This window comes from Epinephelus moara, chromosome 16 (assembly GCF_006386435.1).
Source record: "Epinephelus moara isolate mb chromosome 16, YSFRI_EMoa_1.0, whole genome shotgun sequence".
Classification (NCBI taxonomy): Eukaryota; Metazoa; Chordata; class Actinopteri; order Perciformes; family Serranidae; genus Epinephelus; species Epinephelus moara.
Genome location: NC_065521.1, coordinates 35,375,107 through 35,428,488, shown reverse-complemented (window position 1 = coordinate 35,428,488; position 53,382 = coordinate 35,375,107). Strand labels below are relative to the sequence as shown.

Here is a 53,382-nt window from a genome sequence, read left to right as displayed (position 1 = left end):
TGCTACTTACTTTAGCTGAGCGGTTAGCAATCTGCTAGTTATTTGAGCAAACTGCTAGTTACTTAGCTTTACAGTTAGCGATGGCTTCTCCCTCTCTGCTGCTCTCTCTTGCTCAGTGCGTCTTATGTTTAGCTATTCTGGCCGGAGCGCTGGTGCCCCGGCGGGCAGCAGTGCTTGCAATACACTGGTGGAAATGATTAATATTTCGATAACATCAGCCAGATGTTTGCTTACCTGTCTAGTAGAACACACGCGAGGTTGGCGTCGAATTGTAGTCCTAGATTTTCACGAAGCTCTCTCCATCTCGGAAAGGCCACACCAATTTTATCCTTGATTTAGCTCTCTTCTTATCCCAAATTCTTCTGGGATCGTTTGGTTGACCCGTACATTTCCGTTTTACCAGCTTGTTTACCGGGACAGCTTCCGTGTCAGAAGGTGCAGCAACTGTCAATGCATAATCATGATCCATGACGAGTTAGCTTAGCCTAGCAACAGTAACGTTCATTCTCTGACGTCTCATCCGGTCTGCTACTTCTTCTTCTTCTCCTTCATTTAATGGCTATGGTAACTGGAGTTACGTCGTAATTGACATGCGACCTAATGACACGGTCCGTAACTTTTATTAATATTTCATATTTATCTGGGTTTGAAAAATTGTTGGAAACATTTCTGATAATCAAAGTACACAACTAAACAAAATATATAATATTGGTTTAGTCGTTTTTAGAGATTTTTATGTGGAAAAACTACATATTATACTTTTAAAGATTTCTGTCTTCAGTAGAAGGGATAGTCATGGGGCTGAGTGCTGCAGACAGGCTGGGGTAGTCAGAAAGTACTTAGAGAGAGACGAATACATTGTTGGTTTTGAAGAAGAAGATATACTTTATTAATCCCTGAGGGGAAATTCAATTTTTTGTTACTCTGTAGTCACATACACACACGCCTGAAATACACAGACATGCACAATCAACACCTATACATGCATTAAATGGAGAGATGTCAGAGTGAGGGGGCTGCGTTGGACAGGTGCCCTGGGCAGTTGGGGGTTCAGTGCCTTGCTCAGGGGCAGCTCAGCAGTGCCTGGAAAGTGACCTAGCACCTCTCCAGCTACCAGTCCAGGCTCCATACTTGGTCTGTACAGGGACTTGAGCTGGCGACCCTCTGGTTCCCAAGCCAAGTCCCTATGGACTGAGCTACTGCCGCCCCAGGGGTATTAGTCTTTAAATTTGATTTGTTAACAATGAGAAAAAATACAGAAAATTTTAATTCAATTATCTTTTTGAATTCTAGGATGATGTGGCCACACTAGACCCACAACATTCATGATGTCCAAAAATAAATGTAAAAAAAGGATAATTATTTTTTGAACAAGCAGCAAAGTAACCTCTTGACTGTGCTTCACTGGGTTCCAACCTCTTTCCAGTTATTGACAAGAGTGATTTGCTTTGTGTTTAATTGAGTCCAACTTTATTACAGACCTTTACTATGTTTACCCAGGAATTTAGAGACCTGCTGTTAGGTCAACGGTTGTTGAACATTAGGGATGGGGAGATTGATAATAAAATCATCAGTACTACCGATACTAAGTCTTGTTTTGAGTGTCAGCACTCGCTTCAGTAGAACTAATGCCTCTGGATTCATGAACACTCCTCTTACAGCTTGAACTCTGCTTGAAAATGTATTGAGAAGTAGATTATTAATGATGCTTAAATCATGACACATGGCTTTCCTGACAGGGCTGGGTATTCTTTAGAAAACTGCAATACGAGTACCCTTAGAGTAGGCTTGTCACGATACCAGAATTTCAGTAGTCGATACCAAAACTAGTGAATTTCCACAATTCTCGATACTCATTCGATATCACTATAAAAATCAAAAAACAGAACTCATGTATTTCTAAATTCACTACTTTATTAAAACTGGTTCAAACTTTAACTTTAACTCTAAGGCCTCATTTACAACGCAAGCGATCCACAAGCATTGCGGCAGCACACGTGTATTCACACCAAAACCGAACAGACGCGTCGCCGGCGGCCGCTGCTGTCCCATCAAAATACAAACCACAACCGAACAGTTGGTGGTGGTAGTGCACCGTGTCTGCAAATCTCTAATGAACCCCAAAGAAGAAGAAGTGAGTTTGGACCCAAAGCCCAGGGTAGACAGGTTTGCACGCTAGTGATTATTCCAACGCTTGGAGAATTAATATTTAGCACTACAAATGGGTAAGTACATGTGCTTGTCAGGTCTTGCTTGTTCAAGGGGGAGATGTCTACGGTGGCCGAGAGGTCACAACACACGCAAACTCGTGTTTTTTGTGGAATACCGCGACCATACGCTCGCGACTCGCGCAAAAAATCGGCATCTCTTCTATTTTCGAGCTTGCTCGCGAAAGCAGCGCGACTCGAGCAGCGCATAAAACGGATGCGGTGTGAGTGCTCTAACCTGTTAACATGCTCACCGAAATCAAAACGCGAGTAAACAGCGACCGTTTGCGAGCGCTACTCAAATGCATCGCTTGCGATGTAAATGAGACCCTCTCCACACACGACTCCTACTACCTGACTTTTTGACAAGCCGCGGTGTTGTGGCTCCAGCAGCACTTGTAAAAGTCATGGAGAGAAGGAAAGACAATGGAGAACAGGCGTTCTTCAGTGCTCGTCCTCGGCACCAACTGACACGCATATACTGCCCCGTCAGTTCCGTCAGGAATCGACGTCATTCGATACCCATCATGTGAGTGGAAACATTTAGTTGCGTAAATGCTACCGGATGCCACACGTGTGTAGTTTAGCCATACTTTCGAACGTTTTGGTGACATCCAACTCCGTCAAACACACCACACGCAACTTCACCAAACAACAGACGCAATGCTCTCTCATACCTAAACAGTAGAACAGGTCAATTTCCACTGACTTACAAAACTACATATATTACCATGTTTTTACCGTCATGAAACGTCCCTTAACTTCATGAAATTATTGCAGTTCCACACCAAAACTACCTGGTTAGGTCCAGGCAACAAAAGTACATGGTTAGGTTTAGAAAAAAAATCATGGTTTGGCATTAAATAAGTACTTTAGTCACTAACGTAATATGATGTATGTCAGGTGACATACGTCACATACAACATATTACATAAGTTTCTAGCTTAGCATGCTGCACAAACTAGCAAACTAGGCTATGTTGTTATCAAAAGAAGTGTTTGCTGGACCCATCCACCATCCCTCCCATCCACCCTTTTTCACGATATCTGAACATTACACAGACTTTGTCGTTTTTTAGGCCATGTCAGGTCCCGTCACTTCCTCCTCTGCTCCTGTAATAATTACTACAGCCACTAGAGGGTACTGCCTTACAATAAATACAAGTATGAATCGTAATAAGCTGCCACAGTCGATCTATGTGGTCGTTTTATTGGTAAGAGTGGGCAAAGACAACATGAGTGGTAGCTGCTGTGGTAGTGGGCCAATCAATTAACTGGAAGAACGCTTGCAGTTGCTTGCTCGTTGTGAAATCATACAAGTAGTTACTTTTTAAGGATCTGGGTACAAAAATGATCAAATGTGGTTATCATTTGACTGGAGAAAAACACTTGGTACTGGCTTATTTTGGTCAATACCCGGGGTGTAAATATAGACCGTGCAGGCAGTGCAGTTGCACTGGGCCCGTGTGGTGGGGGGCCCACTGAGAGTGGGACCTCCAACAATGTGTGGGTGGAGAATGGGCCCTTATGGGTGATTGTTCAAAGAACTCTCATTATTAAAAACAGTGCCATTTGCTATATATGCCCTTGAACAAGGCAAACCCAACTGTCTGTTTATTTTTTCTTTTGTTGTAAAATAGTCAATAGCATCTATAAAATAAATATATTCTTTTTCTATAACTATAAATCAACTATTTAAATTAAATTTAAGTTATATACAGATAATCACTGATGATTGCTGGGTGATATGTTTGTTGATCTTACCCAATGTCAAGTCTCTGATCACGTGACGAGACAATATGTACATGATAGCATGCACTAGGGCCCGTCATAATCCGGTGCACTGGGGCCGGTAACTACCTTACGCCACTGGTTGATACCTTAAAAGGTATAGATTACTTTAAACCGGCTGTAGTGACTTTTTAACATCCCAAAATGTCTGAACAAGCTACTGAGGGGCAAACAGGTGAACTTGTTCCAGACAGTTCTGGGCTGACAAAAGCAATGTCCAGTATGCTTTATCCCTTTGGATTTGGCAATCCATTTATTCTCAAAACAATATATACATGCTCTCCAAAACACAGAGGGGCAACAGCATTGTCCATATGTAATCATTATTACATTCAGCAATTCAGTTTTACACGTCAATACTTCAACATGCTTCCACAACACGGTCGAAAACTGTTTGCTTCCCTATTCAATACCTGATTCTCATTATCTTACCTACAGTATATGCCCTTCACCATGGATGCTCCACCCTGTGCTCAGTTTAATAACTGCATGTGTATATAATATGTTTACCTTGTTTAGATAAGGACAGAGTAAACAAACAAAACTATATTATGGCTCCAACGCCAGCCCTATTTCCTAATAGTACAACAGCCTCCCACTTTCACTAATAAAAGTATTGGCGTCAGTATCAGTGATTCTGTGGTATCACCCTGACTGTATGAACACTTCTTTCCAAGCGCTTTGGATAATTGCCTGTGTGTCTCAGAGAAATAAAGATCAATTATATTATTAACTGTGTGCTGGATACAGAACCCTTCAATGTGCTCCAAGAATTCTACATATCTCTCAACAAGCTCCCTGTGAAACAGATGGCTCGAATAAAGTTCAGTCCTAGAGTGTCAAAGCGCAGTGTCAACATGGGAAAATCTCTATGAACAATTAATGACCGCCCCATCTTCAGAAACTATTGTTCTGCTTATTACAACTCAGCAGTTTATGCTATTTGGCTCCCTCCTATATGTCCCAAATCCCCTCTGCACAGAGTTGACTCTGCCAAAGCCTCAGACATTAATGCTGTGTTGTAGTGTGCCTACATCTCAAGCAGTTTCTTGCTGTTCCTCTCACTCTGGGTATTCTTCACTCCTTCCTGAACTGGGAATGCACCCTGTCTTCCTGAGCAAGCATCAAAATAAAATGTGAAGTCTTTATGCCGTAGAGATGGCAGTGTGAGCTGCAGGCCTTGGGCATGTTCTGCATGCCAGTGATAAAAAATCCAGACACAATGCAAAAGTAGAGCTCACCATGTAGTGAAGGTGGCGAGGAACGGGGAGGATCGAGCTTTTTCCCACACATACTGATCGGCGCTGATTTACTCCAAATAACAGCACTCACCTCCCCTTCTGTGCTACGATCAACCATTACGTCTCCATCATATACTGAAGAACTCCCCCACTGTAGGTGAAGATTACCTTCAGCTGAATGGACATTATTATTTCTCATCACAATCCGATTTCAATTTTCTTTTCTGCTCCGCTCGTTAAAACATGTGCTCATAATCTTCTTTTTCACACCTTCCTCTACCAACACAAAGGTAAGCTAAGGATGGAGGGTGTACTTCTTTCCCTCCTGACATACTCTATCTGGAAATATAACAGCCTGACTTTCTGGTTAAGTTTCTTGGAATAACTTTCAATCACTTAAGAAAGATTAGGCATGTTCTTAGTTGTCTGACGACAAGAAAAAACCCAAGAGGAATAAAAGGCAATGCTTCCTCGGGAGAAAAAGGAATCCATTCTAAATGTAAATAATTGTTAATCATGTGGTCACAGCTACGTGAGTGGTGCCACTTTCCCTGATTTGCATTTGTCAGAAGCATATGATCAGGTGGAGTTCCACCATGCCATCTAATCCAGAGGCAGTCTGGCTTTAAGACATGTGATACAGTCTTTACACACAGCCAGGCTGCACGGGAACATTTGTTTCTTAGTGCTCGCTGAGGGGGGACTCAGCGAGAGCCGCTGCTCAGAGGCTGCCTCTCACTGGAAGGATGCAGACGGTGAAAGAAGAGATTCCACTACAGTTAATTAAGGAGCACTCCGCACGTGCCTATAAATGCGAAGGGGCAAATGAATTCAGTGTCAGTGGGAGCAGCTCCTCAAGGGGAAGCAGTGATATTTCAAAGGTGGAATTGAAAGAGCTGTAAATCTATTTCCTGACTCCGGCTTGACGGTCATTTCTGAATCACTGGACTGTTGCTATCAAAGTGTGGAGCAGGGAGGCAGAGTCAGTGGAGTTCCCTCCTCGAGCTAAATTCAGAGTTATTGGATGGGATCAACATGAGCAGCATTATGGATGGATTTATGTCATTCTGTTGAGATATTTATACACTCTTTGTTGGGTTGCTCAGGTAAGATTCTCTTCTTTCTCCTCTGGGCAAAAAATAAATCATGTAATTGTGAAGAGATTGAGCTTTTTGCATAGAACTGGCAAATCATATATGTAGCATAAAAATCAGTTTGGATTTAAATGTGAAATCTGCACACATGACTGTACTCTGTGACATTTTGTCTAGATAAACCGAATGCATTTTATTTTATCTTTTCCCATGATACGATTTAATATTGATTCAACCGAAAATTTCATTTAAGATGTTTATTCAGGCATTTAGCCATTTTCTAAACTGTTTTATCGCTACTTTAGATGCTGAAAAGCACAGTGAACATGTGAAAGGGCTGAAAAGTGTTCTGCAATCTAAATATCATGAGTAGAATTTGGAGAAAGCACATCTTGTGTGACCTTAATAGTGCTAATAGATGCAATACGTTCTTCCTGTGGACCTATAAAAGTTTTCGTGCACTTATCATGTTGAAATCGTATCCTGAAGAATTAAATCCTAATATATCTCATAAATGTGACAAACAGCCCGTGGTATGAATTAATGCATTTAAAGATGGTTAATAATCTAATGTTTGTTGCCAGTTTGCTGCTGTGGATAAAACTGTTTCAGGGCTAAAACGTTTTGCATTTTCTCCTTCATAGATTTCCTTCACAGCCACCTTTCTCCTATGACCAGGAGCATTCCTCGCTGTTGTTCTATTTCTTTTCTTTTTTTTTCTTATCTATAACAGCATGGTGAAACATTACAAGGCTTTTGATTCCTATTACTGCTGTGTCACTGTCACATTATTCTGACAGATACAGAAAAGCCTCGGCAGCCAGATGCTTGCAAAAAAAAAAAGGGGAAAAAAAAAGAAAATCTTATCTTTCTTTAAGTTTGATTTAGGTTTTGAGGCAGGAGCACAGCTCAGGAGTTGAAGGGAGTCAGCCTGTCAGGGGAAATCTCTGCTGCATGGGAAAAACTCCCCAGGGATCACTCCACATTTGCAGCGTTGTGGCTCAGGGACAAGACAGGGCAAACTAGGAAGACGAAACAGTGAAGAAGTCATACTTATATAATCATGCTAATGATAAATTCCGATGACTAAAAGACTCCGCCGAGGAGCGTTAAGGCCAATTATAGAGCGGAGTGCTCGTACAAAATCACGAAATCTATTTATTTGTATTTATTAATTTATTTTGCTCACGACTCCGGAAGTGTGTTGGGGAGGGGGGGTTTAAGGTCAGAGGTTGAGAACATGATGTATTCTGCTTTGACTCCACCTCTGCCGGTCCTTAGCAGATGTGTCCTGTCATGTCCTGGCTGCTCTGCCTGTGCCTCTGGGTCAGTGTGACTGCCATTCAGCTGTGTCAGGCCACTTTCTACGACACCATCCAACAGCATCATGGGACGAGGCCCGGACGAACCACCATCCACATGATCGGTGAGTCCTTCGCTGTCCTTCTCTGGGTGCTACAGATCTCTCAGAAGCATCAAAATGAGAAGCAAATGTTTCCTCTCACTCGCTGTGATCGCCCCTTTAGCACTGTTATGTTGCTGTGGCATCCTGGGTGTGGTTGCTCATGTGTTTAATTAGATTGTCACAAGGTTGGGGAAAATAACTCTTTATTTCGCTCTGGGTTTTTATTTCCATCTTGATTTCATGAAGCTGTTTCAGTCATTGATATATTATCAGTTAAGCTTGGACTAACAGCCAATTATTTAGCAGACACATTGTACAGTGGCTGTTTTTCATTAAGATCTGGCCTTGATAGCATGAGAGTTTCTGTACTGAAGATCACAAAGATAGACAATGACTGCCTTTGCGCTTTCTGTCTTGAGCTATTACAGTTGATATTCATGCTACACTGCTCCTTCTCAATTTGATCTGTGTGATTGTGGTTCCTGTGAAATTGCACTGAATAGAATATGACCGAAACATTGCGGTCGAACTTTTGTTTTTCATCAGGCGGATGTGCGCCGTGGTTATGGTAAATAATTATGATCTCAGGATTCAACGGAGGAGAGGAAGTCGAATGCTGTCAGAACTTCAAAGGGAGAAGTAGCTGCATGAGCGTGCAGGTCCTTGGTGTCTGTTATTTCCTCTATGCGCCGGTGCACCTCAAGCATATCAGCAAGGGGTCCTTTCAATACTCTCAATATTGTGAGTCAGAAGACTTCCTGTTCCAACACCTTCATTTCATTACTCACGTCTGCACATATATTGGAGGAGGAAAAAATGTTTTTGAAAGAAAGAAAAAAGGAAGAAACACTCACAAATAGGATATCTTCTAGAAAGTGGTCTCAAGTCAACAAAAGGGAAATGGAATTAATATTTCAAATGTGCATTGAGGTACCTCTTTGGAGAAAACGAGTTCAAAGCGGACAATTTGAATCCTCCAGGACCCTCTGCCTCTAAGAGTGTAAATGCCCTGTCATTCCATTTACCATAGTATGGCTAGTCCTCACTCCTGGATAAATGAGATGCCAGTTTTATGAGAGGAGGATGGGAAGCCTGTCTGGATTGATTCTGACACTGGGACATTTGTTCTGTGCTGTGTGCTGTGTGCCTGTTGGATTGGTGGGAGGATTGGGGTTGACGGGTCATGAATTGGTGGCAAGAAGGCCATTGGTTGCAGACCATTGGGCCAATCATTAAAGGCAGCGAAATGCCACAAGTTCACGGTGACTGGTATTACCAGCGGAAATCGAGATTACAGAGGCCGAGGGATCAGTTGTGTCCTTGCCAATAGAAATTTAGATCTATTTGGGGAGGTGCTGCTTGGAAAAACCAAGTCAATCACGTGTGGTGACTTTGGAAAAAGCTGAAATGTGACCTGATGTTCAGACACAACACACACAAACTCCAGATAAACGATCAGCTGTAAATAAAAACACCTGCAGCGTGAAAAGGCACACAAGACAGGAAGATTACAGATTTATCAGCAGCATTGTGTTGCTCAATCCAAACGTGTTTTCGGTGATAATTTCCTTGACAGCGCATAAGCAACTATTCCACTCGTGCACTGAAATATTGACAGCCTTATTGCAAAGAGCGTGTGTCCAGAGGTCCATTAGCTGGATGACCCTTGAGTAGCTGCTTGTGTATGCTCAGTGATTCGGACAAGGAATCCTGCTTTCCACCCCACAGCTCTACTTACAGATTGCTGCCTGCCACTCTCTTAGATATGCTTACGGCTGTTCTCTGCCTTTCTGGTGCAGGCAGTGTTGCTCTCCGCGGTATGATTCATAAGGTGCTGTATTTATTTGGTGCAAAGAGCGTGAACTGTGCACAAAAGAGAACAGATTGTATTTGTCGTGCATTCGTAAAGTGCCGGGCAGAGATGTTGCTTTTGGGGTCATGCGTTTCTCGACCCCTGAACATGTCCAGGGGAAACCTCAGGAGGAGAACTGTCCTTGTCTGGAACATTGACTGGCTAAATAAAAAATAGTAATCCTCCCACTTGCATCGATTTTAAAACTTAATCCAGCCCCTGAAAAAGTGAGAATATAATATGCAGGTGTGACAAATCACACTTATTCAGGAGTAACAGCTTAGCTCTTGTATGTAATATATGCTCACTGCAGAGAGAACAAAGATGTGTTGAGCAGCAGTCTATTTCCTGTGGCGGAAATCATGCCAATGGTGATGCAGTGCATCATATGCAGGTGATAACGGAGAGTAGGAGACAAAAAGTAGATAGCAGCTGCCTGAGGTGGCCTTGCTCCCTCGTGAACTTACTCCCACCGAATGCCGGCTTTGCCGGGTCAACCTGTTCATAACTGAAAGGGCATCAATTCTCAACACTGTGCGGATAATCTCATACCTAGCCGTTGCTGTAAAATGTGTAGTTAGTGTAGTGAACGAGCATAACGAGGTAAGATATTCTGAGCAGCAGAACAGGGGATACAAGCAGAAGTAACTCACTTGTAAGTATCCACTGTATATTATAATTTATTCAGACTTAAATCATAAATACTTTACTCTGTGCAATATCCATTTCACTGTCTTCCTCTCGCCTCACACTGTTACCTACTGTGATAGCCCTTTATATCACCTATGGTCAACGTCCTTCCTCGGCCTTATCGGTCCGTCTTGAAAACATGAATGTAATTTCAATGTCAAGCAGCATTAGTATCAGTTTTCCTCTAGAAAACGGAGTGCCCCTATAGTTTCATTTCTTTCCAGAGCAAAAATACCATTTAAATCCCTCATGTCTCCCCTTCAGGAGCTTTAATGAGGAGTAGAGGATCAGGGCTTTTTTTTTTTTTTTCTCCAGTGCGCTCCAACAAAAGAAACCACTCGCTGCTAAAGCTCACAATGAAACAAACATGAAAAATGGATTTTCGGCTGTCACAAACAAAGGTTGTATCCTCTATGCACTGTTTTAGACACTGACAATTTAATAGCCTTATATAATGCATCCTGGAGGCACATTATTTTGACATACATCTTCCTCCACCCCTACTCTAGACCTCCTCTCAACCATGCTCTCGCTAGTGTCATCTCTGCTCCGCTGCAGCGCCAATGGGAAGTGGCGTGCAACCTCTGCCCGAGGCCTCTCCACATCTGGAGCTCAGCAAACCCACTTTGTCCTGATGCTATTACACATGCCACCGTGCCGTCAAAGGACCCCTGACCATTCTGTGAAACCAGACACTTTCTCCATAGCCTAAAAAAGTGGACTTGCGTTACTTTATTTGCTCTGTAGTAAGAAGAGGAGAAGCTTGTTTACTTTGCCAATGTTGTATCTTATATTCTACCAGAAATAAACTATTCGTGTCATTTCCTTGGTTAGCCCTGCAAGAAAAATATATTCTTAAGTAAATGAATCTAAGAACAATCAGTGCCGTAATTATTACTGTATGCTCACAGCTACAAATAGGTTTTACATATTTCAGTATTTCCCATTTATTTTCTCTTCCAGGCTATGAATTATTCATAAGAGAGAGCTCCTCTAAGCTTGTGGATATTTGTTTAAACAGCATGTTTAATTGAAGTCTTTCAGCCAATTCTGTGCAGGGGCTATGGTTTGTGGTCACAACGCTTATATGCAAAATGAATTTCTTTGGCCCACAGCTTAATTAATTAGCCAGCTTTCTCTCTTAAGATTACACCAGCTGTTTCTTGTCTTAGCCAGATTCCCCAAGCATTAATAAAAAGGGTGTTAACAGCAGACAAAGTTCACGGCTCGATTCGTGTCGCAGTGTTGAGGTCACAGTTATTTTTGGTGCTGGGAGAAATACAATTTCTTTCCATTTTACGTATAAGTGTTGTGTTTTTCCAAATCTTAATACATTTGGTCTGCGGAAACCAATTAGTTATTTAACACAAATTGAGCTAGAAATTAAAATAACATGGCTTATGAGCATCTCAGAACATTCTATTAACAAGAGTAAGCCCAACCCAAACCGCAGTTTTACCATTTATTTGTCTTCTGTCTAATAAACACACTGAGTATATACTATGAAGAGTACACTGTGTCTGATAGGTGGCTGTGGGATTTCATGTATTCAGTTAATAATCATATTTTAAATATTTAAAGGGTTGTATTTTAAATCTATGCTTGCATTTATATGCATACTTAGATGTCATGTTTTGAATTACACATAGCTGCACAATGCAGGCAAGCACTAACTCTGAAGAATGTTTAGCCATGCTTACATTACATTTATAACTTTGTTGTGAATAATCTATGTCATCTATATAATCCGTAACAGTCAGTGCAAGCGGAACACGTGGTCGCCCATAGATAGGATTACAATGATAAATTTAGTGTAGGATAGTTGGGGGGCCGTGGGGGAATTTCCCCACAGACAACAAGAGTTGAACAAATGCTAAATCAATGCTAAACTGACACTAAACAATTTCTAATTACATGTTAAACAAATTTAAACAAATGTTAACTGAGGAGGGTGAAAGATCTGGCGCTGATTCAGGCCAGATTTGTTATGTGAGGAGAAGCAGTTGTTCTCGGAGCTGGTTGTCTGAATAACAGAGAAAACAGTAGCTTAAGTGACAGGAAACACCTTTAAATGTGTATTGGAAAGCTGTGGGTATGTCAACTGATAGTGCTTGTTTGCCAGACACTACAAATTGTCATGATTCACTAATTCTTTGGCTTTCTTGTGTGTAAACCCTCAAATGTGCAACTCCATGTCTGAGCCTCTCTTATTTTAAGTCTTGTTTATGCTACAACATTGCACACAGGCTATTGTCAATGGCTGTCAGGTACCAAACACAGACTAGCCAGCACAGTTATCACAAATCACTCTTACGGTCTTGTGGTCATTGAAAAATGGACATACACACGGTTGCCTGCTATTTTGCTGTTGAGAAAATGAACTCTGAGCTAGCTCTACAACAATCAGTCTCCAATTCTGTTTCTGAAATATCTGACTGATCATTTGGCTCAAAAATATAATCCTCATCCTCATGGGCACGAGATATGAAATATTAAGAATCAGAACAACACAAAGGAGGCTTAAACATCAGGGACCTGGGCCTGGATCTGAGTACACTTGACCACAATTCCAGTTTGTTTGAGTAGTGTGAACCCCGTACCATACCCACCATACCCTCCTTAAAAAGGTGGTCTCAAGAGTGGTTCATGTGACTCTGGTGTGGTTCGCATCAGGTATGAAACCCAACTGTACCAAAACATGGAAGTAGATGTCTATATAATGCGAGTAGCATTATGTGTATGTGTGTAGGTGTATAGAGTTGCAAAGGCATTTCTCAGCACCACACGTCTCCTCTGAAATCTGCATATGCACGCAGAACCCAATGATCTCATCCTTTGTGCTGCACAGCCATGGGTGATAAAGTAGGAAGGCAAGAGACAGGGTCCTTTTTGTTGGCACAATGCGAAGGTTGACTCCATTGTATGAGCTTGGGATCTTGCATTTGGTGCTGTTTTTTTACACTGTGGTGACAACATAAACAAATATCGTGTAGACGATGACGCAAGTATACTGTGGTATGGAAAAATATTACTGATGAAAAGCTCAGTGGTAGGGGAGTGGAGAAGGGAGGCGATCATACCCGGGTATGGTATGAATTAATCATACCTGATATGGAAACACTTTAGGAGTCTACAGCAATGTGAGGATGCACTCATGCACAGCTGGGCTTTGAGCTAAATGCTAACATCAGCAGCATGTTCACCATCTCAGTTGCCAATTAGCACTAAACACAAGTACAGCTGAGGCTGATGGGAATGTCATTAGCACATCCCCATCCATTTGCTATACCCGTTTATACTTGAGGGTCACGGGGGATCTGAAGCCAGTCCCAGCTGACAGTGGATAAAAGACAAAGTACATCATGGATAGGACACCAACTGACAGTGGCGCTGGAGGAAAAGTTCAGGGATCATCAAAGTAGTTTCTATTCATCATGAGCTTCTGAATCAAATTGCACACCAATCCATCAGTTAGTTGTTGAGACATTTAACTGGAATCCAAGTCAGCCTCATAGTGGTGCAAGAGAACCCCGCCAACCGGTCAAGTTACAGTTTACATCCACATCTGTCCAGACTCATATGTAGCCATGACAGCTGACAGTGCTGTAAATATTGATGTTTCTGTAAAGCAGCATTTCCTTAAACATGGGTCCGTCACACACACACCTTCAACACATCAGCACAGGAGATCTATAACAACCAGCACAGCTTCAAGACGGAGAACTTAGATTAGCGTCACATTCAGTATCTGACCAAATGTCTCCCCTTCTGCTCCTGAGATATGGCGCTGAATAGTGGCTAGAAAAGTGTTTTGCATAACATCATGTTGTCGCAGTGGAGCTGACCTTTGACATTTTGGATATAAAATGTCATCACTTCACCATTTTATCCTATTAGACAGTTGTGTTAAATTGTCATAATTAGCCAGTGAATTCTTCAGTCATGGCAAAAAACATGTTTTGGGAGGTCACAGTGACCTTGATCTTTGACCTATGGCCACCAAATTTAAAGAAAACCTTTCAAGGCGTCCTTGAGATGTTATGTGCACGAGAATGGTATAGACAAGCAACTGGAATTGTAATGCCTCTGGCCACAGAGGTTGCTGGCATGGAGGTATTAAAGGTCAGGATGTCACCAAAGTCATTAGGCTTTATCCTTCAGGCACCATGACTGCATTAGCAAAATTACATGGCAATCCATCGTATAGTTCAGCACATTCTCACTCCGACCTTGCCACATATCGACGTTTAGTCATAGACTTTCCACGTCGAGATACAATGTGAAAGGTTCCCTGGGTGCATTGGTTGTTGACGTTCTGGGATACCATGTCAAGTTCTGCCTGTTACATGCATTGTCTGTTTCCAAAATACACTTCTGTTTTCAAAGGAAATGTACAATTTGTAAACATTCTCCTTTAGAATAAACACACGTTGGTACAACACCATGAATTGACATTTTGTTTCCTTCAACAACAAACACATGCGGTTACATTTAGGGTTTGGCTTTACAATCATACAGGAAGCGAACGCCAGCCTCCCAGGTGAAAGTTGGTGGTTGATGATCCCATCCACCACACCTCCTGCCTGCCCGACTCGGACTTCCTGTGCCTTAACCTTTGCTGTTGTTCCACCCTGTTTCCCCCTGATGCCACCAGGCCCCATTAAACAATAACGATGATCAACCACATATCATGTTGACGTGAGGGGGCGGCTTTTTTCATTGGAGTCTGACGCCAGAAGTCACTGCAAGAGCCGGAATTCGAAAGACTTCGGAGTGAGATCGGGTTGTATAGTTGTAGATATATTTCAGACCGGACTGGCCATCCACACAGAATTGCTGCTTGCACAGCTACAGAAACGCATCTCCAATAACCTCAGCATTCTGACACAAGAGAAGTGTTAGAAACAAATATTTTGAGAAACAGCAGGCACTTATGAGCTCAATTAAATAAAATGAATCAATAACACAGAATAACATGGACCTTATCTCTCTAAAGAACTGAGGTGTGTGTTTCAGGGTTAAAAATGTCAACATTAAACATAAGCACATGAAGCGGGCTAGTTGACTGCTGACGCACTTTTAACTTTGTAAGACTTTTCAATAAATGTTCTGCAATTTATAAGATGTAAACTGTAAGTAGGGTGTATTATACTAATAAGTCTGTAATTATTGGGATCACAGGATAGAGAGAGCTGAAACACTCTGTGTACTAAACCAAATGTCCTGCTCCAAATAGCTAATGAGGACTATACTGTTAAAGCCCAAATTAAGAAGTACATTTATGTTCAAGCACTGCTACCACGGATTGCAGCCCCTAGCCAAAAAAATAATCATGACTGCACATAAAAGGAGGCTTGTAGTTAAGAGACGTTTGCTTTTTAATAACTGCAGAACACATTGTGCCTCAGAATGGGATTATTAGTCGTTTCAAACCACTTTGCTCCGCTGGGTAAAAGAAGCAGAGCATCCTCTTGGGGTCATTAGCAAGATTTTAAGACCCTTGTTTTGTTTAGTAGTTAGCAGCAGTTTTCTAAATATGTTGTTGTGACAGCTGACATAGCTGAAGGATAGTTGACTCTGAAACCTTGAGTCCTGATAAAAGCCTTCAGTTTACTTTAATCCAGAAATAGTCCAAAACAAAGCTCAGCTATTACAGATGCTACTCTTTTTTTTTGTTGTTGTGTGCAAACAGCAAACCAAATAAGTGACTTTGCTCATATTAAACAATGTTCTGGAAACTTACTGAGCCTGCAGAACATAATGATCTGTAGCTGAAAATAAATTAAAGGCTTCTTAACAGAGTTTATGTATTATATTAATTTTTCATACTGATAAATGTGTAATGATGATGTTAGGAGCAATTAGTGTTAAACTTTCATTACTGTTAATCATGCCTCTGCGCAGGAGCTTAGAAACTTTTGAGTGGGGGGTCAGAGCAGGGCACTTTTTTACATTTGTTAAAAAAAAAGTAAAAATATGTTAAGACACATTCAAAGCCCTGGTTCTGGGCGATGATAAACTGTACATTATTAATAGTTACATTGTCTATTCATTGTAATAAATGAATACCAAATAAAATATCTCTGTGAAATATTGATAAATAGCTGCAATTTGTAACTCTAAATAGCTCACAGGCATAGATGGATTACGAGACAATGAGGCCCTGGACGCAGACTTGTAAACCACCTCCTGCAGGACACTCTTTGTAGTCGTTGTGCGTCACTCTGAGTTTTTTTTGCACCTCTGTCTGGTCTTTTTGTTTCTTTTTAGAACTTTTGTGTCTCTTTCTAAGTCGTTTCACATCTCTTTGTGTTTGTCTTGCTTCTTTTTGAAGAGAGTTGGAGTGACTTCAGCAATACACATGACACTAAAGTTTTGTTTATGCTGGCGCCATACACCGACAGTGGCCTCCACAGATGACACATGAGCTACGAGAATGCAGAGGCTTTTATGTTAAATGCTTTCTCTGTTGCAGTATTCTCCAAAAAGCCAGTGGGCGTACAAACAAAATACTGTGTGCAGAAGCAAGATGTCATCAAGTGTTACTTGTAGACTGTATAAAATAATGGACGTAGTGACAATGACATCACCCATTGGTTTGTGGACTCCCGTTTTGAAGCCTGAAGTTTGGCATTTTGGCCATCCCCATCTTGGATTTTTGTAGCCAGAAGAGACCATATTTGAATGAGAGGATGGAGCTAAACCTAACGCTAGCTGCTAGCTTGGTTAGCACTGTGTAGTTACAGTCTATCACTGTGTCTCAAATCACATACTTTTGTTAGTACACTTGCATGTAGTATACTATGTGCACTATGTACTTATTGGCGTAGTGCACAAATTTCAACAGGGTAGTGTTGTCTCAAACCAAACAAGGCTGTTGTGCGCTTTCCGGAAACGACAACTGCAAATTAGCTAGTTAGCAAGCTAGCATTAGCATTTGCGTTATCGTTGGCAGTACAAAATCATTACAGACTGCTAAATTAACCCAATAAACATACGTGCCAGCTTATATCTGACAACAGTATAGTGGTGCTTAGTGCAAAAAACACATGTATAACGTACATTTGTACAATGCAGCGACGTTCACAGTCGCACAGTCCTCTGCCGCCATTTCCAGTTTGAAAAGTGGTCCCTCCCCTTCCGCTACGTAGCCAAGATGGCGACCATTGAGGGCGATAAGTGTCCATAGTTCCATACTCAAATTCTTGACCGTTTTGAGTGCACCATCGGGGTACTCACAGTGCACTGCGTTTTTCCATACTTCTCAGTGTGAACACACTTATGCCCTCAAAATAATTAGTGTAAGTACAGAAGTACGCAATTTGAGACCCAGCTTATGATTAACTGTGATAATGCTAATGCTAATTTTAAAGATTACTTTTTGTAATTGACAGGACAGATGTGGGTGTGGACAGAGGGGAGAGGGGGGATGACATGTAGCACAGGGACGCAGGCTGGAATTGGACCCACAGCCGCTGTAGCAAGGACACTGCCTTCCTACATGGGACGTCCACTCTAACCACTAGGCTTCTTGGCGCCCAGCTGATGCAAATTTGAGCTAGCAAAAGAAAAAAAAATGGCTTAAAACCATTAAAACTAAGTGTGCTCAATGGAAAATCTAAATATCTGACTCCTTAGAGCAGGGGTTTCAAACATACAGCCCACCAAAGGGTCCAATCCAGCCCACTAGATGACAAAGAGGTGTCAGGAGCGAGTTAAACAATTCATTGCCCACTTCATGTAAAATTCTGCTTCAGAGTCCCTGAGCAGAATACAGCTCTCTGATATAACGATGAATACTTACTGTGACCATGTTTAAAGATAGCTATGGTGCAAAATGTTGTCAATCAGCAGCTTCAGTTCGAAAGAATCTATATCGGTAAATGTGCAGATTAATGCACATGTAGTGACAGTGAGAGGTAGACTGACTGAATGTGGGAAAACTGAGACATGCTGTTGAAATTGCACCTATTTTTCTTAAGACATCTCAGGCTCTTCATCTGTTTTGTAAAACGATGAACGTTTACAGAATGTACTTGCAATTCTTTAAACAAAAAAGGGAAAATATTGTAAAATATTGACGGTACTAATAGGTTATAGTGCGATGGTTTTATTAGTCTGGCCCATCTGAGATCAAATTGGGCTGTATGTGGCCCATGAACTAAAATGAGTTTGACACCCCTGCCTTAGAGGGTCTCTGAGTGCAATTGAACGTAGCAACTTGTCAGTGGATGGCACCTGTCACTCAAAGCGGCCATGCTATTAATTATGCATAACTGAAAGCTTTAATATTTATAATATTATAATTTTGACAGTGAGTTATAGTTACAGTTGTCATGAACAGGTAAATTACTTACACAGACCAGAACCGTGTTTATTTCTGATGTAAAGTTGATCATTTTAGCATGGATGTCTATGAGGACTAACTCACTTTTGGAGCCAGCCTCAAGTGACCATTTGAGAAACTGCAGTTTTTGGCACTTCGCAACAGCTTCATTTTTCAGCCCCGCAGGCTGCCGCTTGGTATTAAGGAGAGAATTAGAATCCAGTTTATTGCCAAGTAGGTTTTCACATACAAGGAATTTGCTTTGGTGCTTTCATTAAATTGTGGGTCATTTAAATGCACAATATATTTGCCTATTACTGACATTATTCTAAATTTGATGCGGGTCATGTAAACAGTATAGTCTGTTTAGATGTTCCAAAATAGACCTTATTCCGAATGTAGCCCTTTCGGATTAAGACATGTGGGATATGCCAACATTATTTTGGTTTTGGGAGCATTCTTTAGGCATATATATAGCGTATATGGAATATGCGTCTCAATTGGGGCGTTTCCCGCAGTTTATAACACACAACCTCTTGCCTGTTTATGGTCAGCTCTGTGCGTTGTACACAAACCAACTCGCCAACAGTTTGCAAGGCTGGGGCAGAGATGCAAGCCCACAAGAAAAGCCGACATTTCTAGTTGGAAGAAAAGACTTGAATATCAGCAGGTTTTTGGATGAGTGAAAACATTGCAACGCTAACCTTTTTAAGAAGGTGGTTGAAGGAATGAAAGAGGGAGGTTTTATTTGCATGATGAAACACGTCTGCCACCTCTGGTAAACTTGATTGATATGTGACATTTTAGGGCATGTTAATCAGAGTACGCATGGTTGCATTTAAATTGGAATATTAGTGAAATATTCATTTTCATTAGCCATGTAAACAACAGATTAGAAATACTGACTTTTTCAAAACAGGGGCAAAAATTTGTGCATATGAACCCAGTCTGTGAACACCACAAATCTGAAGCACTTTAAAGCACCATACCTGGACTCTGCATTGTCAGTTTTGTTGCCCAGCACTTCAAATTTCTCATGATTAATAACATTTAAAAAAAAAAAAAAAAATCAATCCAACCTCTTTCATCTTTTGTTCCCATGCCAGGGAATGAAAACAAGCCCTCACAATGGGAAGGATCCAACCATAACCACACTTCACAGTAATTGCTGATGTCAGTGGTTGCACAAGCCGCTGTGGGTTCATGTGTGAGCACTGCTCCTCTTTAATTCAACGTTTTCCCTAATGATAGCTTTGTGTCCCCACCGCTTGTAAATATTATATCAGGGAGTTCAGACCTTCTTGTCTTATGTGTTCTGAGGATTGTTGCAGCAAATATGCTCCCTGCCAAGGTAAAAGGCTACCCTGCTGCCTACTTTTCCTGTTAACCCACATCATATGGGGAGATGTAACAAGTTTGTCACAGGGTGTTTTTGTCCCTCTCTGGCTTTCATCCCTTTGTGGAGGATTTTCAAGGTGTGGCAGTCCTCAGGCTCTCCCTGCTCTTTAGACGACGAGCAGGGCTTTTGTCACTTCACTGTTGGCCGTTCGTGGTGAGATTTAGATGTGATTTTGAAGATTTGGTGACCCACTTTTGAGACACATCGTTTATTCATATCTAGTTAAAACTGGGTCTTTCAATTTCATGTGACTAATACCCTACCATCCCCAAATGGTATCAGCGTGAAGAAAAACTACTTCTATTAATTCATCCTCTGTATTTGTAGCGGTGGAAATGGGACCTAATTTCCTCATTTCTGATTTTCTCAATGAAAGAAATATTTCTTGCAGAATGGGAATTATGCTTGAGAGATCATTTCATATGGCACTGCCTTTGTGGTTCCACTCGCCTATTTTAAATGCTTGGCAGGAATATGAAATTCATTATCGTTACTTAGACCTCATTAAACTGAAAAGAAGCATCTCAACTTACTAATTGGCTCCAAGGGGGAGGGTAGTATGAGAAATAAGCAAAGTAATTAATATTGGGTTTATCAGGCTCTATTGCAGATTTTTAGTTTTTTTCCTTCTCTAATATCTCCTTGGTGTGCCATGAGTCTTCTAGCATATTTACACTACAGATCCAATTACCTTTCCTGGAGAGACTGGAGTTTGCATGTGTGAAAATGGGGGGAAAGATATTTTGTCAAATATGAACAACATGATAGCAGGATTGACTGGAATATTTCATGTCCTGCCTCACTAGATGATATTAAATTACAAGAAAAAGCATGTAAAAGTTATTTTTATAGGTTCTTAATATGATCTGTTAGTATATTCTGTAAAGTTACAAAATCTAAGGAGGCAGTCACTGAAATAAACATATGTCAAATTTAAAGGAACAGTGTGTAAAATGTAGGGGGATTTAGTGACATCTAGTGGTGAGGATTGAAGGTTGCAACCAGCTGAAACTTCTCCTGGTTACAATTCCTTTGGTGTTCATTGTTCAGAAGGTTTTTGCCAGGTGCTCAGTTCTCCACAGTGATCTCTTCCTCTCCAACAGGAAAACATGTTACAAATCAGTGTTTCTCCGACGCTGCCTGGCATATCACAGATGGGTCGCTCACCCAGCTCCTGCTAATGTGTGCTCAGCTTATTTCTAATCCGTTCAGGATTGTTTTTACTAGGAGCCAAATTATCTGCAGTGGACTCTTCCTCTCTGAAACAAACGGACCTTGTAATTAAAATTGGGGGGAAAAACAATAAATAAAGCAGTTTCGAGTTGCAAATCAGTGTTTCTCCAATGCTGTTAGGCATGTCAGAGACGGGCCACTAACCTAGCACCTGCAAATCAGTGCTCACCTTTTTCTCTGATAACTCAAGATCCACGTTATAAAGTAGTTTCACGTTGAAAAATGTGGGGGGGTGTTCAACTACGGTGGCCAGCATGATAATGCAAATGTTGCCCTATCTAGAGCCAGTGTTTGGTTTGTCTATTCTAGGCTACTGTAGAAACATGGCGGTGAAACATGGTGATCTCCATGGACAAGGACTCGCTCCCTATGTAGACATAAACGGCTCATTCCAAGGTAACAAAAACACACTGACTCGTATTTTCAGGTGATTATAGACTATATCCTGGGTCTTCAACAGGGGGTGTGTGACCCCTTTAGGGTCCTCAGAGTTACTGCGTGGGGCCCCAAATTACCTCTTGGTAATTTGATTTAAGTTTTTTCAGTAAGTAAAATGTGTCTGAAAATACACATTAATGTGAGTCCCAACATATTAGCAACGATAAACTGATCTATTTATAAAATCTGTTTAGTTTACAGTACACAACATTAATGACAGGCTAACTGTTACCCATGAATCCTTGCACAATAAGGTGAGCTAGCTAACGGTAAATTACGGTGTGGCACCTATTTTTTCAAATATTGGCCAGTTAGCTACATGATTACCAGTATGTAAAGTGCGTGGGCATCCTTGCAGCCACAATGAATCGTTTCGTAATGTTTTAAAGCAAGAGACTCTGACACAGCGTACAACTCAGAAACCTACAATGACAATACATTCTCATTCCGACCTCGTCACATATCAATGTTTGGTCATAGACTTTCCATGTCGAGATACAACGTGAAAGGTACCCTGGGTGTGTTGGTTGTTGACGGTCTAGACGCTGTGTCAAGTTCTGCCTAATATATGTATTGTCTTCTTTCAAAGTACACTTCCATTTTTACAGGAAATGTACTGTTTGCATACAGTCTCTTTCAAAATAAATGCAGTATGTCTGTACAACACCACAAATCCATGCTTTCTTTCCTTCAACAAAACACGCACAAACTTTCATTGTTGTCCCACCATGTTTCCCCCTTACATCACCGGGGGCCATTAAACAATAACGGCGACCACCTTATATAATGCCGATGTAAAAGGACGGCTGTTTTGATCGATGTCTGATGCTTGAAGTCACTGACCAAGCACCTGATTTCGACGACTCTGGAGTGAGACCAGGTTCACACTTAAAGTGCAGAGGGGGAGGCTTACGCACCTAGCTATGCTACTACTTCTACTGCCTTAGCAGTTACACGCAAGTGCAAACAAAAGAGGACTCAACAATATTCAGAGAATTATCTTGAGTGCGCTTTGGTTTTATACAATATATGTAGTACGGGGTCCCTGCTCGGTCTCTCTTTGAGCAAAGGAATCCTTGGCCTGAAAAATACTGAAGACACCTACACTAAAGAAAGCATACTTACTATATTATATTTCATTTCTGCCAATATGTCTCCTTAAAGCCTACGCACTGAACCTTTAAAACACCTTGCATAGGTGCTGAAAATATCACCCCACAAAGCAACACATGTTCTATACCTTCCCTAACTGCAGTAAGATGTGATCAAAATGTTGATCATGTGACACAATCTGCTCTGTTGCATCACACTGCATAAATAAAAGACCCTCTCCACCAATTTCTCCCTTTATCAGCTTGCAGGTGTTGCATAATCGTCACCATCGACCCCTCTGAGTACATCATACGGCACGGAAGGTCATTTAGCCTTTGCATTATGCATTATTGCACAGTTTACATGTTGCAGGCACATTGACACCCTGCGTAGATTGTCTGGCTGTCAGTGAGAGGGCCAGCAGTCACATCAGAGGCTAGCAGCTGTTCTCTAAAGGCTCTCTGACTCGACTCTATCTCTGTTTCCTTTTCTTCCCTCTGAATGCAACTCTTTCATCAGAGCGGGCGATCTAAAAATATGAAATACCAGTTCTGGACATTTGCCAGTCTGGGAAAAGGGCTAGAACGAAGGACAGGAACAGCCTGACATTTAAAAATGAATGACATCTCACTGACAGAAGACATGTTTTTGCATTGTTATTTTTCTGTTTCAGAGAAAAAACAGACGTGATGGGTGTTGGAAGAGGATAACGTAGATAGAGTGGCTTTGTTTATACGTGTTTAATGGACATGAAAGCTGCTGTGCAATTGCTGTTGTACAGTAAATCGCTGTCATGCTCAACAAGCCACACATCTCCACCATAAAAACCAAATAACCACGGGCGTTTTTCTTCTACTCGTCTAGAGTCAGGATAGCATTTAATGCCCTTGATCAGGACCAGACTTGCGGTGTCCTGGGCCTGTGTTGTGTGTGACAAGGGAGACGACAGCCTTTGAGGCTCACATGCAAATGCAAAAACCCATTCCCTACTACTCGCTGCTTCCTCTGTTCCATGCAGTTTTCATGCATCTTAAAACAACACCAGCTCTGCTCTGTGAGTAGTCATTTTGCATTTCAATAAAGTATCACCCATCTTTGGCCCACTGCACAGGACCAATCTTACAGCCTCCTCTTGTGACACGCTGTCAAAACCGCCAGCCATATTTCAAGACTTTCTACGCTTTTATTTGTCATGGACAGTGATTTTTTTAGAGTAGCAATTGGTAGTTTTCTATGCTTTGTAAATTGTTTTGGTCCCTCTCTGCGGCAAGCACATGCACTGTCTCCTACAAAACACACATACACACATTAAACCTAAAACACACACGTGCCTTTAAAAAAAAGACCCCTAGTTTAAGAAAAAAATATCCTCACATGTTGACACCTTTGCTATCTGACGCTTTTCTCCCCAAATGCTGTTAATTCTCCAAACACTCTGAATTCTCAAATTTACTGAAGCGTTTTGTAATCGTTTACACCACCTCACACAAGAGTCTGCATTTTCTTCAGCCTCTAAACAAATTTGCCTCGCAGTTTATCGAGCAATATGTCACTCACTTTCACCCCGGCGTTTATTTCTAGAATAACAACAGTACTACAGGGACTTCAGATGTTTTCACACAAGGCAGGGGGAAAAAAAAAATAGTCACTCAATTTGACACCATGCAGTCACATGTTTTGTACCTCTCACTGTCTTCCATCTGCATTAATTTGACATTTCTCTAATCTGGCGCTCCCATTTCCTGTCAGCGACAGAACTGCTGTAGCCTGCTGGCTTGGATGTCTGCAGAGAGCATGCACGGAGAAAGTGGAGCCTATTATGGGTCACCTTGGATGCATTTCCCATTAAAAGGTGACAGGCATGCTGCTCTGAAACACGGACTGCTGTGGTTTGGAAATCAGGGCCTGCTGTCTCTTGTAAATTACTTTTAAGCTACAAAATAATTTACCGCAGGTTATAAGGAGTCTGAATTTGCAGGGATTCGCATGTGACATGGACTCTGAGCTCGCAGAGTGTGACTGGTATTCAAATGTCACACAGTTATCAGTTATATCGTCACGTGGCACTTAAATGTGTGTGTGAGTATGCACACTCAGTACAGAGTGTACAAATAGTGCCACCGGCTGCCAATCACCCGAATCCAAAGCCCCAGAGAGTCAGGTTACCTGCTAAATTGAGTCCCTTAGGCTTTCCATTTGGAGTGTAACAATGACTTCTCTCTCTGCTATCCCTCCAGTCATATGCTATATTCATTAAATCCACATATTTTACTTGAATTATTAGGTTTAATCAAAATGATAGATGTTCTGAATCCCTCTATAAATTGCGCATATAGTATTTTTTCATGTACGCATCGTGTCGGATGCCTAGAACAGATGGCAGAGGAGCGTTGCCATTCAGACAGTATACTTGCTATCAGCGTCTCCAGAGACAACCACACAGTCTGGGCTCATTACAGTAGACAGCGAGTCATTGCATACTTATTGCATACTGACATTTCTATTGAGATAGAGTGACCATTTTCCTCTGCGCAATGGCTGTTACATCACGTTTGAAGAACCATTTACTGGTCCCACATGAACTCTGCTCACATTCATTAAGCACGCAGAACCGCAGATCCACAGAAATTCAGAATCGGTGCTGGGCGTTCATGTCATGCATGATTTGACAGCATTTGCCTTCATCCAGGCTTGCTGTCCATAACTCATCGGATTTTGATGCAGTGTTGTTGGCTTCCAGTGTGACTCATTGTGCCAGAGACCGCCGACTGAACGGCGCTCGGTCTCCACCCAGCAGCTGAGACACTGCTGACGCCAGGTGTTGTCATTTGTGTAGATAATAGCGTTACAGTTAAGTGCTCTGACAAATTTTCGTGTGGTAGACTCGAACAAAGCGGATCCCTCAGCGAGAAGTTGTGATGCCTGCCAAAGAGTTTGTTAGGTTTCACAAAAGCCATTTTACTCTCACTGTTTAATTTATTTTGCAGCAACTGACAACACACTGTTACATCTTGATCTGCAGATAAAAAAGAAGCCACTTGCCATGTGATAGGCGAAGAATAGAAGAGCGAGGCACACTGAAACCAGGGTCATGATCAGTCCAGAATTAATCTCTATTGAGCCATTTTCAATGTTTCTTTTGGTGTGATATTAAAGTTTGGGCTCAAATATTATACTGAAGGTTATTATGTGACAAAGTAATCAGCCCAGTTGCCAGGTTACGTTAGTATGCTTCATATGAATTATATCAGCATTTCCAAATTGATGTAGTTCAGATTACATGTATGTGCAAGGAAATGGGAATATGAAATGAGGGGCTTGGCGGGCCTCTACAAGACAATTTTGAGCATCAAACACTTAATTTCCTGCATTTCTAACTCTTCTGCACCAATTTGTGCCTTTTCTGCATCAATGTACAGTGTAAAATCTTCGCCAATGTGCATATGAGCTGAGGTTCTGATCAGGAGGAGGAGGGGATTGTGGATGGTCTGAGTCCTAGGCAAGATGGCCGCCAAGCAGTAGACTAGTGTTGTCAACTAGAATTACTGCTTCATGGTTGTATGCATTTGCAAACCAATCAAGTTGCAGTTACAGTTTACATCCATCTCTGTGAAAACATGGACGCTCCACACGCAGCTTTCCCCAGCAGCACAGAAGATATATACAACCAGCAGTTTTAAGGTCAACATCCAAGATTTTGTCACAAATTCAGAGTGATGGCCAGAGAAGTGTTTTCTGCAGAACATTATGATGTCACAGTGAAGTTGACCTTTGACCTTTTGGATATAAAATGTCATAATGTCATCGTTATATCCTGTTAGACATTTGTGTGAAATGTTGTCATAACTAACATATGAATTCTTGAGTTATGGCAAAAAAACGTGTTTTGTGAGGTCACAGTGACCTTTGACCTCCGACCACCAAATTCTAATCAGTTCATTTTTGAGTCCAAGTGGATGTTTGTGCCAAATTTGAGGAAACTCTTCTTGAGATATTGCATTCACAAGAATCTGAAAAAAATCCCTCAAGGTGTTTATGTGATATGGGTTCACAAGAATGAGATGGCCGTGCGAACATACATATTGACGGATGGATGGACAGCCCCAAAAAATAATACCTCCAGTCACTGTTGCTGGCACAGAGGCATAAAAATACTTAATCATAGTTATTCTGAATATTTGAAACGGTTTCAGTACTCATTTTCCGCAGTATCAATCATCTCCCGGACGAGTTGGCACACATTGCTGCAGTTCCTCCATAGTTCCGCCTCCTTTCAATCACTCACAGTGCTGTGTTCTCATCACTCACCTCATCACCTAGATGCATACAGGCTTTTGCAACACGGTTTTGTTTTTGACTTGCACTTTGTTGCATCTGAATGCATGACAATCATGGAGGGTATGTGTGAATATGTTTTCATTAACGTAAAAAGGTTTTGGTTATAGATCATGTTTACTACAGTCATTCTGCTGTTCTCTGATACGAACCAAGAAAAGAGAAGTCGTCACTGTCATGTTCATATTTATCTTTTTATTAAAATCTAAAAATGTATACCCTCAATGTCAATTTCCCCCTTGTTATTGAAAATGGTATTGAATATTGAAATTGTTCAAGATATTGTATGTCACAGCATAAAACTGAAATCTGAAACAAAAAAAAGTTTCAACATATCAGCTATGTATGAAACGTACAAATGTAAAATATCTGTAGTTGCAGAAACTTACTATGCCAACATTTATTCTGGCAATTGGGTTGAAATATTTTAGTCGACTTATGACCCATGTTCCTGTACCAGACCAGACGGCAATCAGTCCTTTGATGTGAAACTCTACAATGATGCTCTTGGAAATTTAGAAAAGCTGCAGAGTGGGTACAGTAAGACAGGAGAGTATGACAGCTCGCTATAGCATGAGATGATGAAAATCATTAGACAGGCCTGTTATTGAGGTAAGTTATTCATTCTTGACCTTGACAACAGCAGATAAGAAAACAATCTCAACAAAAGATTATTTGTGATATATCTACTTTATACTTAGAGCTGAGTGCTTCTGCCCAGTCTGCATTTACTATTCAAATCAATGTTTTTCTAAAGGTAAACATAAATACAGAAATGATGGAGTTACGAAATAAATCTCACAATGAGGTTAATTTGAAAGTGGAGCTTTCAATCGTATCACATGAACTTCACCAACAGATGGCATTTTTACCTCGATGTAATAGACTTGTAGATGTTTAAGTAAAGGTAAAAAATATACTTAAAGACACAGATCCTTTCCTCAAGTAAAACTAATAATACAGCTATGGAAAAATACTCTGTTTCTCTATTACAAATAAAAGCAAGTTAAAGTGAATTAGTTTTACAAGATAAAGTATTTTCATGAAACTTTACTAAAACCTACACCTACGGCCAATTAAGAGTCACAAATTAACCTGCATGTCTTTGGACTGTGGGAGGAAGCTGGAGTACCTGGAGAAAACCCACGCTGACACACAGGGAGAACATGCAAACTCCATACAGAAGGGCTCCCACACTCCGGGCTTGAACCCCTCACCCTGGGCGGCATGGTGGCGCAGTGGTAAGCATTGTCGCCTCACAGCAAGAAGTCTCAATGTTAAAAAGACAATTCTGGCCAAAATTGTCTTTTCATAAAGTGAGCAAAAGAATACTTCTCACATCTATTTCGAAACATGTGTACAAGTTTTCACAAAGTGAGTGAGTGAATAAATCTGCTTAAAAATTCATTTTTTTAACCTGTTTTTAATTTAAATGAACCTGTCCAAAGAACTGACTGTATCTTATGAAACAAGAAAATAAAAACACATTGCTGCACTAGAATTATGAAAAATGAAACTTGTTTTTTGAAAGTACCTGAAACAAACTGATCTCCACTGAAAGTAAAATAAAGGTAAAGGTAAAGAAGGACATTTTTAGCGGGAACAAATGCATCATAACTTAAAAGTTGGTTATATGTTTTGAAGTAAAAATCTTGGTCTGCCTACAGATAGTCTAAGGGTATCTATAATGTTTCAACAGATTATTATTTAAGATTTGACAATTCAAGTGTTTCTCTTTATTCTGTAGAAGTGTTACCTGTTTCCCTCTGAAATGTAGTCGAGTGCAGGTGTAACGTATCATGAAATGGAAACACCCAATTAAAGTGCAAGTACCCCATATTAAGTGCAGTACTTTAGTACATGTACTTACTTATATTCCCATACAGTGAACAAGTACAATGCCATGACAAATGGGCAGACTCCATCTATTGGTGAAGTTCATGTATTATAAGACTGACAGCTCCAGAATGCGTCAGCATGGACCTTCTGCTGAGATTTATTCAGTGACTCCATCACTTTTGTATATATTTTTAACTTGTAGAAAAACCTTGATTTGAATTGTAAATGCAGACTTGAGACGCACTCAACCTTAAGCATAAAAGTATAAATAAATAAACCTTGTGGTGGTGAGACTGTTTTCTCAACTGCTGTTTTCAAAGTCAAGAAAGAAAAACTTATCTCAATAACAGTCCTGTCTAATGATTCTCATCGTGACGCCATAGCAAACTGTAAGACCCTCCTGTGTTACTGTACGAACTCTGCAGCTTTTCTACTGTTCGAAAAACATCATTGTAAAGTTTCACATTAAAGGACTGATTTCCTTCTATTGTATAAGAACATGGATCGTATGTCTACTTGTGTTTTCCAAAACTGGTGAATTATTTTGTCCCTTAATGTCAATAATGTGAGTTATAATATTTGAGCCCAGAATTTAACTTCACACAAAAAGGAAAAAGCTAAATTTAGATATATTTTGGACTTATCTTAACCCCATTTTTCAGTCCTTCTTGTTCCTCTTTCCTATTTTATTCTATTTTTTGCCTAAAGTGACTCAGCGTTACCAACTGGAGGTGTGCAGATTGAAAAAAGTGCGCGGTTAGGGAGGCAGTGGGGCATCTAATGAAAGATGCTATCAAACCAGAGACAAGAGTTGAGAATAAGTAAAAGCTCTAAACTCTCTTTGCCTCACATCAGTCTCATACTCTGTACTGAAACTATGTTAAATTGCATCGTCCCTATGAAATGAAATAAAGAAAGCAAGAGAATTGTATTTTGGGAAATGCAGGATCCAGTGTTTTGGGACTTTGACCCATAAAAGTGTCTTCACTACTGTGTAAATGTAAATATTACAAAAACAATTTAGCAAAGCAATTACATACTTTTGCAACTGTTTTCTAAATGAACATTAAGTCACACGGAGGCGCTTTCCAATTTGATTGCAATTTAATTTGGCTCAACATTACGATGGAGCTGGTGCTGAATTTTTGATCATTCATAAAAATGGACAACATCAACAACAATACACAACATCTGTAAGCGTACAGCTCATTAAAAGGCCTTTGGTCCACTTGATCAGAGAACAAGTCACTTTAATCCGAGACTAAAGCCCTTTTTACAAAGGGATCCAATGATAGGGCTGCACCACAGACCCTTCATTACGCTACCTTTGCTTTGCTACCAGCATACAAACAAAAATGCAGACATATTGCCGCCCCAGTGTGGCATTTTAACATGACAGCATTCTGGAACTGTGACGGGCAGGATGTGTAAAGGCCCTCACATACCAAGCTAATGATCGGCCATCGGTCAAAGCTGGGCCGTTGGTAAGCATCTGCCACCCTCGTTAGTGCGGTGCGTCCCACATCGTTGCCCCTAGTCACGCCCTGTCTGCCTTTTTTTTGCCAATTCAACATGTTAAATTAGCGTCAGCATTGGTGAATGAATACACTCTGATTGGCAGTTCAGCTCAGTGCGCAAGAGAATAGAACCTGAAGTGAGGAAAGTAAACAAAAAGCTAAAGTCGAGAGGGAGAGAGATCAAAACAAACTTGTTACATAAGGTAAGAATATTCTTCTTTAGCCACTGAGCTCTTTAGCAGAAATGTCTCCTGATGGTTTGTGTTATTGTTCACTGGCGCACAGTAAATACGATTGTATTGTTAATGTGTTAACTGGCTAACTAGCGTCAAGACGGCCTTCCGGTTTCCTTTAAAGAATGAGTTAAGTTGTTTCCTGTCACACAGGCGCAGAACGTATATGCTGGTTGACTTATGGCTATAATTGTTGTGGTGTGTTCATGTGCAACTTTTAGGGTGACCATATTTTGATTTCCAAAAAAGAGGACACTCGGCCGGCCACAACTACTTAAATGATACTCGCAGTTTACTCAAAGATGCCTTATCATTTTAATATATTTAAAATTTATATGTATGGATAGAAAATTCAGTTTTATTACAAAATAATATCTCTCAAAGACAGAAATACAGATAGGCCCCTGTAGGGGACACATACACACACTAGAGTGTGGCGATCCAAGCCTGACGGTACCCGACGGGTCGGGCCGGGTTTGGTCAAAAATGTAGAGCTACATTTTTGACCAAACCCGGCCCGACCCGTTATAGCTATATAAATTGTATTCAGGCTCGGGTCAGATTCGGTCAGCTTTCAGTGAAAATGTAGTGTAAAAATAAATAAAATCCTATTGTCCGGCCTGTTAAATAGCCTGTAACCACTGTGTGACACAAACTCAGTGCTTTGGGCATTAAATAATGTCGGGCTCGGTTCGGGTTCGGCAGAAATATGCGGCCTGTGCTGTGCTCTAACACACACACACAAACACACGGAAAACCGGACATTATCATCAGTTTATAAAAACGCCCCGGATGCCCCGGACGCCCCGGACGGGACGTGAAAAGTGGACATGTCCGGGCAAAAGAGGACCTTTGGTCAGCCTAGCAACTTTTTCATCTGAGACACGGCAACATGAGGTGACACGGCAGGGGGCTTTTGTCGCTGCTAGTTCTCTGAAGTCAGTTTGGTGTGTCAGCGTCTGCCTCTATAGTGTGACATATGACATCTCTCAGTGACAGCTTACCAGCTCCAGTAGTTGGGAACACACTGGCTTATTTACATTGATTTTAGCTTGGCTCTTTATTAGCTGGTAACTAGCTTGTAGCAGTCCGGACCACTCTGCAGAAGGAAGAATGGAGAGGCGTTCGGATGCCGTTCACCAACAATAGCTTTATTGCAGCCCTCACACAAAACAATAAACATGGCCTTCTCATGAGGTTTAACAGAAGCCCTGAGCTCATCTAGACACTTAATTCTGCTGCTAGCGTCACACTTTGCTCCCTGACATCTTCACCATGACACCCCGAGTGAGCTGCTTCCCTCCACATACACCATGAAGCACACGTCACACCCTCACAGGTTAACCACAAGGCCACCACCCTTAAAGGGGAAAAGGGGTGAGTGAGTGACAGCTTTCTAAACAGTAACATGGCAATAAAAATCAGTCCCTATTAGTTGGCACTTGATCTCAGCTTCTGCTCGGTGGGTAAGATGCTCCTGGAACCTTAGTGTCAGTTTTTGGATAATCCAGTGGCTCTTCTTTGTCTTTGAGTTAGCTGCTAACTGGTGCTAGCTGTGTTCTAAATCTCCCAGCGGTGGGTCATGCACATTTTCACACCTGTCCCATCCTTCCAGCTGTCCCCTGTACAACTTTTAGAATTCAGTGCTGTTACTACCTCCGCTGCCAGCTTACAGGCAAGAAACCTCTGTACCACCATTTTGCAATCGTACCTGGTATACAAAACAGCAAGGCAGAATAATGACACAAAATTTCCTGCCTTGAATAGGCAGTGTAAAAGGGGCTTAAGTCAAGGCTGAGAGTAAATGTAGATGAAACTGAAAACAGAAAATTTGAACCATGGACTGCAATATGGAGGAGGATTTTGTTCCACAGCCAGAGGAGACCAACAAGAGAAATCTCAGCACAGGAAATAAATCAACATAAGAAACCAAAAAAAACACACCAGGAACAAATCATCCCAGAAAACATGACAAAACCTCCAGTTATGACTTTTTCGGCTCCTTCAGGCCTGAAAATGAGCCGTGCCCTGTTGGGCGCAGGTTGTAGGTGGTCACCTTGTTTCCTGACAGCCTCTGTTCCCCGGTTCAGAGTAATTAAGAGGCAGGAGCACAGAGCATGGCAACAAAAACAGGGCAGTTCCAGTTGAGACCCTCTGCCTCTATGTGACCTCTGACCCCACCAATGACAACTTCTGTGTGACCCTTGTTCCCTGTCAGTCAAAATGTTGCTGGAGAGTCAACATAAGCTGACACACACATACACACACACACAAACACTGAAGCTGTCATTTGGGAGACTGACTTTGTCTCTGATAATGGGGGGAAAATGGAAATACAGAAAACAATTATACCCTTGCATGGCTCCAGCCTTCACCTGATGAGAGCGTTCATCTCCAGCCATGTTATCCTCCGTCTCCCTCTGAAATATTTATAATGCAAAGATGGGGTCTCGGAGCATGCAGCGTGTTGTACTTGCAGGCTGAAACCATGGGTGAACTTCAAGTGTTGCATTGCTTTTGTTTAAAAAAGGTACCCTGCACACCTGCCAGCTGGCAATACCACACTGATTTGCATTTTTATTTGATTTTAATGTATTCTTCGGAGGTGATGATTTCCAAATATAGAGTATCCCGATTCTTTGCTCTGTTTGCTAGCAACAAGCAATGCAAGTTAATTCTGTTGCGTAGTGTGTTTTTAATAGATCAAAGAGGAAATCTAGGGCTGTCTTATGCAATTAAGGAGATGCATTAAGAAGAACAAACCCCTGTGGGCTGTTGTTTTCAAATGATGCCCCACTGCTTCCACTGGTACATCACGATTAACGTTGTGCAGACATGCCCTTTTGTTGAGTGCATCAGACAGCAGGCAACATTCTCCCAGACCAGATACAAGATCTGGATATTTTTCAGTTAAACCAAAGGCTGTTGATGTTTTCTGAAACACAGAGCCAGGAGTCATGATAACCCTGAGAAACACAACAGACTTGGCAACAAGCAGGAAAAAGACATGCTTTCTTAATTCTCTCCCATCCTGTATTCGAATTTGGCTATTAATTTTGTTTCTTAAAACCACCATGTCCAATCAACACCTTGACACTAGTTCTGTTTATTATTACTCGTCATTTACCTCAGTGTGAGCAGATTTACAACCAGACGCTGCACGTATCCAGCATATCCACCCCCGAGAAACACTGAATCCTGACAGAACTGCAATCAAGTTTATCATTATCTGATTCTCTTTAAGTTGTAAGAGACTTTTATTTTGTGGTGTGATGTTGTAGAGATGAGAGAATCAAATGTGAGATGAGCCGACTGATCTACTTCTATCCAGAGGGTCAAGTGGGGCCCTGTTGGTTAATCCCCACAGGAACTCACATGATGGTTCAATTATATCCAGAAACTGACACTCAACTCTCTCCCTCTGTCCGCTCTGAATTTAAGCTACTTTATGGCTTAGTTTGGCTGGTTTCACACTGTGGGCTGAACAAATATTATATGTAATGCAATGATCTTCACTGTGGCAAACTGTTTTGTTTTTTAACTGAAAAAATTAGTGCATAGACACTCTTATTATCCCAAATGACTTGTTGAAATTCGTGATTCAAAGCTTAACGGTAACACTTCATTTCAGCCCCCATTTAGCATTTATAGGTGGTAATATAAACACAAAATATACATATATTTTAAACCATTTTATGGCTGCAGCTGTTTGTAGATTAATTGGTTGACAGAATATAATCCTGCATCAATTCATATTTGAGTCATTTGACGCTGCTTTTCGTTGTCATATATCGGGAAAACTCGCCTAAAAAATAGGCGATAGACTCCTTTCCCATTGCCAGTAGATGCCCTTTGCTTTTTCTTTTCTCGTGTGTCACGTTCAATGTCAAGAATGTGCTGGGTAACAGGTTAATAAGCAGTAGAAAGCAGCATGGAGGCCAGTGAAATTGTTACTGGGATTTCTTTTGTCTTTCCTTTTTTAATATATTCAAACTCAGTGCCTACTAATTTGGAGAAATGTTTGAGTGCTGCTTGGACGGTATTTGTAGCTGAGATAAGAGAGTCACAGAAGTTGCTGATGGTCACGCCAGAAAAGGGGAGAAAATTCGTGTGTCCACTCAGCTGTCATGTTTCCACCACTTCTGATCACAGCTGGAGGCTATCAGTATCTGTGACTGTTTCAGTCATTTTTCATGGAATAAACACTGACTGAAATCTTTCCAAATAAAGACAAAAGACAGATGTCTGTGTGTAAGAGTGAGTTTTTTGTCCAGTGGGAAAGGGTGATAGTAAACTCCTTAGGTTCAGTACTGTTTGTTGAATAAAACAAGCCGTCTGAATACCCTGCATTACCTCAGGGGAAATTTTCTACTTTTTACTATTTTTTGCAAAATAGATAGAAAGAAGAAATAGATAGAAAATCATTTGTAGACTAATCCATAATAAAAACAAATGTTACTGCTTTAAACAGTTTTTTAAACTCCATCTACAGAGCATCCATAACTGTTGTTCAAAGACTTCATGGATGCTGGATGACACAATATAACACAGTTGTAATCACATATAATGATCTATGATTACGCATGTGAATTAAAACTTACACTGTGTTACAAAAAGTGTTCATACACGAGAACAAATCACTTACATGCTAGTCTCAAAATGTTTCCAAGTGAACTTAACATACATGTGGACACATCATTAGGGCTTCAACTAAAACTCATTATTGATTAAGCTCTTGTTTTTTGGTACTATAATTATAAACATATGATTTAGTTTATGAAAAGCTAGTTTAGAAAAAAAAAAACATTTAAAGCTCTGAGTCCAAGATGACACCTTCAAATGTCTTCTTTTAGTCGACCAACACTCACCAAACTAGTAACAGTTTATTTTAACCTCCCATATTTTGCATTCATTAGCCATATACAGTAACATCTAATAACAGGTTAGAACGCACTTACATGTAGCTGTATGACAATATAAAAACAAGTATTTCTTACTATAATTAATTAAATCTTAATATATTGCTTGTACATGCTAAATGGGGAGGTGGGGTGGACTTCAAAGACTAAAGATGCAGCAAATCCCAACCTAATTTATGCAAACCACCAATACTTTACATCTGTATGTTATTATGTAGCAGATACATCGAAACATTATGTTTCTTTACCTTTCAACAACACTGTGGTTAACATGTGGTCAGATTTAGGCACAAAAACCATGTGTTTATGGTTCAGAAATGATCATATTTTGGCTTAAAGTACCTGGTTTTGGTGGCACTATCCCAGCTGGAAACGCAGCTCTGTCTCTATAGGAACACCCAACATCTGGTGGCTAAAAAGCTGCTGGAAACACAGCACAGTCGCCATGATTCACTAAAGGAAAACCACTTTTGTTGTTTGACTCGAACAGTGGTCTGCAGTTTGGCAGCTGTCTCATCGAGGTATCATACAATCCACTATCCCCTCCATCTCTCGATGACATTGTCAGCTCATACACTACATCACTTTAGAAACGTGTACAAATGTAACGTATCCATTGTTTGCAGAATCATACAATGCCATTCTTCTGCCGATCGGGCTGCAAATCCTCTCATTTAGGAGGCTGGAACAAGAAAATATTTGGAAATCTTAGTTTATCAGACAACTAAGAGTATCAGAATTGTCACAGATTAATGTTCTCTATGTCAACTAATCAATTAATCCACCACTCGTTTCAGTTTACATATCATCATACAGCATGGTTACAACTACATTATGTTGCCTTTAAAGCATTGATCATCAATTTATATTCCAGCTATAGATGCTTCATATAACGAGCTATAAAGAAGGCGTTGTAGTTATTGACAAATAAAAATATCTTTATATCTGCTCAAAACTGTGTCTCTGTTTATACGCTGCCTCTAAATGCCAATTAGAGAATGTTGAAATAAGGACTAATTAATGTCACCACTAGGCTTTTATATTGATTGAGTTATGACTGACTAAGCTGCAGTAATTCTAAACTGTTTGCTGCCTTAACTACAGCAGGTTTTCTCTTAAGATAGCACTCCTGCCTCTAAGAAACTGCTCAGCATCAGGAGGGCCTCACAAACCAAAATATTCAAATGTAGTAAAGCGATATATGCAAATCTAGCCATGACACATTTCACAAACCCACAGCTCATTGTCAAACATTACTTCAAATCACTTTGCTGGCAAAATACTGGCTACGTTTTTCCCGTCTCTCTGCTCTTTCTCTCCACAACCTCCTTGATCTTGTGTCACGCTGACGGGTGTAATTGTCAGATGGTCCTTTGCTGCAGAACTCTCATATGTGGAGAGTTTGAGCGCAGTGGGTGGGAGAGGCCAGCGGTTGAGGTGGGTCGAGTCCGCTCGGTCCAGTCCTCTCATCCTTCAGGGCAAAGCCAGTAGCCTGGTGATAATTGCATGCTGGAGCCAGTGTTCATATTCATGATAACCCTGAAGCAGGCCTCTCCTCCTGCGAATAGATGTCATTTTTTTTTCTGTCCGCTCTCACACATCTCTTCATCAACATTCAACGAGCTGCAGGGCTCGGAGAGTGTAAAGCACAATTATTCTTGTTTACAGCAAACTTGTGTAATGTTTTACAGTTATTTTTATTGCAGAAAATATACCCGAGTGTATGCAGAGAGAATTTCTGAATATGGACAGTGTAGATTAGGCATGAGATACATGACATGAAGATACTTCCAAATAGATTTTGATACATATTTAAAAATTTTAACATGTAACATGGATAAGACAGTTCGTGGTGGATGAAGTATTCAGATCTTTTCATGAAGTAGGAAGAATACACTGTAATAAAATACACTGTTATGAGGAAAAGTCCTTCATTCAAATTCCTACTTACATAAAAGTACAGCAGTATATCAGTTAAATGCACGCAGCGTATCAATGTTGACGTACAGGTTGTGATTGTAGTAGGTAGACTGTACAAATACATGAATGTCTAGTCAGTATTTTACTGATGTATCTGGTTGACATGGAGCTAATCTTATATACAGTAAGGTAGTGTAGTCCAGAGGTTCCCAACCCCGGGGTCAAGTCCCTCCAAAGGGTCATGAGATAAATCTGAGGGGCCAGAAGATGACGAATGGGAGAGGAAATGAGAAGTTCTGTTACACACATTTGTTTTCTATTTATGTCTGCTAACAACTCATCCAAACATGACAAGAGCCAACAACCAGACGAGACTTTGTAACAAGGGGTTTCAAGCCAAAAAAGTTATGACATTCAGAAGTTATAAAACAACAGAAATCAGTAAAAAAAAATGTCCATCAAGTCTCTCAGAAACCAAGATGTTCCATGTCTTATTTTGTCCAAGCAGCAGTCCAAAACTCAAAGATATTCAGTCAGTCTTTGAGCCCACCAGCTAACAGCATGACAACAATAAAGCCTCTAGAGGTTATGGGACAGTGTTTCATCCTGCAGATTAGGATTGCAGCAATATACTGGTTTTAAGGTATACCATGATATAAAAGTTGATCATTATCATACCGTGTACATTCGCTTATCTACGATATTGAACTGTACACAGAATCTCCCCTTACGTTAGTAATTTTCTAAGGGGAGACTTTTTACACATACTTTCAATAACCAAACCGCTTCAAGTTTCAATTATAGTAATGAAACATTTGTTCAACCAACAATAACACTTCCATTTTCCTTCCTTTAAGGATCATTCTGACTGATAATAATATATATTCTGTAATACCATGATAGCATGAAACCACGATATGTTCTAAGACAGTTATCATACCATAAAAATCTCATACTGTTGCATACCTAATGCAGATAAATTAGAATAAAGCTAATCAAAACTTAAACTGTCATCAGAAGATAGCTGATGGGTTCTGAGACTGCATTTCGGTCAATGCGTTCTTTTGCTCTCCACAAGGACTGTTTACCTGTGGGCAAAGGATGCCTGCTCAAACATGATTGGCAAATACTACTTGGACTACAAATGGAAACCAGAATGACTTCGATACTAAAATCTTGTCCTATTGCCCACATATTCTGCATACACATGCAGATTTCTGTTTATTGAGATTAGCATTCGGTCTAAAGAGTAAAGAGTAGAGTAAAGCAGGAAATCCCTGCATTTGCGATTCATTTTCTCACTATCAATTTATCGATTCATTAGATTACCGTTACGGCCCTGATTTAGAGAAATAAAAAGTGCAGTGTTTCTCTCTGGAACGTAAATTAGAAAAACCTAATTTTTATCTCCCCCTCTGGCAGTGAGAGTAATTACACAAACTCTGTGCTAATAACGACTGCATGTGAGCTTGCCAGATCTCCCCGCCGTCTCTTTAGCTTTTTCCGTGAAAATAAAAGCAAGTTTCTGGAGCATCCTCTTGACAAACTTTTCTTGGACACCTCTTAGAATTTTCCACCAAAGCTTCTTCCATACTCCTAGCTGCTGCTCCGTTGCTATGGTCTACCTGCCCCTTTTTGCTCTGGCTGGCTGATGTAAAACACATCACTAGTGTGGCAGCGCGGGCAAGTTGCCACAGACACCACATCTCCATTACACTGTGAAATACAGAGACCTTTCCTTGGCGGCGGCAGGCTTTTTCAGCATTGTGTGAACATGTTTGGCAAAGGGTTGAATGTAACAGACATTCATCTATATGTAAACGTCCAGCTTTAAGTAAAGTACAAGTACATCATAGTGATATTTAAATGAGTGCTTGAGGAAATGTACTTGGTTACTGTCCACCAATGATGAAATGTCATCACAGTGATGTGCTCAAACATCCTCAGAGAGATGTGTTTGATCACCCCAGAGTTGCTGAACTAATGTAGCCTGTTGTCTGTTTTTTTTTCCTTATCAGAGGGGGGCACATGTGAAGTAATCGCTGCTCACCGATGCTGTAATAAGAATCGCATTGAGGAGCGGTCACAGACGGTCAAGTGTTCTTGTCTGCCAGGGAAGGTGGCTGGAACCACCAGAAACAGACCTTCATGTGTCGACGGTGAGTATTTTAACAGATAAAGAAAACATGAGATATTAGGTTTTACTACACTGCTGCTCTAATGTTGCACAAGGAAAAACATTCGCTTTGAATGCACGCAGCATTGCAGGAAAATTTAATTCAACTAAACATGCGCTAAAAAGCCAAACCCTGCCAGACAAAACTGCTATGTTTTGTAAAGATTCAAATAAAAGCCTAAGTCACCCATGCAATGCCTTGTCCCAGATAAGATTAACATTACCTGGGATAATGTCACATCCAAATTCTGTTGCTGACAGACAGCAGAAGGTATCTGCAGGGGTAAGCTTTACTCCAACAGTCAAACACAACTGCTGAAGGTAGCACACCTCAGGGAAGAGCAGAAAAATAAAGAATAATATAAAGCAAAGCGATGCAGAAGGAAGCAGCTGTTGATTATATTGGTACCTTGTAGATATCTCATGATGGTTTACAAATGCTTTGACAAATGTCTGCAGCACTGGCTCAATCCCTTGTAAGAAATGGATTTGGCACTCAGGTCTGACACAACTAAAACACATATTGGCTTTAGTAAAACCTCTCACCTGGAGCTTTTATCTTAAATCCTTTTGCAAATATTACTGAAATCTCTGAGCGGACTGGGGGAATATGAGGTTGCTCGATGTCAGCTCTGACAGATTCCTTTCCTCTGTCACACATTACAAACCATTTACTGTCTACTTACCCTGTATTTAAGGCAATTTTCTCTCCTGACGGCAGAAATGTGGCGTGCATTAAAGTCAAGTCACAGTCACATCCACCGATCCACTCACTCAATGAAAAGCCCCGGTTCCACCCACTGCATTCATGTATAACTGCATCTAATAAAGAAACCGCATTGTGCTCGGCAACAGTTTTGCACTGTAACAAGTTGTCTGAAGCGTACACATGTGACGCATACAGCCAAGTTACTTATACTGTCACCTTTAACATTACACATTTGATAATTAGAATTAGACACCCCCGCCTAATGGCCGTCTCTCTGCAAAGTGCCGCTCTGTGCTATCTGGTTTTACACTCTGTTAGAGTGAAAGGCACCTGCATCACCATTTCTCTTGTCTTTGTTGCCTGTAGCATCCATAGTAATTGGGAAGTGGTGGTGTGAGATGGAGCCTTGCCTGGAGGGGGAGGAATGCAAGACGCTCCCTGACAACTCAGGCTGGATGTGTTACGCCGGCAACAAGATCAAAACCACAAGGGTAAGATAACCTCTCTTGACCGCAGGAAACAAGACGTTATGGCAGAAACAGTGGGAGAGAAATGTACAGCGCTGCTACACAAAACAGCAACAGCTATCGGGACTGGAATTTGCTGCAAATTAACTTGTTAACAGCATGGTCTAACCCTTCAATTTCCTCCTCTTTTTCCTTGTCAGAACACTCAGCCATACACAACATCAACATATTAACACTTTGCGGGAAGGACGCGAGGGAACGCCTCTGGTGGGAAAGGTTAATCTGCAGGTCAGCTTCTTCATTTATACTTGGACACCGGTATGCTAATTATTTTCTCCCAGCTGACTTAATTGCTACGCTTTGTCAGGAGCAAACACACACAATTTATATTCATTTCTGTGATACTCACGTCACCCTGTCTTTCCTTCTCGTTCCAGCACTGTCACAGGACCAATTATCACAAAGACAATGAACCTATTGTTGCTTTAAGAAATGTGAACACTTCTCAGATCAAAGTGTAAAAAAAAAAAAGTTGTAGAATACATAAAGCACATCCTGCTCAAGGCTACTGAAAATACTGACACTCCAAGATGCCTGCGGGGAACTTCATCATAACCTTGTAATGAATATATTTTCATCATTTCTTTCCGACTTTGAGATGGAACGTGAGCGTCTGTGCATTTGGATTAATATTTGGAGAGCATCTGACGTCCCTCCTCAGACATCAGTGAGACAGATGTTCACGATGAAGCGCCAAACAGGAGAGGAATACATCAAAGGACACGGGATGAGCAAGTACAGTAGTTGACAGCCCTCAGGTTTTTCTTTTCTTTTTTTTTTAATATCGTAAGAGGAAAAATATTGTACATAAATTGTTTGTCCTTTCTTGTGTACATGAACTTTATTTATGGTGGTGAAAAACATCCGAGTCCCTGAATGCAATCTTATATTTCCTCTTGTTACCCACAAACCCAACACAGCCAAAGCTTGACGAGTTTAAAGGATGTTAAGATAAATAAATGCGTTGCGAGGGAGATGTTTTACAAATACAGCTTGTGTGTCTTGATACTGTACATTTTACCATTTTGTTTGTATGGTACTTGTATGCCTTTGATCACCTCTTAAATGGCTTTACCAGTCGAACTCGGTAACGTGTCCGCTACCCTGAAACAGATCGATTCACCAAAAATGTGATACCAGTAGGTTGTTTTCGATACTTGAAATGCCTTATTTGTGTCAAATCATTCAAATGATAATATTGTATATATGAAGCCATCTATTGATATGTGCTGAAATTTCATTAAAGTCATTGTTCCTGTAACTAACGTGAGTGCATCCTTGGTCACTGCCACTGTAAGCGTCAGTGCTCAGTCATAGTAATCTGAATACACCTTGATGCTGAGGTAGTCAAAACACTGCTTTTAAAGAGAGTGTTTTGGGAAACACCTTTTCCCAACATACCTAACTTACCATTCTTACTAAGAGCTACATGAGAAGATTAATACCACTCTCATGAAGCTGCTGCCAGGCAATGCTAAGTTTAGTTTAGCATTAAGACTGGCAACAGGCGGAAACAGGAAGTCTGACACTGTCCAGAGGTGACAAAATCTGCCAACCAGCACCTCTTAAGCTCCCTAATTAACACATAATATCTCTTCTGTTTGGTCAGACTAAAATGGAAGTGTAAAAAGGACAAGTTGTGATTTTAAAGCAACACGTTCCCCGTCCAAACTTGACGCATGGTCTGTGGCCCCTGGCCTCAGTTACCAACACACTGAGACACACTTAAGCCACAGTATGAGATGCACCTGGCAGCGTGTCAGCGTACACTAATTACTTGCACTGCCATCCATTTTCAACCACCTATCCGAAGCCAGGTCGCGGGGGCAGCAGGCTGAGCAAAGTATTCCAGATGTTCCTCTCCCCAGCAATGCTTTCAAGCTCCTCCTGGGGGACCCCGAGGTGTTTCCAGTACCAGACGAGATATGTTATCACTCCAGCGTGTTCTCGGTCTGCCCCGGGGGCCTCCTACCGGTGGGACGTTTCCCCTCCAAGAATAGCCACCTTAATGTGGTGGAGGGGTTTGCGTGTCCCTGTGATCCTGGATCCTAGACTAATAGCCCCTGGTAGGATCTCCCAAGGCAAAGTGGCCCCAGGGGAGGGACCAGACTAAGAGTGGTTCGAGAAGACCACAATGAAACGGCACATTCAGAGACAGAATACTTTGCCCGGTATGGGGACACAAGGGACCCCCTCTGGAGCCAGACCTGGAAGGGGAGCTCGCCAACGAGCATCTGGTGGCCAAGCCTTGGACCATGGGGTCCAGTCGGACCCAACCCGAGTGAATAACATGGAGCCGCCACCCTGCGGGACCACCACCTGCAGGGACTGGCATTGAGGCCAGGTGCATTATGTGCCAGGCGGGCAGAGGGGCGTGCTGACCCTTGATGTCGCAGACTGGCTTTGGGGGTCTTGCATTGTCTTTTTTAAAATAAACTACCTTTGTTTTTAGGGTCACTTTCTTCGGTTTAGGCAACAAGAGCATGTTGCTGGATTATAAAAAAGAAACTTGAGTCAGCTTAAAATTAATATGTCACACATACTTGCACACAAACAATGGTCTCCAGGGTAAAGGTCTGGAGTTTGTTGGACCTATCCACCTCCACCCCATGGAGACTTTCTCGCTCCGAATACTACAGCAGTTTCTTGGAGCATCAAAAAATCCCGCCGCCTAGTGCATCTTACACCAGAGTTGAGAGCGAGACCGGGTTGTTTACAGAAGGTGAGAGACTGAAACTGTCCTCCCCAAAAAATGTCACTGAAGGTCATTTGCACACACGACTTATTGCGACCCAAATTTACTATTTCATATTGATGGCACCCTCTAGTGGTCATTGTAATTATGACAGTAGCAAAACGAGAAGGTCAGGTGACAGAGTGGTTGGATGGGTCAAAAAACACAAACACAAAGACTTGGACCCAGGAGACCTGTTTAAAACCTAAAGTCAAGGTTGACTTATCTTAAGTTACCAACATACGTAAGGTTACGTTATGCATTTCGCATCCCATCGTTATGTAACATAAAAATGATTGTTTTCCTAAACCTAACCAGTAGGGGTGCAAATTTAAGCAAACACCCCTGTGGGTCAAACTAGAGGGAAGGAACAAACACTGTATGTGGTCGTACAGCCTGGTGGACTTGTTGGTTGCAATTTCTAACAGCATGTGGTCGTGGATAATGAGATCATAGCTTTAAATTTAAGACAAATATGAGAGTGGTATCATTCTTCTCATCTATCGGCAACAAAGCGAACAAGTGTAAACCGTCAAACTACGAAAAAAATCATCCCCCTCAGACTTGCATCTTTAAGCCATGTTATCAACTGGAGTTACACTTGTTCTCTGTACTCACAGGTATATAAAGCTAAGATGCGATTACACACACATAGATGAATGGGCAACAGGACTCGCTCCTGTATTTATCATACTTTGATGCATTATCACAGTGGGATGCTGGCCATTGCTTTCACAGCCTCTGCCCCTCGGGGATTATTCCAGGAGGAACACTGGGTGACTGCGGGCGCTGTGTGCCATCCATCTTCTGGAAAAATGAAAGTTTTTCCTGGACCTTCCACTCGTTTCATTAGTTTCCTCTGTCCACTTAAATTCAGCTTTGTTTAAACCCGCTGCCTGTCTCACCATTTGAATGCACCGATCCTTTCATTCTGATAAAAATACAAATGCCTCATTTCTGTTTATTGTTTTCCTCTAATGTCATCTGCCTTTTAACTTAAAAATAATTTTGCCTCAGCATCTGACCGATGATCCACCAATGTCAACAATGTTTGGAACAGGAATAGAGAGCCTCTGTTCCAATGGCCTCTCGCACAGTTTATTTATGCATTGAAGAGATTTCTTTTATCAGTTTTTCTGATATGATGTAACACTGGGTATCTACCATTGTCCCTGTGAGTGACATCTGATCATCTTGTCATTTTAACAAAGATAAAACAGGGCTTATTTTTGGTAGCATTCATCAATGACAGCTCCCATGAGTGCCTCAAACCCTAGTTTCATATCTGGGACTCAATGATTCGGTCACACAGCACAAACCTCAGGGGGAAAGTTGAAACATTATTTTTTACCCCTTCTCCAGAAACAGGCTGCGTCTTCAAATGCATTGTTGTGATCTCACAGATGCCCACTTCCTGCCCGGAGATGTAAAATGCTGACCCATGGCAAAACCATTGTTTGAATCCAATACCATTACAGTTCTGCTCTTTGCTGGAACATGTGTTAAATCTATTGCACAAGTCGTGGCGGTGACCGGCACAGTGTGGGGAAATATTGGATTTAAACGTTGGTTTTGCCCCCGGGCAAATATTTTATCTTTCTGTACTGACAGTGTGAGGTCGTGAGAAAACCTCAGAAGACACAACCCGCTGCTGTATAACAGGTAAAGTAACAGATGACTTTTCTCATAAGTCAAGTGCTTGACAGCTGGGACATCGCTCTCTAGTTCTCCTCGACATTCTGTATACAGCGCAGGTAATGCCACTTTGGAAAAATAATTGTGTCTGGGGATCACATATCTTTTGTCCAGCGTGGTGACCATTTCCCTGAAGCCTTCATTGCTCACAGTGGTTATTGGACACACATCTTTGGTCGAATGGAATGTGATTTCATTAGTTATTTCAGTATGTCTTTGGGAGCTGGAAGGATGAGGTTAAACACTGTACAGAATCACTGTTATAGATGTCTGAGTTGATGCTGGACAAGGACAGGGATTCAGTGAGGTGATGTATTCTTAGTGGCCTTCATGCATTCATCAGACTGCAGTCTGCGGTGCTTTTTCAGGTCGCTGAACAAATTAATAGTGATACTTTTGCGGCGCAGACACAAGTCTCATGCACTCCTTACATATGACTTGTTCTTGCTTAACATCATATGCCCTAAATCTGACATAGCTCCACGCAACAGATATGTTGATCTATTTCGAGGAAGCAGCTCTTCACCTTCTGCTCCAAACATTTGATTTTTGTTTTACCAGTCTGCTTTGTGTTGTATATTTCTCTTCTATTTTACACACTGCTGCTGCAACATTAAGGAAAGTTTTTCACAAACTGCAGCTGTGAGGGGGCGCACAGTGTCATGACACAGCCCTCTGAAAGTGAAGCCAAAAAATATCCATGGTGGCGGCTGTTGGTTTAGGAAGCTCTTGATTTGACATGCACAGTTCTCTATGAGCAGAGCGTACATTTTTAACATCAATATCGCAGTCAATGACAGTGTTTCCCACAGAATTAAGCTGCTTTCACAGCAACAAATACCTGTCTGCAAGAGAGTTCCCCCCAAAAGCAAAGCGTTTTTAAAAGCGGCTGTGATGCCAGGCAGGTGCTTTGTTGAACACTGGCAGAAGTATAAGCTAGCTCGTAGCTGCATACTGTAGCAAGACAATGGTAATAACTGACATGACAAAAGATTTTTGCATATATCATCTGAAGTTTGGTGGAAATCTTATCCCCAGTCCAGTTTTTGCTTTGGTTGTACTTAAAAGTTGACACTGTGACTCTGGGTACTTTGACACCAACATTATCAGCTCCGTCATCTTTTCTTCTTTGTGTTTCTGTGATGCCCGCAAATCAATCGGCAGGCAAAGCAGCAGCTGCCAGAAGTTCGGTCTGAATCTGGCCAATCTGGCTCCGGAGTTCTGTCGACTGGGCTGTCGCCTTTTCTTCCATTTTCGCAATCAAATCTTGCTTTAAAGACTCAATGGCCAGCAGCACTGCCTGTTGGTTATCGTCGTTAGCATCATCTGCTGCGCTAGTGCTAGCGTTAGCATTAGCCTCCGACTCCAACTTGTTCCCTTGGCGATTTTTTGGCATTTTCCTCTCCGCAGTTGAGACACTTGTCGACCTAACTAGTTTGTAGACGTGCGCAGGGTTGTAGAGAGTGGTTTAAAAAGAGAAATAATATGAACTTGGTAGTCCCGTGAGGAGCCCAACAAAACAACGTCTTTACATGGTGCTGCCCATACCGGAAGTCCTGGACTGGAAATCGCAGCCGCCAGAAGTTCAACGTGGTGAAGTCAGCACAGCAGAGCAAAATCTGTGTGTGTGCACTTGTTGGAAACCGCTTCATACTCCTACTGCCATGTTGGAAACTGCCTCCCATCTTCCATCTTTCAGTTTGTTTTTTTCTTGTGTGTGTATATGCGTCCCTTTGTATCATTCTGTGTCCTCTCTAAATTCAGAGGTTTCTGCAGGTCCATGAACATACTGCAGGTGGAGCTCTTCGTGAGGTATTTTTGTCCTTTTGTCCTCACACCAGGATAGTCCCTGGGACTCGGATCGATTGGGCGGGGAATGCCGAAAGATTTCACACCCTCATTTGGTTCGGTTCACTTTCACACTGCACTTTTTAAAGCGGACCAAACCGCCTGGACATCGTCATGCAGTTACAACAGCTGCTCGTTTGGGGGCGGTAATGCCTGAAACGACCGCTGACCAGGAAGAAAAAAGCAGGAGGAAGAAGAAAACCCGGCTCACCGACTGGCCAGGACCGAAAATGGAAATCCATCCCCTTCAGCCAGCTTGGTCACCACAAAAACACCAAACACCAAAATGCAATGCGCCCTATGTCACTTCCTCTCTTTGGTTCGCTGGATAGTCTGCTTGCATTTTCCAGTGTAAGCAAACCACACCAGGGTTCACTTGCAAGTGAACCGAGGCCCCCAGTTTTCAAGTGGACCAGGGCTCGCTCCTTTGGTCCGCACAAGAGTTCGAATGAGCGTTCACACCACTCCAAACAAACCGAACTATTCAAGAAAGTGGACCAGGGTTTGTTTAAAGTGGGCCAAATAGCGCCAGTGTGAATGCGTCCTAAGTCGTGGGGTGGATAATTGATGAGTCGATCAGATCAGATCTATGGATGAGAGGAGCAGCTGCTGCAGAAGCGAGTGAATGCAAACTTTTAGACCCGGTTTCACTTTCACTGCGCCTGGCATTTTGCTGCTCCGTCTGTGCCCAGAGTATGCTCTGCACTCTGAAAGTGTGGAGCAATAAATAACCGACCAGTATACATATTCCAGTAGAGTTTCTAATGAACAGTCCAGCTCCAAAAATAGAAAATCAATACACAGTGTCAGATGTTGTTATCATGGCAGGCTGCCACAAGTTAATGAATATGTGGGAAACCCTGCAATCATGTTAACGTAATTGTGGAAAGCCAAAATCATGATAAGGATTAAAATTCGATAAATTGTGCAGCCCTAGTTGAGAGTGCTCTTGTATGTGACAGAATCACCGAGTGACTTATGGAGTGCTGAGATCACAAATCAAAACCCCAAACCCAGTAAAAAAAATCAGCTTTCTAGAAAGCCTTGTGAAAGACACCCACTGTGCAAAAATACAGTGCAAAAACAAGTGGAACAGAACCTGGAAGTGAGGAGAGACTTTGGCTCTCACATGAAACACATGCTAAGCTTATTTGCATGGCAGCTAGAGTCAACTTGCATCGCTGTTAGTTGTCGTACTAGCAGTTGTCGCCCCCATTCATTACCATACAGCCTGTGAATTTGACTCAGTTAGTAATAGAGAGACAAGCATGTTCAGCCGTACTGAGGGGGAGGACTTGGACTGTAAATCCAGGTGTGGTAGTACAGTATTAGCAATCAATAAGCATCTGAATGAGAGTGTTTCCCTGCTGTGTTTCTGCCCTTGCACATGTTGTCTGTTGGCTCCATCTGCGCTGCAGATCGTGCAGCATAAACACAGATGCCAAATTACAGCACACTGTCCATCATCCATTGTACTGAAAATTACAGCATTTGTCCAAGGCAGCAGTGGCTGCTGAACATGGCCGCATGAATACATGAAAATGCTGTTTAGGCCGTGCTTTATTTGCTTCAGGCTGTGACAGTTCAGACTAGCCTTTGAAATGATGTTTCCTGTCCAACATGGGATTGCTAAATGGGCATAATATGTGCAAGATGGCAGCGAGCAGCATCTCATTTTCTGTCAGTCTTCGGAGTGGCTCTCTGGGCTGCCGCTGTAGGCTCTGATGTCTCACATCAAGCTGCAGAACAGTGAGAAATAAGACACAAGTGATGGTGATGTGCCCTGACTTCTCTTTATGATGCACCAGGGACGTCCTGGGAATTGAGGCTCCCATGGGTTTGTTCTGAAGACACATTTCATTCAAAACACTCAGACAGTCTAGTCATGCTCCATTCTCTGCACTTGGAAGCTGCTGCTCTGTTTCCATGAATATCAAGGTGCAACTTAAAGCAACAGGATATGATGATAAGGTGTTAAGTGTGAAATAACTCCTATCAAGACAAAGTCCCCACACACCGATAATTATCTGCTTGAGAGAAGATCAATGCTCAAGATGCCTTTTTATTAGTAGTGTATAAAATTAGCTGCACGGCTGTTACAAACGCCAGATTTGCACTGGATGCACGTACGAGAAACTGCAAGCGATGCATATACACACACACAGCATTTAACAAGGTAAAAGTCATTGACTCCTCTCTGCAGTTGTTTTCTGTGGCATCAAGCAATTGCCAGAATTACCCAGTCTAATCACATCCTGTAACCGAGAACTGTCTCCACTGCCCCTGCAGGATTCTGAGATTTTAAAGTCAAGGTAACGCCGACCAAACTGGATTCTAATTAAAGTTGACATCAGGTGCCTCATGCTCCTTCTCCCTCCCCCCCCTCCTCCTCAGGCTTTCATCTAAATGATTCATGCAGAGAACACCAGGCCTTTCATGCCGTTAGGTCCTCACAAAGGAATAACAACTTGATCACACAAAGCAAACACAGACAGATTTACAATGACACCGGCACAGTGTCTGTTGCACCGACTTATATCAAGTTATGTCAGACCGATGCCGAGGCACTCAGCTGACATTTTGTGTTTTTGCGGGGACGTTTTTTGCAGATATTCATGTTGACAAATGTGAGAGAGTAAATTAAATCAGAGGGCTAAAAATGGTTTTCTAATAGAATCACACTGCTCCGTGAAGACAAAACACAACAAAATGTTAAGTTTCCTGGCGTGGTAATTTGAATAGGGCTCGTGACCTGCTGTGAACCTGAAGTGATTGTTTGGAAATGAACGTGACAAATGTGTTGGCCATATGTTGCGGGCTGGAGTGCTGGCATTGTGGAAGTGGATCAGTTTAAGCAACTCAGTGTCGCTCTGGGTAAGAGCACCAGCTAAGCGCCTAACGGAAACATAAAATTGAATCCTTCTCTGAAATTGCAGACGATACAGGTAGGCTAAATAATTGCCGAATACAGAAATGAATACTTGCAGGCTTTTTCCTTCTTCTTATAAGTGGGGAAGAGGATTTATCTCTGTGTGAGAAAGACTGCCTTGAATTAAAGATGAGCTCCCCCTGCATTTTGTCAAGCTATTGTGAACAACACAGCATATAGTACACAATAACTACAGGTAGGCAAAAATAGGTCTGGTATAATAGTTAAGCTTTGTGGAGGAGCTGAACAGACTAACCATGACATGAAAGTGCCTCCAGGCTGAGGAAGATGGCTGTGTGCTCTTATTATTGGTATATTGGAATTGCTGGCTGAAAATCATATGTATGAAAAACCTGAAAATGAACTGAAGTTGCGCTGCTAATGAATATTGACAATTTAATCAGGCTGGTAGTATGGTGTACTAATGATTCAGCCTTCAAAATAAAATGGTTTTTGCCTTTAAAAGGGTCTAAAAGGACTTCTAAGGCTCAATCCCATTAGAGTGCTCCAAGGATATTTTTCTGTAGGCTGACGCAGCAGTTAGCATCATCCTGGCTCCCTCGTCAAAAGCCTATGGGAATTTCCATTGAATTTTGGATTATTGCAGAAAATGAGCTCTGCGGCAAACAAACATTAATGATACCTACACTTTTTGATCGGCAAAATAATCCTCACAAATGAACATACATTTTGAAGTTCAAATGGACTCACCAGAAGTAAAAAGCTAACATTCACCTATTAACAAACTACTCAACAGTCACATTACATAACGTCACCACCACAACCAGGCTGTAAAGCCAAGTTCAGCGTGATGATGTTCTGTAGTCCAGTGGTTCCCAACTTGTGGGTCTCGGTCCAAAAGTGGGTTGCAGTCCATTCTGAATGGTCCACAAACAACTCACGAATGTGTCACCTTTGTAAAAAACACACTTTATATTGAAGTACAGTGAATTTTTGGCACAGAGCTTTTAATTTGAAGTGCCATTTTCTGCTGTAGAGTGAGTGACTAACGGGCAGCTACTTGACAGAGACAGCAAACTAGCTCAACAACATGGCCAAATGACCCCATGGCCAGACCAGTTGGGAACCACTGCTGTACTCTAATTTAGCCACTTGTTAGAAACTACCTTTTATTGGACACACACAAGCTTTAAAATTCCCAAGTGTGGTATTTGGTGACATGTTTAATGCTGTAGAACAAAGCATGACCACAGACCTTATTGCAGACATCTAACCCAAACCCACTGACTGTGAGACAAGGGAACCAGGAGTGCTAAATTGCTGACTCATTTTTGGGTTCTGGGACTCATTTCTGGAGCACTCTATCCCAGTGCCCCTCCTACCCCTCTGTTTTATGAGTTCTCGTCTAGGGGTAAGGTGTTCTGACTCTTGTGGGGGGTAGGGCAAAGTGTTCGGGCTACAAGGCCCTCCAAATTGAGGTTTTTAAGAGCCACACTCCAAACCCAGTGTTATGAAAAATCATCAGCAAGATGGCCGCACGAACAACAGAAAACTACAAATGTATTTTCTTTGTTAATAAAGATTTAAATGTTCCAATAACCATTTTGTATTATGGTCCTTTTTCTTAAGATGTATAACACAAAAAAAGGCCAGTATGCCTCGGTGGCAATCTAGCTAACGTTACATTGTTATTGCTCATTTGTGTTTGACAGTCCCACGTTTTGACATATTTTCGTGTTGCATTCCCCCCTTTAATGGCAAATGAAGGCCAAAATTTGACTAAAGCCACATGTTGCCACTCCCTTAACATCAGTGCATACTGGCAGGGTACATAGGAGTACAGGTTGCTAACGTTAGCCCACAGAGTATCACTAGTGGTCTGGCAATGAAGCAATGTTCTTTTTTATTTGATGTCTTGTTTGACCAGTTGATAGCGTGATTAAGGTGCAAACCAATCATGAGCATCTGTGCTTTTCTATCTCCATCAGATACACAGCAGATTGTGATAATACCATTATTGCCATAGTTGCATTCATGTAAACAGATGTAGATGACAACTACTGATGATCTATCAGGGTCCTAAAGGGTTGTCAAATTTAATATGAGAGGATTTCACTTACTACCCTTTGTGACTCTGTTTCCAGGGGCAAAGATGTGACTCAAAAACAAGAGGAAAAGGTAAAAATAATAATGGGTTTGCGCCCAAGATCCACCTATTTACTATGTCTAGCCTTTAAATGTTTTTAGATAGAGATACTATTGTGTTTATCACCAAGAAACTGCCTGACTGAGATTTTAATTTGTTTGTTTGTTTCATGGCGAGACAATGACATAATGCGAGCGTCATCCTTTGAGGCGAAGGACATGAAATGAGCAGCGAGCGACTCGTGTCCAATCCGTCTCCCTGTCTGTGGTGTCTTGCTGTAGGTTATTTTCTTCCTCACCACTCAGGCCTCACCCTTACACTTGACTTTAATGGAGACTGACAGTAAATCACAATTACCCATACAAGACACTTTAAAAATAGTTTAGGAAATTAGGCTGGCCTAATCTGAAGGGTGAACACATGGCCCGCACCGAGCAGCGTTCTGCCAGGGCACATCATGTGAAAGTTGAAAGTTCAGAGGACACACAGTCAAACCTTTGTCCTTGTTTGACTCTAAGATACAAGAAACAGTCTGCACAGGGAAGAGTTTTCAACTTATTTTAGGGGGAAAAAAATGTTGCTCATCAACATGTAGGCTTATTAAAAATGCTCTGGTGACAATTACTTTCTGAGCTGTGCACACACACTTGCAGGAAAATGACAGCTAATCTTTTGAACTTACAACTACGAAAAAGGAAACACCAGACAAACTCTGTTAGAGTACCAAACGTACTTTTAGAAGGCCAGGAAAATAATATAATATGTAATGTATGTGTTTAATGTCCAGTCTGTAAAATAAGAGGAGAATAATGAAAAATACAAAAAACATTACAGGCTTTTTCTGAGCCTACGACTTCATCCCATGATCTTCATCAGCGAATGGAGCTGACGCAGGTGTAGTGCTGCTCTGGACTAAGAGTTTTCCCAGTCGACCAATAGTCTTCATTTAGGGCCATTAGTCGACTAGTCGCCTGCATGTTTACGATATTAATCTAATTATTAAATGATATATTTTGGGCGGGGAAACACAATGTTTTGAGTTGAAGGTGTGAGAAAGAATAGTATCAGTAACATTGTTAACACTGTGCTACATTACAGAGAAATACAAAACCGTACTAATGAACCTT

The 53,382-nt window shown here is 41.4% G+C and overlaps 1 protein-coding gene across 3 annotated transcripts; it reads left to right on the top strand.

The window, feature by feature from the left end:
• Positions 1–5,909: 5,909 nt before the first annotated feature.
• On the top strand, positions 5,910–42,323 carry LOC126402917 (chemokine-like protein TAFA-1). 3 transcript variants are annotated; one of them, XM_050065269.1, is made up of 6 exons: positions 5,910–6,344; positions 7,617–7,758; positions 39,549–39,689; positions 40,782–40,906; positions 41,083–41,170; positions 41,320–42,323. In XM_050065269.1, the coding sequence occupies exons 2-5, from the start codon at positions 7,617–7,619 to the stop codon at positions 41,113–41,115; spliced, it is 441 nt and encodes a 146-aa protein (XP_049921226.1). In that variant the 5' UTR covers positions 5,910–6,344; the 3' UTR covers positions 41,116–41,170; positions 41,320–42,323. The 3 variants fall into 3 exon arrangements, with proteins under 3 accessions (XP_049921226.1, XP_049921228.1, XP_049921227.1); XM_050065271.1 differs by having other exon boundaries at positions 41,083–41,200; XM_050065270.1 differs by having other exon boundaries at positions 7,614–7,758.
• The last annotated feature ends 11,059 nt before the right edge of the window (positions 42,324–53,382 follow it).

Coding starts and splice junctions, on each gene's coding strand:
- LOC126402917 (XM_050065269.1), top strand. CDS start 7,617: ATGTGTCCTGTCATGTCCTGGCTGCTCTGCCTGTGCCTCTGGGTCAGT. Junction 39,690..40,781: donor CAGACCTTCATGTGTCGACG/GTGAGTATTTTA, acceptor TGTTGCCTGTAG/CATCCATAGTAATTGGGAAG. Junction 40,907..41,082: donor ACAAGATCAAAACCACAAGG/GTAAGATAACCT, acceptor TTTCCTTGTCAG/AACACTCAGCCATACACAAC.